Source organism: Phascolarctos cinereus, unplaced genomic scaffold (genome assembly GCF_003287225.1).
Source record: "Phascolarctos cinereus isolate Bilbo 61053 unplaced genomic scaffold, phaCin_HiC Scaffold_2;HRSCAF=192, whole genome shotgun sequence".
NCBI lineage: Eukaryota > Metazoa > Chordata > Mammalia > Diprotodontia > Phascolarctidae > Phascolarctos > Phascolarctos cinereus.
This window is the reverse complement of record NW_027555625.1, coordinates 265,263,531-265,335,619: the sequence shown is the minus strand read 5'-3', so window position 1 is coordinate 265,335,619 and position 72,089 is coordinate 265,263,531. Positions and strand designations below refer to the sequence as shown.

The 72,089-nt window shown below is 44.2% G+C and overlaps 1 protein-coding gene across 1 annotated transcript; it reads right to left on the bottom strand.

Annotated features, from left to right (window-relative positions):
* Nucleotides 1–11,817: 11,817 nt before the first annotated feature.
* Nucleotides 11,818–54,733, bottom strand: FIBCD1 (fibrinogen C domain containing 1). Its single transcript, XM_020973565.2, has 6 exons — nucleotides 54,257–54,733; nucleotides 46,106–46,265; nucleotides 45,142–45,278; nucleotides 26,735–26,831; nucleotides 15,598–15,777; nucleotides 11,818–12,832 (listed from the first exon to the last, which is right to left on the bottom strand). The coding sequence occupies exons 1-6, from the start codon at nucleotides 54,731–54,733 to the stop codon at nucleotides 12,573–12,575; spliced, it is 1,311 nt and encodes a 436-aa protein (XP_020829224.2). The 3' UTR covers nucleotides 11,818–12,572.
* Between the last annotated feature and the right edge of the window lie 17,356 nt (nucleotides 54,734–72,089).

The window sequence follows — 72,089 nt, the reverse complement described above, 5'->3', positions numbered from 1 at the left end:
TTATCTCACAGTTTAGCTCTCAGAATGAAACAATAGAGTGGGTCTGGCCACAAACTGTGGCCATGCAGGTGTCAGCTTAAAGGGTCTGTGCTCCCTGAGGACTCAAAAGTCAGCTATAGTTATCTATATACCAAGGCCAGCATAAGATTGGAGACCTATTCAGAGCCCAGTGTGGGACTCCTGGACCTAAGAAGAGATACCCCAGCTGATGCCAGACCCTAGGTCTAAGGCTGCTTTGGCTCTTGTATTGTTTTGTATTTTTTCTTGCCTTGCTAAATGGTCTAGGTTTTTCCTGTCCTGGAGATGGGAGAGTTTTTGTGAGTTTTATAAAGCCTCGGTCCACTTTGCCATGTAAGGCAGAGAGCATCCCTCTGTCCTTGTACCATATGACCATTAACCTATTCCCAAGTTGAGGGGAACTCCTGGATGGTTTGGGATGGTTTCAGTTCCATTTTGTCTGGAGTCAGGGACAGACCACTGGTGAGTTCTTGCCAGTTTTCCTTTTGGCTTTGTCTAGGGTCAAACAAAGACCAAGTAGCCCTGAAGGATTTTATTCTGGACAGATTCAGAGCTTCTGTCTGATCCAAGCAAACTACGTGAATATACGAAGTTGAGATGACTGGAGGGGAGCAGAAAGATTACCTTGTTTTAAGAAATTGGGGCAGCTAGATGGCACAGGAGATAGAGCATTGGCCCTGGAGTCAGGAGGACCTGAGTTCAAATATGGCCTCAGATACTTGATGCTCACTAGCTGTGTGACCCTGGGCAAGTTGCTTAATCCTGTTTGCCTCAGTTTCCTCATCTGTAAAATGAGCTGGAGAAGAAAATGGCAAACCGCTATAGTATCTTTGCTAAGAAAATCCCAAATGGAGTCATGAAGAGTCAGACATGACTGAATGACTGAACAACAAAGTATGAGGCCTTCAGTAGACAGAAGACAGAGTGAAAACGCCCAGCATCTTTGGGGATGGGAATGGGGATGGAGGTGGGAAAGAGACAGCAATAACAGGTGAGATATATATATATATATATATATATATATACACACACACACACACACACACACACACACACACATATATATAAATATAAAATATGTGTATGTGTATATATATATGTATATATACACACACACATATCTATATATATCTATATCTATCTATCTATATATGTATGTAACTTTGAGGTTTACAAAGGACAGTACATCATTTGGCAGCCAGGTGGTACAGTGGAGAGATCACTGGGCCTGGAGTCAGGAAGACCTGAGTTCAAATTTAACCTCACACACATGTTGTATGACCCTGGGCAAGTTGGAACCTCTGTCTGCCTCAGTTTCCTTGTCTCTAAAGTGGGAATAATAAAAGCACCTACCCTGCAGGGCTATTGTAAGGATAAGATGAGATCAATGGGGTTAGGTTATATGTAAAGTGCTTTGTAAACCTTAAGGCACTTTATAAATGCTATTTGTTGTTTTATTTTTCTAACAGCTCTATGAAGTAAATACTACAGATTTTATTATCCCTCCTTTAAAGTTGAGAAAGCTGAGGCTGAGGGAAATTAAGCAACTTGACCCAAATCACATTAATTTTAGAGCAGGATTAGAAACCTGGACTCACCTCAGTCCAAGCCCAACATCCTTTCCATTACTCCTCACTGCTTCTTGTCTTGCCGTGGAAGTGGCACCAAAGACAACCTCTCCGTCCCTGTATCCCATCTCTACCTCTGTGGGAATATACTGTGGTTTGGGGGATACAGATGTGGGGATTTTGTGCCACTTTCCCTGAATCCAGAGGCTTACAAGTCAGCTTATGCTCAACAAACATGTGTCACCAGAGCACGTGGGCTGAAAAACTATTTTCTTCATTTCTTTGAGAATCTAAGCACCCCCTTGGCTGCCTTCAGGGACTGAGGCTGATTCCTGGGAAGTGTGGACCAAGGATGAGATAGGTAAGACCTGAGCTTGCTACTTTTGCCTCTGAGAAGTTGGTCCCCCAAGAGCAGTTGAAAGGTAGGGTTTGGGTTCCCAGAGAGTTCAACAGAGGGAAAAAGCATATGTCAATCACAAAACTACGGGGGTTAATTCTATGCCAGCTTCTGAGCAGAAAGTCTTTGAATGCTGCCAAGGTAAATTCAGCGGAGAATTTATTGCTTGGATTGATGAGTTGGGCAGTAAAAGCAGACTTTTAAGAAAATGAGCCTAGTGGGACCAGCCTTTGGGCAGGCTGCAAACATCACGGTTCTGTAGGCTGAGTTGTTTAATCTGACCCTTGGTCTTTGGACCTGGAAAGAACTTTAGAGATGGCCTGACATCAACCTCCTCTACTCCCGTTTTTGTAGATGGAGCAAATGAGGCCCAGAAAAGAGACATTTTTTGCACAAGGTCACTCAGCAAGTTATTTGCAAAACTGAGATTAGAACCCAGATCTCCTGGATTCTTAAGCCTCATTCACTATTAGCACTTTAGCAGCAATGAATTCATTAGATCTTTTCTGAGATACTCCATGAAGAATGTAGGACACACAATAGGTAAGAGATGATGGGGAATTGTGGGAGGGCAGAGTCAAGACTCTGCCCAAGGAAGGCACTGCGCTGGGTGTGATGGCAGGGCCTCAGTCATGAGGGTAATGGATATCTTTGGATGAGAAGTGGATGTAAAGAATAGGAAGAAGAGTTTCTGAGGGAGTCAGATTCTGCCCATTTGGATGACTTCTTTGTTTTGCTATGGCCTCATATTGCACAGACAAACCACTGAGCCTGAAGGCACATAGGCAGTTAGAAGGATGAAGGCCTGCAGGGGTGTCTGCCCATTCTTTGGGCACTGTGTAAAAGAACTTGATCTCACTTTAGCCTTTTCAATCCCATCCATAGACCCAGAGGATAATCCCTGTTGGGAGACTTATGCTGATTTGGAAGAACAATAACTACAAAAAATACATGCGTGGGTCAAACCTGCTATGACCAACTCAAGGAAATGGCAAGTTCTTAATGTACTGAATTTTTTTTTTGTATCAAATAATAATCACTCCTGTCTCTGTAGTATTCTGAAATCTACAAGGCATGTTCCCCACAACGGCCCCAAGAGACGGGTAGTGCAAGGATTATTGCCTCCATTTTACAGATGGGAAAATGGTGGTTTAAATAACTTGTCCACAGTCCACGCAGCTAGTAATTTTTGGATCAGTGATTCCAACCCAGGTCCCCTGACTCCAAGTTCGGTGCTCTTTCTGTCATGCAACACCACCCCTCATATGGGCCATTGAAATCTTTTTACTATGTATAGACTTTTAAAAGATGTTATTTGTTGTAAAAGAGTTTGACCTGAGTGTATATCCTTGGCCATATACATACATATGTATATTATATATATATATATATATATATATATATATATATGTATATATATATGTATATGTATATATATATGTATATGTATATATATATGTATATGTATATATATATGTATGCATATATATATATATATGTATGTATGAAGAGTGCATTCATAGATTCAGATTCTGGGACTATTACATCGTTAACCTCTGGTGGTTGTTATTGGTTTTTTTTTTAATGACTAGACACTAGGGGCTTTTAGTTCTTATTATGGGGTATTAACACATCAGAACAGTGGTTAAGAAAACAATTAGTCCCCGTAACAAAAGAGGACCCACAAGGACAATTTGTCACTTGGCAACTCACAGCATAGAATCCCTCTATAATGTTGCATTACTACCAAGATCATATAAACCACACCTCAGTCCTAGAATTCTGCATGGATTGACTAGGCCGGTAAACACTTGCTATACCAGAAGCACAGGGCTTAGTGTTGCCCTCTGTCCTATAAGCCTCATTAACAGGTTTCCTATCCATACAGAGAACTGTAACATAGGAGCCCTACAACTACTCATGGACATGGAATATCTCAGGAGAGCTCAAAGACACAGAGTCAGTGAAGAAAGAAGGATCAGAATGAGTTCCTTTATTTTAAGGAGATTGGAAATCCATTTAAAGAGAGAGACACCAGTCACACACTACTTATATGTATTTGGACCATTAAATATCACATTTGTTCCAGCAGCTTCAACCAACACCTGGACACGGACTTCTGAAGAACAGTGGGGGCCCATGGCCCAATAGGAGTTGGTTAGGAAAGAGCTCATTCTGTCTAGAATCAAAGCATATTAGTGATAGAAGGGATCTTAGAACACAGAACTTAGAATTCTAGAGCTTGAAGGAACTTTAGAACATAGAATATTAGAACCAGAAGGGACCTCCAAGAAGATCTACACAGATCATAGATGGATAGGTCTCGACTTGGGCAGGACCATCTAATCCAACCCTCCCCCACCCCCATTTTGCATTGGGAGAAACAGAGGACCAAGTGATCTAACCAAGGTTGCGCCATTAGTAAGCATCAGAGGTGGCACCTGAACCGAGGTCCTTTCGCTACAGAATCAATGGCTTTTCCACTCTTTGATTTTATTAACACGATAGAGGTCTGCCTTACAATCTAACTCAGTTTCCATTGCTCCGTATTGCTTGTCCTTCATCCAGTGGACAGAAAGTCCCTTTGTCCTGCAGGTGGTCTCTAACTCCATTTCAGACTAGCAGTTTCATAGTCATGCCCCTACGATCAGGAAACCCCCTGCCCAGATAGCTCTACAGTCACAGTCAGGACTGCTGCTTGGCATAGCTTGGGGAGAAGCCCTGGCACCATGTCAATAGCTGACTTCTGTTCAGGGAGGCTAATTTGATCAGCCAGGGAGGGGGTCCAGTGTGGCTAGCTAAGTCCCTACCATTCCCTGGAAGCATGTTGCTTCCTACCTGTGTGATACATTTCCTGCGGTGGTCCAGAAGGGGAGATGCTCACCTAACAAGGCTTCAAATGCGATTTGGGAAAATGTACACAGGGGCGGTTGAGAATGTGGGGTGAGGGGCGGGGAATAACTGTCGTTGAGTATGTGTCTGTATATACATGTACATACATGGATGGATGCATATATGTGCATATGTATATTTATCACTTCATAGCTCTCAAACCACATTTTCAAATATATACATGATCTAATTGGAGTTTGACAATAACCCTGCAGGGTAGCCAGGCAAACAAATTACTTTTATTCCCACTTTACAGATGAGGAAACTGACTTCAGGTGAGAGGTGAACTGACTTGCCTTTTGCCACACGAGTTCATGGCAGAGTTTAAGCTGGGGTTCCTGATCCTTTCCTCCGTACCAGGCTTCCAGGAAATGTGGAGTCCTCTTTACTGCAAGCTCAGAGGAAAGAGCTGTTTCCTCTGCAATGCTCCTTGGGGGTCCCTCCTGCACTGCCCCCTCCCCTTTCAGCCTCCTTTGTCTCTGCTCCTGACCCCACATGCACAGACAGGGCCCTCTTAGGCAGATTCAATGCAATCCAAGATGGCAGGACTTGTTTACATATTCCCACCTAATCCCCCGCAATCCCTGCATCCTTAGACTGTATTAAATACCTTCTTGGCAGCTTCAAAACCAACTCACTTAGAGATTCCTAGGGGGTGATGTGGGGATTCAACTGCTTCTGGCTCAAATGCAAGCTAAGTTTTTGGCCCCAAAGCCAAGCCAAACCAAACAGGGCAGAAACCAGAGGAGTAAAGCCTCTGGGAGGAGGAAGAAGGCTCCTTCTCTTGTGTGGAGGATGCCTCGGGGGAGGGAGGAGGAGGGAGCAATAGCAGGAAGAGCTTAGCAGGCACAGGCTCACGCCCATGCCCAAGTATAAGCTCTATCAAAACTAGTTATGTGTGTTTGCAAGGGGAAAATTAATTTGAAAACTATTTGTAATCCAGCCTTTGCTTCTCTCCTGGGCTTCCTGCTGGGGAGTTCCCAGGCTGATGATGCTAAGGGCAAAAGTGGAGGGGGCAGTTCTGGATCAGCCTCAGAGCCCAGAAAGCAAATTTGGGTCTTGAAAATTCTTAACAGTTTGGGAAGGGAGTGCTTAGGAAAGAGAAGGAGGTGGTACTACATAGATAAGCACATATATATTTATATATACGTGTACACGCATGTATGACTAAATATACATAGCATATATGTATGTATATGTAATCCATACATGTATATGATGTGTGTGTATATGTTATATATTCTAATGCTTTTGGGGGAGGCAGGGCAGGACTAGAGAATTAAGTTGCTGATTTTTTTTTAAAGTTTTTTTGTTTCGTTTAAATTGCTGATTGGAATGCATCCTCTCTGTGCTTGTTCTCAGGAGGAAAGTAATAACAATAATAATAACAGCTTACATTTTTATAGTGCTTTAACATTTATATACATGATTTCATTTATTCTCTTGCATGGTAAGTGCTATTACTATTACTACCAACTATTATTCCCATTTTATAAATGAGTAAACTGAGAACTGAAGAGGCAAAATATCTTCCTAGAGGTCATACAGTTAGTAAAGTGTCAGGGCTAGAACTCAAGCCTATATCTTTGATTCCAAACCCAAGACCCTTTTCACAATCTGAAGTAACCTCTCTCTAAAAATGCAAGAAAATCTCTAGTACAAATGCTAGCTAACCCATCCTGCATTAAGAGCGTGGACCAAAAGCATGAGAGGGAAGGAACATCGCCAATGGCCCTTTCCTGACTGTGTCCTCTATGTGTTAGAAAAGCCAGAAACCAAGTTCTGCAATGGAACCTCACCAAAGTCCTCACAATGGCTAGGTGGCACTGTAGTAGGTGACACCAGGCCTGGAGTCAGGAAGACTCATCTTCCCGAGTTCAAATCCAGCCTCAGATACTTCCTAGCTGTGTGACCCTGGCCAAGTCACTTCACTCTGCTTGCCTCCGTTTCCTCATCTGTAAAATGAGCTGGAGAAAGAAATGGCAAACCACTCCAACGTGTCTGCCAAGAAAACTCCAAATGGGGTCAGGAAGAGTCAGGCAGGACTGAAAGTACTCAACAGCGACAAAGTCCTCACTAGCCCCTGACAGGATGTAACAGAGCCACTGTGGGCTTTGGAAAGATGAGGTTTTCAACTTCATTTGGTGAAAGATAGCAGTGGTGGGGAGAGGATATGCCTGGGCCTTATGTGTGACGTGAATTGACTCCCATCCCAAGAGAGTGCACGGTCAGTTGGCAACCTGAACATTGGTCTTGTAAAGAGAGTGCACTGTGGTGGTGACTTGGAACCACTGGGCCTTTGACCCAGGGTGTTGAATTTAAGCTGGTGCTTACGGTACATGCTTCAAGAGCGTAGAAACCACAGAGGTTAGCACCTAGTTAGCAAGAATAATTAGTCAAAATGAAAGCTAGCAGATGGCAGGCTGGGGTAAGTTCACCCTGCATCTGCCACTCCCCTCCCCCGCCTTCCTCTCTGGGGAAAACAAATGAAGCACTTATCCAAGGAGGTTTGTTTGAGGTACTTGCCCTAGGTGCAAAAATTCCTGGTTACAGTTCTTCTAAGTACATTTAAGAACCTAGGGACACCTTTACTATTCAGGGTTTCCCAGGGAATAGGTGTTCAACCTTAATTTGACAGGCAGAGTTATTGAAGTCAGGAGAGGTTACACGGCTGATCAAGGCTGCTGAGCCGGCATCAGAGTTTGGAACCAGACTTTGGAGCTCACAGCTACCTTTCCTTGGCTCTACCCACTAGACTGCTCTTCCTCCACCCAAGCACCACTGCCTCTCATCTGCGTGACAGCCAAAAAAAAGGGCAAGTTGCCTTCTGTGCCTTCTGATTCATGTGCATCTGCGAATCAATTAACATCTCACCAGGAGTTTGTTTGGTGACAGATCAGAAAATGCTTGGCCCTTCCCACGCAAGTCTCACAGAGAGGGAAGTCAGCTCGCCCAGGTCCTAGCCAGAGTGACGCCTTGGGTGTCCTGGCCCTGGGGACCAGCCACAGCTCTACAGTCTTCCTTTGCAAAGCCTGGGGACCCCAGGGACTCTGCCTGCCTCAGTTCCCAAGTGACGGGAAGCTAAGCTCTAGAACTGGAGATAATAGAAACTCCTTTACCACGTCCCTTAACTTAAAATAAATCAGTCAGAGAAAGGAATACGCTCGAGCAGAGAGAGAACAAGCTTAGAACCTGTGGTAAAGAGGCATTGGGTCAGAGTTGTAAAGTGTTCTGATGCCTAACCTGGGTGTAGAGGCGGCTGTGAGTTCTTGAAGTGGACGCCAACATATCACAAGCTTCCAGCACGCACTTGGTGAGGACCAGCCCAGCTGAGTACAGAGAGGCTCATGTCCAGAAAACTGGCCACTGGCTTGTGAATTTATTTATTTGCCACTTCTTGTGAAACTGGTTAGCAAGGGAAGGAAAGATTTGCCATTTGTGACTGTAGGGAATGCCTACACTGATAAAATTGCAGGTCTTTGAAGTACAGAATAGGTGGGGTTGGCTTTAGAACTCTTGAGTTGACAGTTGCCAAGCCAATGAAAATCTGCCCTTTGGATCTAGGCCTAGGCCTCCATCTGGCCCTGCCTGGAGTGGAGGGAAAGTGTAGGGTGCCCATCATGCTTTGGAGCATGATCACCAGTAACCTAGGTTGGGAGAATGTGGGCAACTTGGCCCTTCCCTCTGTTCATCATCTGTTTTTGACTTGGAGTGGGAAGGTGGTATGTTCAAGGTAAACAACTTGGCCAGCCTGTACCACCCTATGAAAGAGCCCAGCCATGACCTGTGTTTTAAATTAATATACCCATGCATCCTTCCTACCCTGAGACAAAACTTCCCCCAACATCTCTTTGGTCTTTGTTAGATTTCCAGCCGAGAGAAGCTTCCTTATTTTCTGTGTTTCCTGGAAATGCAAAAGGTTTTGTGGGGGTGAGGGTAGGGGTGCCTAATGATTGCCAGGGGAAGAAAATTGAGGTGAACCTCTTTGCTCCATGAACCTTCATGGAGTGCAGAGCTGGAAGGACCTCAGAGATCCTCTCACCCAAGACTTCTTGACCTAAGGTCCATGAAGAGGTATCAAGGGGTCCATTAAATTAATGGGGGGAAATTTTTACATCTTTATCCTAACTAACTTCAAACTGAAATTTAGCATTTCCTTCAATAGTTTAAAAACATTATTCTGAGAAGGGGTCCATGAGCTTTACCAGATTGCCAAAGCAGGGCCCAACACAATAATGGTTACAACCCCCTTTACTAGTCCAACCATATTTTGAAGATGAGGAAATTGTAACCTAGAGAGGTCATATGATTAATTCAAGGTCATACAACAAGTTGGTGGTAGAGGCCAAGATAGAAATGCAAGCCTCCTTCCTCCTAGCTGAAGGCTTCCCCTCAACACCTTGTTACTTATTTTTATCTGAACAGGATATTTTCCAAGGAATGGCATGTGCATATGTGTGCATGTGCATGTACGTGTGTACGTGTTTGTGTGCGTGTGTGTGTGAAGAGATTGGCAGTGAGTGTTTGAACTTGAACGGAAGCTTGAGATTACAGTTTGATTCCTTTCTAGCCTGATTCCCACACATGTCCCTCTGCCCTTTTGCCAGACTCTTTGCCTAGGACCTGGGTTATCTGTGCCACGTAACATTTTCATGTGTGCCTCCCCCAGTGGCGAAGCTGCTGCATCTCCACTGCTTCTGCTGCTCCCTTCTCTAGGATCCTTCTGGGTCCCTGCCCTTGGTCAGTTAGACAGAATTAAGCTATCACTCTGAACTCCCTGCCCCTAGTAGGTCGGCAAAGCATCCTTCACCTGGGACAAGGGAATGCCCTTAGGCTGAGAGAGTGAAAGCTACCCTAAGCAGAAAAGGAGGCAGATGGTATAATGGAAAGATTGATAGAATTTTAAGTCAGAGGTTATGGGTTCCAGTTGTGGCTCTGGCATTTCCTGGCTGTGTGACCTTGGGCAAGTCACTTCATCTCACTGGGCCTCGGGCTCCACTGTAAAATGAAGTTGGACAGGTGATCTCTGAGGTCCCTTGCAGCTATAAATCCTAAATCATATGAATAATAAAGGCCTTCTTCCCCTTGCTTTCAGAGGCCCAGTGGTGCTAATCCCTGTGAGCAGGGCCTCGCTTCATTTCCAGGGAAGGTGACTTCAAAAGAAGCAGAGGGAAAAAAAACCACCATCCCTGACAACTGAACCATGACTACTTCTGCCTGCTAATGAGGGTTAGGATGCCGGAGGGAAGTTCCTGACTGAGGGAATTTCTGTCAACCTGGACCCACAGTCTGCAATCACAGCAAGAAGGGTTGGGTTGGGGCTGCCTCCTCTCCTTGCTTTTTAAATGAGGAACACAAGGCTATGGGGACCATGCAGCTCTCTCCATGAACTGGGAGCCTGGTCCATCATGGCAGAGCCCACAGGGGATCGGAGGCGAGAGGAAAGGAGGCACGGAGCCTCCTGTGGAGCCCCTGAACGAGGGCACCTTCCTCAGGAGAGCCATGCCCGCTCCAGCAATGCCCAGGTCAAACAGGAGGGCAGATACAAACGTCTCCTGGCCCCGAGGCTGAGCCTCTCCACCAGCAAGTGGGAAGGAAGAGATGGGCACGCAGCCTATGCTGGAACATCTGGGCTTGGCCCCAAACAGCTTGTGCTGATAACCACCTCCTTGGCACAGAAGAAAAAGAACTTGCAGAGAATAGGGAGTCTTTTACTGCAGGGTCTGGGGATATAGCAGCAGGCATGAAAATACTCAGCTCAATCTGCTTTTGCCACATGCTTTTTGGGGCAATATAAGCAGCTTTTCCACATCTCTCTCCCAACCCCACTCCACCTCACCTCACATCCTCCATTCCCTATCTCTCTGCCTGTTGGGTTAACATTCTCAAGGACAGAGTTGCTCTGTGACCAATGCAGAAAGCCCCGGTACCAGATTTGGGCCAAATAGGTGGCCCAAGTGGGAGAGGTACAGGGGCAGAATGAGGTAGGGGCTCTCTGAGGACCAGTCCTCTCCAAAGGAAACAAGGTTCTGTGCTCTGAGACTGAATGAGCGTCTCTTTCTATAGTCCTAGAAGGCCAGGCACAGGCTACAGTCATGGTCCAGCCTGGCCCAGTCCTGCCTCTCCCCTGCCCATAAAAGCCCAGAGTCTCCCAGCCTCTTTGGCTCAGGGAATGCCTTGCCCTGGAGGTCAGTCTGGGAGCTGGCAAGTTCCCGCACAGGGAAGAAGGGAAAGGAGCTACCAGGTCACTGTATAGCTCCTGGATACAGCCTGTTCTCAGCTACAAGACCTTGGGTTGGAAGAACCATCAGGGAAGCAACAGTGGGGCTAGGGAGGTGAATTGCATTGCACTCAGAAGGGTTTGGGCTAGACACAGGTGGGGAACCTGCGGCCTCGAGGCCACATGTGGCCCTCTAGGTCCTCAAGGGTGGCCCTTTGACTGAATCCAAACTTCACAGAGCAAATCCCCTTAATAAAAGCATTTGTTCTCTAAAACTTGGACTCAGTCAAAAGGCCACACCCGAGGACATAGGCCACATGTGGCCTTGAGGCTGCAGGTTTCCCACCCCTGGCTACAATGTTGAGAAGAGGTCCAGCCTGGGAATCCTAATTGCAGAAAAGGCTGGGGTGGGGTTTGGGGGATAGAGACTTGCATGATACCTGAAGGTAAAGGTTTGGAAGTTTAGGCTGCTCTCAGAGTACAGAGCAAAAGATCCTTTCTGGGAGGCACAAAAGTTAACCACTGCCTCTTTCCCCAGTCCCTCACCATCTTGTGCCAGCATGGTCTCAGTGTAATCCACCATGCTTTTTGAGCTGTGCCCATCACAGCTGGCTAGGTGCTTGGGAGCCCCTCCACCACCTCTGGGCCAGCCTGGGCCAATCTCATGGCCCCAGGAACACTGCTTTTATATAAAGGCCAGGGTCAACCTCTATTCACCACCGACAAATCAGAGATCAGATGAGGAGGAGAACTTTAGGAAGGGCTGAATGCTGAGACTGAGGGTTAGCCTGGCTGGATTCAGGTCACCCATCTCCCGTTCCCAAGGGAGGAGAACCAGTGAAAAAAAAATCCATGCTCCTTACATCATGTTTCCCTTGATACGTCCCTTAAGACTTTTTTCCTCTGAAGATCATCTGAGATGCCCATTCTTCGTCACTACCCCCCGAATCTTCTCTTCTCTTCTTTTTGTACCCCCAACTCTGATGGAAACTGTTATTACCACTGCTTCTATTTGACACAGGGAGACAGAATTTTGACAGGTCCAATTAGATCCAGACCTGGCAAGAATACCTATTGGATGAATAAAAATCTAGGGCAGGTATAAAATATGGATCTTAAAGTCATCTTCATACTTAAGTCTACACCTAGATATAGCTATCAGTGTGTGAATATATGTGTGTATGTATATATATAAGCACCCTGATATACGTTATTTTTTTCCACCTCCAAAATTTACCTCCCACCAGCTGATACGGAGGAAAGTTTTCCATCTCTGAACCTGGGGAAGAGTCTTTGTCTCTGGCTTTTCTCAACTCTTTGCCTGCAGGGACCACTGTGATATCATCACTGGCGGGAGGACGGTTCACCCCGACTCATGGACAAAACAACATGAGAGTTTGGGGAGAGAACGGAGGGCAGAGTGGGAGAAGAGAGAGGTGAGGGAGGATGGGGGTGGGGGGGGAATGTAGGTCCCAGTCTAATTTTCCTCTCTGACTGGTCGGATCTTCATCTCAGTGAATTTGAGCGAATACTGCCATCCCGTCCAGGAGGACCATTCGATGCCATCTGCGTAGGAGGAGTGGTGACCCCTGAGGTACTGACCATTGAGGTTGGAGGTGTGGCAATTGCGATACCACCAGGCCCCATGGTAGAAAGCAGCACAGTTATTCTCTGAGTGGTCATTATCTTGGTCCTTGGTGGTAAACTTCATACCATTGTGTTTCAGGAAGGAATCACCTGTATCCCAACACACACACACATACACGCAAATAAAACACAGACAAAAGTAATAGCTCACGTTGCTCTGGTGATTCAAGGTTTTCTAAGCTATTTTCTTACAGAAATTCTATGGAATGGAAGAATACAAGTATTATTATCTGTATTTTATGGTGGAAGAAACTTCAGTTCAAGAGGTAGTGAATAGAGTACTTGACCTGGAGTCAGGAAGATGTGGGTTCAGATCCTCCCTCCAATATTTATTATCTTGATGACCTTAGGCAAGTGACAACCTTTCTGAGCATAATGAACAGAGTTGGACTAAGGACGCTAAATTTGTGACCTTTGATTTGCCCATGGGCCCGCAGCCACAAGGCCTGTGTTCCAATCCCCACCCCAAATCTCCTGTGCTTCCTGCAGTGGCGCGATGGGCCGGGGCAGAGCAGGCACTGGCACATAAAGCACAGAATGTCAGAGCTGGAAAGGAATCTTAGTCTTCATCTCATCCAACCCCCTCCTCCAACCTGACTGAGAAGGAAACTGAGGGCCACGGAAGGAAGGAAGCATTTCATTTACTAAATTGTAAACTCCATTAGGGCAGGGACTTTGTTTTAAATTTAATTTGCTTTTTTCTTTTCAGGTATAGAACAGCTGTATTTTCTCTATACATAAGCACACACATGAAATGCTAAACACATAAGATTCCCAAGTATTCATGGACAGAAAACCTTAAAGAATCAGCAATAATAATTTATCACTTTAGTTATACTGTCCCAGGAATTGGAGACCAAACAAGCGTAGCGTGAATCAGTTTGTGGGATAGCTAAGTCAATATTTCACATTTCAGCTTGGTCCCACACTTTCCAAACAATTTCCTCCAGGTGTGTGTCTTCTGGCAAGCGGAGCCAGGGGTTGGGCTTATCCTGTCCTGGAGGAAGTGGTGCAGTGGATTCCAGAGGCACCAGCTGAGCACCCTAGCTCTCCTTCCCCTCCAACTATCGCCAAGCCTGGACATAACCATCCCAGGATCGTAGTTCAGTCACCTGCCATCAGGCAAAGAAATAAAGCAGAAGAGGCAACCAGAGACCTAGACTTAAATGACCTCATCTTTTCTAAGAAACTGCATTTCTTCCCAAATGTTATACAGTGCTCTGCATACTGGTGGTTACCTCTTTTCTTAAACTCAATTCAGTTCATATTTATTATGTCCTATACGCAAGGCACTCTGTTAGCACTAGGGAATTCCAAGACAAAGAAGAAAAACGGGCCCTGCACTATGATACAACATGTGTATCCTGTGCCATAAGGATGGGTGAGATCATCTGAGGAGCTGAGAACACTAGGATGACCCAGGATGACCAAGAGGGGCTTCTATAGGAGGGGACATCTGAAATGACCACTGGTTTGGCTTCCTCAGATGAGGACCACATTTACTGACTCCTAAGGTAGTGTTCTTTCCACCCAAGGCTCTTCTGGATAAAGCCTTCCATTGCCTTCCTAACCCCTATTCCCTGTACCCTATACCAGGTAAGTCCCTGTCAAGACAGTCCCCAGAATTCTCACCTTGAACAGCCTGGATCCACCAATAGTCTTAATGACTATTTGCACTCAGGAGAGTGGCCGGATGTGACATTGAGATCCAGTCTTGGCCCGTCCATCCATGGCCACCTCTGAACTGGCCTGATGGATTTGTTTCCTGCTTCATGTTATCCAGCTCTAAAATAGCTCATTGGACAAGCTTTAGTCCTATAGGTCATCATCAGAACTAAAGAAACCTTGGGGGACAGAGAGGGAGAGAGAGAGAGAGAGAGAGAGAGAGAGAGAGAGAGAGAGAGAGAGAGAGAGAGAGAGAGAGAGAGAGAGAGAGAGAGAGAGGAGGGGGGAGGGAGAGAGAGAGAGGGAAGGAGAGAGAAAAAAGAGAGAGAAAGAGAGGGAGGGAGAGGAAGAGAGAGAGAAAGAGAGGGAGAGAGACAGAGGAAGGGGGAGGGAGAGAGGAGGGAGAGAGAAAAAAAGATATAGAGAGAGGGATGGAGAGGGAGGAAGAGGGAGAGAGAGACAGGGACACAGAGAGAGAAGAGAGAAGAGGGAGAGAGAGAAAAGAGAGGAGAGAGAGACAGAGAGAGAGAGAGGGAGAGGGGGGAGACAGAGATAGAGAGACAGAGAGAGACAGACAGACAGAGATACACACACACACACACACACACACACACACACACACACACACACAGACAAAAAGAGGGAGAGACAGAGAGATAGAGGAGGGGGAGAGAGCCAGAGCCAGAGAGAGAGAGAGAGAGAGAATGTATGTGTGTGTGTAGTGCGTATGTATGTGGAGGGGGGTGGGACTGGAAGGCTTCATCCCCAGGAAAGGGGAAGAAGGATAGAAGTAATCCAGGGGATCGGGACAATGGTCTAGACAGCACTTCTTAAACTGTGGGTCACGAGAAATTTGGCAACAGTAAAAGGTTTCTAAACGTACAATGACCAAAAATTAATTCAAAATCAAACGTTTAATGAATCCGAGGTGTTTCTGGCAGCGCTTGCCATTGTTGCATCTCACAACTTCACTGCAGCCTTGGTTCTGGATACACAACACTCGCACTTTGCATTGCACATACCTTTAGGCCATGCAATGCCAACTAACACTGCTGAAACCTGACAAGGCCTAACACATCTATATCTGCCTGGATACCCTCCTCAACCCACCACTGGATGATTCTGATGTTCCTTGCTCCACCATTATCCAAACTGGACCCTGCTGAGCTAGCCCATCCCCTAAACCATACCTGCGGTGCCAGAGTAATCAGCAATGGTGATTGGGTAGCCATCTTCCTCTGGGTCTACAGAGAACAATCCCACAGCAAAGTTTCCATAGTGGGCATAAGCTGTGCCATTATCAAAGTCCTCCAAGTCTATGTGTAGCTCATAGGTGGCCTGCATGGTCAGAGCATGAATCCTCTTGAGCCCTAAGAGCAAGGGAGACAAATGAGGGAAAGAGATGGGGATCTGTGAGGGGTTTAGCACATCATGGGAACTAAGGAGCAATCCAAATAAGTTTTATAGCTCCAGAAAGCAGAACAGTGCTCTCAAATGGAAATGTGTATTATAACCACTCCTTTAGCACTTATACTACTTCCTTCTTCCTCTTTGTTGTTGTTCAGTTAACTGTAGGTCTACAGAGCCATTGTGCTGAACTCGTTGTGTGCCTGTGAGACCTGGACACTCTACCAGCGCCATGCCAGGAAACCGAACAGCTTCTATTGAATTGCCTTAGGAAGATTCTGAAGATCACCTGACAGGATAAGGTACCGGACACTGAGATCCTTTCTCAAGCTGAACTGCCAAGCATTCAAACTCTACCACAGAGAGCACAACTCTGATGGGCTGGCCACGTAGTCTGAATACCAAACATACATTTACCTAAAAGACTATTTTATGGAGAACTCACACAAAGCAAGCACTCACATAGAGATCAGAAGAAGCGATGCAAGGACGCTCTCAAGGTCTCTGTAAAGAACTTTAGTGTTGATTGTGAAACATGGGAGATGCTGACACAGGATGACCCAACATGGCATGCCCCCATTAAAGAAGGCACTGTGCTCTATGAGCAATTCAGAATCACAGTAGCACAAAAGTTCAAATGGATTATTTGTGCCTGACCTGTGGTAGATAGAGCCTTCTGAACTTGTATTGGCCTGATCAGCCATAATCAAACATAGGTTACCTCGACCCCAATATCATGATGCCATTTTGGACCTCTTAGAATATGAAGGACAAACAAAAAGCAATGAATTTTATTCAGTTGTTTTTCAGTTGTGTCTAATTCTTTGTGACCCCATTTGAGGTTTTCTTGGCAAAGATACTGGTGTGGTTTGCCCTTTCCTTCTCCAGCTTATTTTAAAGATGACGAAACTGAGGCAAACAGGGTTCAGTGACTTACCCAGGGTCACACAGCTAGTAAGTGTCTGAGGCCAGATTTGAACTCAAGAAGATGAGTTTTCCTGACCCAAGGCCCAGAACTCTATCCACTACACTACTTAGCTGCCCCCTTCTTCCTGTGTATATCTATTCTAATGGACATATTGCCTGGGAGAAGAAAGCGATCTCTCAGCCCTCCCCACTTCAGTTTCCTCCCTTCCTCAAAGATTTTTATTAAATAGCACTCATGAAAGAGAGTAGCATGGATAGAACACTGGTCTTGGAGTCAGGAAGACCTGGTTCAAGGTTCAAGCTTTCCCGCTGAGGCACACGCACCTCTGGCCAGGGGCAAGTCAACTAACTAACCTCTCAATGCCTGAGGTACCTCCCTGTGACTGAAAGTTACAGGTGAACTGCCTCTCGCATTGATGGAGAGAGTTCCTTACTCCTCGGAAACCACAAGTCCGTGCCAATACCAAAATCAAAACCTTACCAAAAATTCTTGTGGATTATTGAACTAGTTTAGAATGGCTCTATAGGATTATAAAATGATCATGCCAAAAATGACCTTGGACCCTATACTGTTAGATCTGATGGGACCTTAGACTCTAGACTACTAGAGCTAGAAAGGACCTTAAAACACAGAATATTAGAGATGGAAGAGACATCAAAATGGAATGTTAGAGCTGGAAGGAATTGTAAACCATGGATTATCGATGCTATCAAGGACCTTAGAATGTAGAATATCAGAATTAAAAAGGATCTTAGGACACAGAATAGCAGAGCCAGAAGGAGCTTTAGAAGTCCCCTACTCAAATCCCTTTCCTTATTCCATCCCCACTTTACAGATGGGAAAACTGAAGCCTGGAGAGAGGAAGTGACTCCCCCAGGTTAATACAGATGCCATCATTAATAATATAGGTGGAGCTAAAAACTTCTTTCTTCCCCCTGTTCCCGTGGAACAAAATCATAACAGAGAATATTCTTAGGTAGACACATGGTTAGGAGTTATTCTCCAAATTTACCAGTATTAAGATAGTGACAGCAGAAGGGAATACCTACAATTGCCCACAGTTGCTATGATCTTGTAATACCCTAAATTCCTCTCCCAATTTCTCCAGAATAGCAGACAATCTAATGTCCCTTCTATGTCCTAAGGTCCCCTTTGGCTCTGATATTCTACATTCTATAGTCCTAGATGGCTCTGATGTTCTCTGATTTAAAGCTCTTTCAAGCTCTAATATCCCATTTTAAAGACTCTTCTAGCTCTAAAATTCATCTACTTTGTTGATTCCATCTTTCCCTCCCTTCCTTCTTTTAGCGTGCTTCACCTTAGTGTAGGGCTGACTTCAGAGACTGCATGCGTGAGCACACACACCCGCATACGCACATGCACACATAACTACCCCCCACATACAGCTTTCCTGCTGGTTTGATTAGCTCTTGATTAAGAGGGCATTTAATTAAACACCTTATGAGTTATCAGCAGCAAGTGACATTTCATCAGTGAGGTTTACATCTCTTTCAATCTCTCCCTGCTGCCTCTCTTTCTAGAACTCTAAGCCCCATGCTTTAATGTGTGCATTTTAATGGGAAGAGAAGACAGCAAGAATCTTCCCCTCTCTAGCTTCAGTGAGGAACCTTCTACCTCCTAGTTCCAACTGAAAGAAGACAAAATGTCTAGGTTAGGAGTTCCCAATCTTTTGTCACTGCTGATAAACCTGCTGGTTTTGACGTCAAATCTGTTGGACCCCTGCTATACTCAGTTCTCTCTCCCATGATGCCCAGGGTTGTGTGGTAGGCTTAGGTCAAAAAAGAGGTAATTTGAGTAAGAGAGAGCCTCATTTTATGAATAAATATTTTCCTGGGGGTGCTATATGACTGTGAGTCATGGAATGAGCAAACTCTCTGAAGAATTAAAATTACAGGTCATCCAAAGAACAATGGACAGACAACAACATATAATTAATGAAGGATTATGAAGGAAAAAGGCTATGGTCAAAAATAATTATGAATAATAAAGGAAATAGGCCAGTCATCGTGTGTGTGTGGGAAGAGAGACAGAGACAGAGGGAGACAAAGAAAGAGGGAGTGAGGGGGAGAAAGAGAGAGAGAGAGAGAGAGAGAGAGAGAGAGAGAGAGAGAGAGAGAGAGAGAGAGAGCGTGAGAGCCATTCTATAGCCCACATAGTCCATTGGTTTCCATGAAATGTTCATTTCTAAAGGAAGGCTGTCAACACTTTAGATGGACCCATTCTGGAGGATTTATGGATGAGAGTTGCAAAGCAAGGGAAAACACAGGTGGTCACAATCAGCAACACTGGAAGTAGGTACATCAATAAAATCACAGAGTCCTCCAAGTATCAAAGAATAGAAATAAATGTACTGGTCACTAATCAAAATTCTATTATTAATTCATGACAGCACATCACTTAATGAACCAACTGTTCAAAATGTTTGCCATCAGTGCCTATGCATTTCTGAGATTGATGTACCATAAGCTGACCCACATGCACACATATTTCTATACTTCATTCTCCCCATCTTGTAGGTCATGTCCTTAAAACCTTTAACTTAAACTCATTACATGCCCAGCAGTGGCTATGTATGTTTTTTGGTTGTTTGCTTTCAAACATATCTCTCCATTGACTCTGAATTGTCCATTTTCGAGCAAGTCTTTAAAACTCACTTATATTGCACAAATGTCAGTTGCCATTCACAGACTTGCTGAATTTTAGAGTTGGAAGGGACCTCAGTGGCTGACTAGACCAGTCCATGACCAACAGGAATCCCCACTTTCATATACTTGACAAAGGATCACCTACCACCTATCCTTAGCCTGAAGGCCTCCAATGAGAGGGACCCCAGTGTCTTCTATGGCAGCCCATTTCACTTTTGGACAGTTCCAACTCTTAAGAGGTTTGTTCTGATGTGGAGCCTGTTTTTAACTTGTGATGTCCATCGTTTACTCCTGGCTCTTTCCTCTGGGGCTAAGAAGAATAATCTGATCCCTCTTCTCCATGACAGTCCTTTAAATACTTGAAGATAGCCGACATTCCACCATTTTGAATTTTGTCCTGAACATGATTACATGATAATGACTAAAGCTAGCTCCCTAATTGCTCTTATTGGGGCAGCTAGGTATTGCCAATGGATAGAGCACTGGGCCTAGAGTCAGAAGATTCATCTTCCTGAGTTCAAATCTGGCCTCAGACACTTAATAGCTGTATTTTAAACATCTTAGGGTAAAAACTGTGCATTCTTAGTTTCTTAAACTAAAACAAGCTGTATGTCTTTCTAGTTGTCCTGCTTACACTGAGTGGGCTGCCTGACTGTAGAGAGGAGAGGGGAGAGGAAAGTTTGTGACTACCCTAGGTCCCTCCACCCTGGTCACAGCCCTATATTGACTATCCCTTTGCCCTCACTGCTTCCACTACTTAAACTTTCATGCCATTCTTTACAAGGTTAACTCAGTGCCCTTCCATCCTTCCTCCTGGCTTTGCCTTAGCTTCAAGCTTTTCCAATGTCCAAACCCCTTTTCCTTCCACAGAGTTGCTACATTCTGCCAGCATTCATTCATTCATTTAGTAAAAATTGACCAAGAGCCAACCGTGCTCAGAGCACTGTGAAGGGCTACAGCAATGGGGGAAAAAAAACCCACATAACACCCCCCCCACACACACACGCATACACTTTAAAGAGCTTACTAATTGGAGGTAAGACAGGAACAGGACAAAGTAAAGCAAAGAATGGGATAAGTATGCAATGCTAGGCAAGTCTCCTGACCTCTCAGAGCTTCAATTTCCGCATCTGTAAATCACTAAGATTCTAAAAGTGGCCAGATGGGAATTGGGGCGGGGGCAGGGGAAGGCTCCCCCCATCCTGAAACATCTCCCCCATTAGCCTATGCCTGATGTCTGGAAATCTACTTTTAATGAGTCAGTCTTTTGGGTTGAACATTGCTCACTCCCTTGAGCCTCTCAAAATGCAAATTCTCATGTTGCAAACTCCTGAATGTGAATGAATTTATTATATGCTTTAGTCCCAGAGATGTAGCAGCAAGAAAGCTCCGGGTATCTTGGGGGGAAGCGAGGAGGATTGTTGAAAAGGGAGATGATTAATGTTGAGGACAAACTTGGAAGGCAGTGTAGTGTAATGGAAGGACTATTAGTTTGGGGGTCAGAGGGCCTCATTTTAAAATCCTGACCCTGCCAATTACCACCTAGGTGCCCAAGCCACTTCATGTCTCTGGAGTTTAGCGTCCTAATCTAGAAAGATTAAATCTTCTTGCTATCTGCATGACCCTGGGCAAGTCACTTTGGACCCCGGGTCCAATTTCCTCATCAGTAAAATGATGGGATTGGATTCCATAACCTTGAAGCCCTCTTCCACTTCTAAATATTTGATCCTACACTCTGGAAAGGCCCTTCCAGCTCTAAATCCAGTTAGCTCTGGGACCTTAGGGACCACAGCTCTAAGAGATCACTGGCTATACATCTGGTCTATCTTGTCCACAGGTTTTCCAAGGGTTGAGGTGCCCCTTGGATTCCTAGAGTCATATCCCTGTTCTGCAGGAGTTAAGAAATTATTGTTAATATAATTTTCTTCCCTGGTCATACCAGCTCCTTTCTCCCCTCTCTATCCCTTAAAAGGAAAAAAGGGGGGGGGGAAGAGGGAGGGGGGAAGGGCTGACTTCTCTCTCCATGCCTGCGCTCCCTTCTCTCCAGCCCCGTATTGATTTGCCCTTATTGCTTCCCACCCTGGTCCCCCGTCACCTTTACATGGTTTAATTAACTGCTCCTTCTTTCCCCTGCTCCCAGCCCCTCCCCTGGGCTTGGTGTTCGAGCCATCACCTAGCTCCCCAGGAACTCAAATTAAAAGACGCTGGGCGAAAGAGAGGTGGGGGGAATGGGGAGGGATGGGTGGGTGGGCTTAAAAATAAATAACCCACCGCACACTGATGGGAAGTTTGCGGGGGTTTGTGTGGCGAAGCTGCCGCCCCTCTCACTTTGACATTCACATCAGGGCTTCCAGCGCCTGCCAAGAGCTAATCAGGGCCCGACTAAACGGCTCCTTCCCGCACCTTTTCGAAGCTGCGGATAGATTTCAATTAAGATGCCTTAATACCAGCGCTGCAGCCAGAACAGCTCCAATCTGCTGCAAAGAGAGATGGGGGAAGGAGATGGCAGGGAGCGCCGCACCCTGTCTTTCCTCCCTCTCCTCCCCTCCCCTCCCTTCCCCTTCCCTCCCTCCCCTCCCCTCCTCTTTCTTTTCTTCTTTTCTCAGCACATCGCTTCCCTCAAGGACCTTTTGTCCCCTCCATGGAAGTGGAGAGAAGTGAAGAGCCCTGAGCTGAATCTACCACCTTAGCTTCCTCTCCTCTCCTCTTCTCTCCTCTCCTCTCCTCTCCTCTCCTCCAGTCCCTCTGTAGGACCCTGCCCACCAGTCAACCATTCCTTCTTCTTCTGCCCCACAATCTCAGCTCTCCTACCTGCAGGACTTTGCTTATACCAGGGGTTCATAACCTGAGATTCGTAGGTTTCAGGGGGTTCATGAACTGGGGGGGGGGAATTATTTTTATTTTTACTACCTGTAACTGACATTTAGCATTTCGTTCAGTTATGAACATAGGCAACAAACCATGGTGGTAACAGCAGTGCCTGTACTATTGTCACCAGTAGAAATCACAGGTATTTTCATATCCTATTACAAAAAATTATTTTATAGAGTTAGAAAAAATAATAACAAGATTCATTTGGAAGAACAAAAGGTCCAGAATATCAAGGGAACTAATGAAAAGAAATGCAGGGGAAGGTGGCCTAGCAATTCCAGATCTTAAATTGTATTAGAAAGCAGCAATCATCAAAACTGCTTGTTACTGGCTAAGAAATAGAGTGGTGGATCAGTGGAATAGGTTAAGTATGCAAGACACAGTAGTCAATGACTATAGTAATCTATTATTTGAGAAACCCAAAGACCCCAGCTTCTGGGATAAGAACTCACTCTTTGAAAAAAACTTCTGGGAAAACTGGAAGAGAGTATGGCAGAAATTAGGCATAGACCAAAATCTCACACCATATACCAAAATAAAGTCAAAATGGGTTCGTGATTTATATATAAAGGCTGATACCGTAAGCAAACTGGGAGAGCAAGGAGTAGTTTACCTGTCAGATCTATGGAGAACAGAAGAATTCATGACCAAACAGGAGATAGAGAACATTACGAAAAGCAAAATAGATAATTTTGATTACATTAAATTGAAAAGTTTTTGCACAAACAAAGCCAATGCAACTAAGATTAGAAGGAAGGTAGAAAATTGGGAAAGAATTTTTACAACCAGTCTCTCTGATAAGGGCCTCATTTCTAAAATATATAGAGAATTAAGTCAAATTTATAAGAATACAAACCATTCCCCAATTGATAAATGGTCAAAGGATATGAACAGACAGTTCTCAGATGAAGAAATTAAAGCCATCTATAGTCATATGAAAAATGTAGAGAAACGTAAATCAAAATAACTCTGAGGTACCACATCACACCTATCAGATGGGCCAACATGACAAAACAGGAAAAATGATAAATGTTGAAGAAGATGTGGGAAAATTGGAACACTAATGCATTGTCGGTGGAGTTGTGAAATGATCCAACCATTCTGGAGAGCAATTTGGAACTATGCCCAAAGGGCTATAAAAATGTGCATACCCTTTGACCCAGCAATAGCACTTCTAGGGCTGTATCCCAAAGAGATCGTACAAATGGGGAAAAGACTCACATGTACAAAAATATTCATAGCAGCACTTTTTGTGGTGGCAAAGAATTGGAAATTGAGAGTATGCCCATCAGTTGGGGAATGACTGAACAAGCTGTGGTATATGAATGTAATGGAATACTATTGTGCTGTAAGAATGATGAACAAGGGGCAGCTAGGTGGCTCAGTAGATAGAGCACAGGCCCTGAAGTTAGGAGGACCTGAGTTCAAATGTGGCCTCAGACCAAGCACTTGACATTTACTAGCTGTGTGACCCTGGGCAAGTCACTTAACCCCAGTTGCCTAAAAAAAAAAATTGTTGTGCGATGACGAATATTGATAAACTTAACCTTTCCCAGAAATACAAAGATCTAAGACATCTCCAGAGGCCTCGTGATGGAAAATGCTATCCACATGCAAAGAAAGAACTATGGCAGTTGAATTGCTTTTTTTCTTCTCTTCTGTTGAGTTTTGTTTCCTCTTTCTGATGGTACCTCCTATTGGTTTTAATTTTTACTTACAACATCACTAATGTGAAAATATGCTTAATAGGAATGTAAATGTATAGCCTATATCAAATTGTGCATCATCTTGGGGAGGGTGGTGGGGAGGAAGGGGGAGAAAAATTTTAAACTCAAAAGCATATGGAAGTGATTATTGATAAATCAAAATAAATTAATAAAAAAAGAAGAAGAAATCTAGCCACAGCTCAGATTCCTAAAATCTAGCCAACAGCCCATAGATGCTCAGATTCCTTAAGAGTCTGGCTAATATGATGAATCTTCAATAAACCTTGTCTTTGGCTGAGAAAAAAAAAAGAAATCACAGGTATTTTCATATCCTATTTCAGCTATTACAGATATTTTGGAATATGATTTATGTATATCACTATTTCAAATTACTTTAGTTATTACATCCACTCTATAGCTATATTACTATAGCACAAATGTGGATTTTTAAAAACATTTTTTTAATTGTACTCCAATATAATTCATTTCCTTTGTAATTCTGTATATTTTATTTTATGTATTTAAAAGTATTGTTCTGAGATGACCTCTCTATAGAGGTCATCTATGCTTCACCAGCCTGCCCAAGGGGTCTATGATATTAAAAAGGTTAGCAACCCCTGAATTATATGTTTTCTGGGCCCCGTAATGCCCAGTGTCCTTCTCTTGGCCTCTGCAATGACTACCCTTTTTTTGAGGCCCAGATCACAGCCCACCTCATCCAGGAAGCCTTCTTAATCCACCACTCCAGCCCACATGGATGGATCCTATCCTCTTCTGAACTTGTTTGGGTTTATGGTCTATTTTGTGACCTTGACCCCATATTTCACTAGAGGACTGAACTTCAGAGAAAGAAACTTTAAAGATCTAATGCAGATAAGCGATGGCTCCACAGCTTAAAAATCTCAGATGGTTGCCTCGGGGTGGGAACTGAAAGGTAAATGATTTGTTCAGGGTCAGACAGCCAGTACGTGTAAGGGGCAGGACTAGAACCCAGGTCTTCCTGACTTTATCCACTATACCACACTGCCAGTCACACAGGATCATAGTATCGTAGCTCTAGAGGCCTTCTAGTCCTGCCCCATTATTTTATAGGAAACTAAGGTTGTTAAGTAACTTGCCCAAGGTGACATAGGTAATATGCATCAGAGGGAGAAAGTGACCCTGTATCCTCCTCAATTCCAGACCTGCCTCTCTGTCCATTACTGTTTTTCATGGTCTTTGTTACCTATTTGGAAATTAATTAGGTATGACCTTGTGATCATTCTTGTTTTATTATTTAACTTGTCAGATATTCATCCCCTATCTCCCCAAATGGACCATCAGCTTTTTGAAGGCCAGAATTGTTTTATACCTATGGACCTCCCATTGGTCTCTTAGTAGGGGCTTAACAAATGTTTTGGGGGCAGCCAGGTGGCACAGTGGCTGGGCCACTGGGCCTGGAGTCAGGAAGACCTGACTTCAAATCTGGCCTCAGACACTTATTAGCTGTGTGACCCTGGGCAGTCACCAGACCCTGTTTGTCTCCGTTTCCTCATCTGTAAAATGAGTTGGAGAAGGAAATGGCAAACCACTCTAGTATCTTTGCCAAGAAAACCCCAAATGGGGTCATGAAGGGTCAGATGCAACTTAAACAACTAAAGAACAACAAATATTTGTGGATGGATATAGGAGTATGACAGCGTTCTGGGAGCCCCTCCCATGAGGAGGCCCTTTCCTACTGGTTACCACCATGGCTATCTCTCAAAGGCTTAAGGGCAGAAGGGAGATGTTGGGAGCCCCTGCTGTGGAGGCACAGTTCTTGACCTTCCATTCCTTTAGTCCCCCTCTCCTCTTTCCTTTCATATATTAGCATTCATGAGTACTCTCCTTTACATCTAACAGACATTAAATGACTTTTCATGAATAGTGTTTTACAAATGTCAAAGGGGCTATATAAATGTCAGTTACTGGGGCAGCTAGTTGGCACAGTGGATAGAGCACCGGCCCCGAAGTCAGGAGGACCTGAGTGCAAATCTGGCCTCAGACCAAACACTGGACACTTACTAGCTGTGTGACCCTGGGCAAGTCACTTAACCCTAATTGCCTAAAAATAAAAAAATTAAATGTCAGTTATTAATAATATTATTATTCAGCAAAAGGAAGGTTTCAGACCTACACATACAATTGGATGACAGTGTGGGAAGACCACTAGTCTTGAAGTTAGAAGATCATTGGATGGTAGATTTAGAACTGAGAGAGTTTTTTTTTTAGGCAGTTGGGGTTAAGTGACTTGCCCAGGGTCACACAGCTAGTAAGTGTCAAGTGTTTGGTCTGAGGCTGGAATTGAACTCAGGTCCTCCTGACTTCAGGGCCGGTGCTCTATCCACTATACCACCTAGCTGCCCCTAGAACTGAGAGAGATTTTGGAAGCCATCCCTGGCTTTTTGTCCTGGTTCTGCCACAGACTCACTGGATGACCTTTCTGGGCCTCTGTTTCTTCATCTCTTAATTGGGGATAACAATACCTTCCCATCCTACTCCATAATGTGCCTGAGAGTACCATTTAAAATCCTATTCATGAAAACACTTTGAAAATTATAAAGCATTGTATAAATGTAAGGGACTTTTTTCACTCTCATTCATTCATACATGAATTCATTCATTTATTAAACTAACAAATGAATTTTCCTTGCTTCAGAATGTACAGGACCCCTAAGAGTGAAATGACCAGGATTAATGAGGATGCAGGAGGTCCATGAGGGATACATACCTAACCAGTGTTCTCCAGTGAGTTTGCCAAAGCCATCCCTGTAGGCCTCCCAGCCTCGGAAAAAGTTGACAGAACCATCCTCCCGACGCTGGAAAACCTGTGAAGGAGAGACCAGTGAGGAGGGAGAACTAAAGACTGGAATCCTAGAGAAGAAATGAAGCCCCTCTCTTCCCCCCAGTATCCAGACAACCAGACCAGGAGAGTGGCCCTCAGCCTGTGGGCTGTGGGTCCTGGGCTGACATGGCTTGATGTGGGCTCAAGCTGAGCTCAACTCTCTGAAACTTCTTTCCCTAATGAAGCTCAGTTTGTTGGCAAACTCTCCTGGAAAGGCTCTGAGCTGGTTGCATCTGCCCTGTCCGGTTAACCTAGAAATCACAGCTGAATCTTTGTGTACCAGGTTCCCTGGGAAAGATCTCTGGTACTAGAGCGAGAGGGCCTGGGTTCAACTTTGGGTGCATCAGTCACTCCATCTCCTTCCATCCCAGTTTCCTTATCTGTAAAGTGATCAGATTGGATTCGATGGCATTTGAGATCTGTTCCAGCTCTTGGTCTGTGATTCTAGAGCCATCCTCTGGTCTTCTCGTCAGGACCTTTAAGGCCCAGGTATGCTGTACTTTCTGGAGAGGCTCTACTCAGGGTGTTTCATTTAAGAAAAATCCAGAGACCTGGATTCTAGTCCTAGTTCTGCTACTAATTCATTGGAGACCATCTTTGAACCTCAATTTCCTCACCTGTAAAATAAGGCAATAGAAGAAATGACCTCAAGGCCCCTTCTGGCTTAAAAAAGAAAAGGAAAAAAAGCCTTATGCTGTTAAAAATATATATCCTTTCCTTTGACAAATAACAAGAGGTTGGACTCTCCTGTCATGTCTCCTGACTCCCAAGGGGCCACGTCTAATTACACAGTACACCAACAGCCAAATTACTGTCATGCCTTGGCAAAGGTGCCAGTGGTCACCGTGGGAGCCAGGGATGGAGATTCTCCCTGGGAAGTATGAGAAGAGAGGAAAAGGGAAGCCCAGCTCTGTGGCCAAGGTGTGCCTGGTGTGCCAACGAGCCCCTGCGGTGTTTGCAGGGCTTCCTTTTAATAACATCCTTGATTTGGGACTTGGGAATCCCAGTGGCTAAATTGCTTTGAAATAAATGCCATGGCTGTTCGTGCCAGAGCCGCCTTGAGTATAAGATTCACTGACAATTCTGTTCCTTGCATGTTATACACACACACACACACACACACACACACACACACACACACACACACACACACACACGTCTTTCCCATTAACCAACGTTTTCCTTTCTGTGTTACTTTGCCATTTATTTATTAGAAGTGGAATAAGTATCGGTCAGCATTCCTCGCTGAGACCCTGTCTGTATCCGTGTATGTCCAGTTAGTAAGAGATCATAGCATCTGAGGGATTAAGAGCTGGAAGAGACCTCAGAATAATCTAGTCCAACATCTTCACTTTACAAATGAGGAAACTGAGGCTTAGCAAGGGGAAAAGAGTGGCCCCAGCTAATGTGAAATCTCCATTTTTCTTATTGAATGGGCTAATTCGGGTCTGATTTTGTAACCTCAAACAATATTCTCCTTTGCAGACTGGAGCTTCCCAGACTCACTTGCTCCTGAACTGCTAATTTCTTTGGGGAAATGTCAAATTCCATTGTTTGGGCAGCTTTTTACATGAGGAAAACGGAAGGAGATGACACATCTTTTTCTTGCTCTGGTACCTCAGATCCAATGAGACACTGAATTTTAAAAATACTCAGAAAGGGCTGGTTCATCATGGAAGGAAATCCGATAAGATTTGAAAAGATCTGAGATGTAAGTAGGAAAGGTATTGATAGTTAAGATTTGAACCCTAAGCATGTGCATATTTTTAAAAGTCCTAATCTTTGGCAGAAACACAGGGACCCAAAGGAGACTCTAAGTCCAAGTTTCTATTTGTAAAATGAGGGGGTTGAACTAGATCAGAGGTTCTTTACCTTTTTTTTGTGCCAATCTAGTTAAGCCTGGGGGCTCCTTCTCAGAATAATATTTGTTGCCTACATTCATAATTGAAGGAAATGCTAAATTATGATTAGAGGTTAGTTAAAAAAAAAAGATGTAATTTTTCCCCATCTAACTTTATGGATTGCTGAAATATATCCATTTAACCCCAGGTTAAGAACCCATGGACTAAATAATTTCCAAAGTCCCTTTTAGCTCTAATGTTCTATGTTCTGTGTTCTGATATTGTATGTTCTGACATTCTACATTGTATGCTCTGAGGTCCCTTCCAGCTCTGATGGACATTCTATGTTCTAAAATCTCATACAGTTATATCATTCTTTGACCATATGGCCCCTAGTCCATCCCACTAGCTCTAGATACTACTGAAAGATTCTATTTTCTAAGATGAAATACAAAAAAACCATTTATTAAGTGTCTGTTATGTGCCAGGCACTATGCTAAGCACTGGGAATACAAATAAGAAAGGAAAGACAGTCCCTGTCTTCAAGAAGCTTACAATCTAATGGAGGAAGACGACACACAAAAGAAAGCTAAAGTGGTAATGATGGTGTAGTGGAATCCAAAATCAGTTAATGGAAAATAAAGAGTCAGCTGGGCTCCCGAACTCTCACTCGTCCTCCTATCTAATCATTTCCAAGTCTTGTTAAGTATATCTCAACTATCTCTTGGACCTGCCCCTTCTCCCTACTTACAGTAACCCCATCCTGATTCTGCTTCCACACTTCTCTCCTGTACTATTGTAATAACCATCTTTTAAAAATTATTATTATTTATTTTTAACAATATTTGTAACTTTGAGTTCCAAATTCTGATTCTATTCTTTTTTCACTTAATATTGTTTCATTTTTTCCAATTACATGCAAAGATAGTTTTCAACATTCACGTTTGCAAGATTTTGAGTTCCAAATTTTTTTCTCCCTCCCCCCTCCCCAAGATGGGGATCTGATATAGGCTATACACATACAATCATATTAAACATATTTCCACATTAGTCTTGTTGTGAAAAAATAGAACAAAAGGGAAAAACCACAAGAAAGAAAAAAAAGAGAAAATAGTATGCTTCAATCTGCATTTATACTCCATAGTTCTTTCTCTTGATGTGGACTGCATTTTTCATCATGAGTCCCTTGGAATTGTCTTAGATCATTGCACTGCTGAGAAGAGCTAAGTCTATCAAAGTCGGTCATCCTGAGTCTATTCTTAAGCAGGGAAGAACATTCTACATCTCAGGCACCTCCTTGTTTATACCAGAGAGGGAAATTCTATAAGACAGGCATCATTTTTAAGGTACCTACTACATGCCTACTAGTGTTCTAGGTACTGTGAGAGATGTGGAAAGAAAAGTCTCAGTCAGCAATGCACTCAAAAAGCTTACTCTCTGAATGGCAGAGGGAAGGCATGTGTTTGTTCATACTGTTTCCTCGTCTTCCTCTCTGTCAGTTTGAACCCTATCCATCCTTTAAGGCCTCGGTTGTTTCACTCCTTGCATGCAGCTTTCCTTGACTATTATTCCAGCCTACCTACTCCCTTTCCTTCATGAAATTCTTACAGTGTACCTCTAGCATTAAATACTAAGTCCTTTGTTTGGCATTTAAAACTCTTCACAACCTGTTTCCAATCCGCCTTTCCAGCTTTATTATACATCACTTGTTCTTATACATTCTACAGGCCAGCTAGGTGGTACAGTGGATAGAATGCCAGGCTGGAATCAGGAATCATCTTCCTGAGTTCAAATCTGACTTCAGACACTTAGTAGCTGTGTGACCCTGGATAAGTCACTTAACTCTTTGCCTCAGTTTCCTCATCTGTAAAATGAGCTGGAGAAGGAAATGGCAAACCACTTTAGTATCTTTGCCAAGAAAACCCCAAATGGGGTCACAAGGAGTCAGACACAACTGAAAATGACTGAACAACAACATGTTCTACAAGTCCAGCCAAACTGACTTGTTTATTATTCCTTACTCATGACATACCCTCTCCCCTCTCCTTGTCTTTGTACAGGCCATCATGCCCTGCCTAGAATCACTCCCCTCTCACCCCCACCTCCATAGTCTCCTGTAAGGTTTAGTTCAAATGCTACCTTCTACATGAGGCCTTTCCTGATACCCTCCCCGCAGAAGCCTTCCCCCAACAAAAAATTTTTAACTTTTATTTGTTTTGAATACATAGATGGGAGAAAAATTAATTAATTAACTGTACAGCAGAAAAATTCTGTACTCAGTGTTTTGGGCATAAGCCTGCCAGAGATGGATTTGTTAATTAAGTAATTCTAAGCATCTCTGCTTCGAGACAAAACCCAAAGGGACAGGCATCTATCATGCCTTTGAAAATCTCTCTGACACAAGCCATTTTAGCTCATAATTTATAGTATTACTAAACAAAAAGATAAAATTTCTCAATAAGATTAAAAAAATAGTAATGAAAGTGAGATAAAAGTTCAGGTTAACGGTTCTGATTCATGAAACAGAATAACAGCCACTTAACTTTGGGCAATTTTTCAGAATCGTTTTCTTAAAACAATTCAATCCCTCTTTAACCATTTCCTCAAAGTATTCTTCTTTCAGCCTGGTCAAAGGTGAACTCAAAAGATACTTCTATTAATTTAATTAATCAAATACTATTTTCTTCTCTTAGTGTGATTCTAATCAGTTCATAGACCCTGATCACTTAGCAAGGGGTCTTTCCTAGGCTGAACAGGCCTATCCTTTTAGAAACTGGTTCGGCCTGGATAAGGATGATGTAAAAAGATTTCAGGACAGAACATTGTTCTGAACTATTAGTTAAAATAAGACTAATAAAGGTTCCTCATTCATATTAGACCAAGGACTTCAGACTAAGTACTGCCCTAATATTATTTTGCTTCATGTAGTCCAAAATGGGAAATGGATGGGCTTCAACACGCTTCTATAATTTATCTGTATCACCAGTATGTAGTAAGCATTTTAATAAATGCTTATCGATGGTCTATGCTTACTTTATATTTATATATGTATGCGTTCTTTTATTTTATGTATACATACTTATTCTCTCTATGTATAGAACATAAGATCCTTGAAGGCAAAGACTGTTTCAGATTTCATCTTTTATTCCAGGCCTAGTCCAGTGCCTGGCATTTAGTAACCACTTCATTAATGCTTGCTGATTAATTAAGCTTAATAATTACTTAGCTGAGCTAATAATAATTGTTCAGTTGTACCACACAACCTAGCACTTCATCATATACTACTGAGCACTGGGATCCCTTTCTTTGGTTGTGTAATGGAAGTACACAATCTTCATTGTCTGCCTTCATCTTTTTCGTTTTCCCCAACATCACCTGGGCACACAGTGCATGCTCATTAACTGCTCCTTGACTTGTTTTGAATTTGAGTTTCCAAAGCAGCATAAATGACGGGGTTGAACAGGATGATCTTTGAGGCCCCATCTTTCTATAAATTCTTTACCTTATACAGGAGCAGGTTACACATGTGTGCTGAGGAAATTCCTAGTAAAGGAAAGACACTGTAGGAAGGCTACTTAAAGGAAGTGGCTTTGGATCTGGGCTTTGAAGGACAGATGGAATTTGTCTTTGGAGGATTAAAGAGGAGAGTGTAGCTTTATTGTTGGGTGCTGCCTAGCGTCAAGAGACTGGGCTGGGCCAATCCTGACTCTGCCATTAACTAGTTGTGTGAATGCAAGTTGCTTACCCTCAAAGGGCCTCCATTTCCTTGTTTGTAGAATAAGGGGATTCAGCTAGATGTGATCCCCTTGGGATCTGTTCCAGGTCTAGCATTTTGTGGTCCTTTTTCTTTATCTTTCCCCCAACTCTCTTTGTTCAGGTCAAATTAAATCAACAGATACTTCTTAAGTGCTTTCTCTGTGCACAGCTCTACTGAGAAATATAGAAATGAATAAGACCTGGTCTCTGCCCTCAAGGAGCTTATATTCCAGTTGGAAGAGATAAGACAAGGATAGGGATAGCCAGAGACCAGACAATAAGTTAAGTAGCATATGCGTGGAACAGATTCGGTTCAGTCACATCCAACTCTTCGTGACCCCATTTGGGGTTTTCTTGGCAAAGATACTGGAGTGATTTGCTATTTCCTTCTCCAGCTCATGTTACAGATGAGGAAACAGAGGCAAACAGGGTTCAGTGATTTGCCCAGGGTCACATAGTTAATCAGTATCTGAGGCCAGATTCGAACTCGGGAAGATGAGTCTTCCTGATTCCAGGCCCAGCACTCTATCTATTGCAACACTAGCTGCCCTTATGGAATAGATAGGAAGTGCCAGAGGAAGGAGGGATCTTTGGGCACTTAAAGGAATCCACTAAGGTTTCCTGGATAAGGATGGATAGGAGGACTTTTGAAGGATTTTTGCATCCTTTCAGAGATGAAAGGAGAGGACATTCTCCCTTGACAATACCGTAGGTACTCTCTCCACACTCCTGATGCTTTCTCTTTCAGTTCCCCTGGCAGTCCCTTTGTGGTGAGGACCAGTGGGCCAATAGAAAGGCAAGTGGTCTGCCTCCCTGCCAATGAAGATCACACCCTTTCTTGCCAGGTGCCTGTGAATGGAGATGGCCAGCAGCAGGACTCCTGGGACCAGGAATAAAAGGCAGGGAGGATTGGGTAGAGTTTTCAGTACCACAGTGACACCAGTAGGTCAGCCAAAAGAATAGAGGCCCAAGCCTTGGCAGAGAGGAAAAGAAGGGAAAGAGCTGGACCAGGGGATTAATGTGGCTTCTTCTTTCCCTTCTTCTCCTTTCCTTGCTCATAAAATATGAATTTCCCTCTTAGGTTAAAAAAATAGTTATTTATTTATTTAAAACTAAAATATTAATTTGCCCAGTTCCTGGAGCTTCTCCCTTTCTGTTCCAACTGTAAAGTTATCGATGCACAGAAAAGCTGGGCTCTGTCTCCCGATGTTCCTTTTGGGCTAGAGCCACGTGCAGGAAGTCAGAATTTTTTTTCTTGGTTAGAGATTTCAAAAGCAAAGCAAAAGCAGGCAGACTTTGGTCCCATCTCTTCCCCACACAGCCTGGAAGAGGGATGTGTTTGCCAAGGGATTAGCTCTGATCCAAATGGCCCTGCATATGGTGGCTGGTGGTTTCAAAAGAAGGGAAAAAAGCTTAACTTGAGGCAGGGGAGAAAAAAAACCAACAACCACATACAAACCCAGGGCCAGATCATCTAATTGTTTTGTGTGTTTGTCAGACACAGCCCCAGGTGGGTTGGGAAAACACACAAGATACTGAGTTACGACTCCAGTCCTCTGACAGTCAACCTTGAGCTTCTGGATGCTGAGCCAGTGGGCGTGAAAAGGGCTCTGTCAGAAGCTGGCAATTGTTTGCCATGGTGGAAGAGATATGGATTGAGTTTCCTGGGGTACTGCTGTTCTCCTGAGTCTGCTGGGGGTGTGGGCTCCCCCTAAACCCTGACTGCTCTTCTCCTAGGCCTGCTGTCCTCTTGTCTGGGTGTTTTACTTTGGGGAAGGAAGGTGAGAATGGATTCTTTTTACATTCCCCACCTTTTGCACACTTTTTACAGAGTCTTCTTTGGAGAGAGCCCCAGGGACTATTGAAACCCATGGTGGTGCTAAAGACCCTTATGTTCCAGCTCCTTGGACCTTGGTGGTCTCATCAAAAAATCTCAGAATTGGAAGGGACCTCAGAGGCTGTCCAGCTAACACACATCTGAACAAGTATTCCCTGTACCTAGTACCTAACAAATGGTTATGAGCTTCCCTCTGTAAACCTCTAATGATGGGGAACCCACTATCCCCTGAGATAACCCAATCTACAGTTAGACCACAGGTGGGGAACTTATGGCCTTAAGGCCACATGTGGTCTTCTAGGTCCTTAAATGGGACCTTTTGACTGAATTTTTTAAAAGGCCACACTTAAGGACCTAGAAGACCACATGTGGCCTTATAGTGGCAGGTTCCCACCCCTGATTTAGACATTTCTTACTGTTGGGATTTTTTTCTTATTCTGAATTAAATCTATCCCTCTGTAACCATTAGTCCTTGTTCTGCCTTCTGCGGCCAGGCAGAACAAGTCTATCTCTCTTCCTCATGACAGCCCTTAAAATACTTGAAAGACAGTAATCCTGTTCCCATCCCTCTGCTCCAGCTCCACATCGTTTCTTCTCCAGGCTAAGCATTGCCAGTTCCTTGGGCTGATCCTTTTTTGCATGATTGACCTCCACAATCATCCTCATCCTAGTCATCCTCATCAAGATGGTCTCTTATCAATATCCTTCCTAAAATTTAAGGCCCAGAATGAAATCCTCCAGACGTGGTCAGACCAAAGTAGAAGGTATGTAAACTATCACCTCCTGGATCTGGATACTCAGTCTTTAAGGCAACCTCAGGTCTCTAGGTATTTTAGTGTGTGATTGAGTAATTGGTTAAGAGTAGTCTTTACTTGATACGGGGGTAGTGCGGGAGCAGTGGGGGGAAGGGGGGAGGAAGTCCCAAACCTCCCCTTTCCAGACTTCATGGATGTTGCTTTGGGTGAGACAATGCTTGGTCCTTATTAATCATTCTAGTGGCAAGAACAAAAGCCTAGAAATGGTCCTGTTTAAATCGATACTCTTATAGGATGCTAACCTGCAGACTGTACCTGGAGAATCCCAGAACTAGATATGTATCCTCTGACAGCTTCATCTTCTGTGAAGAGAGGGTTAGTAGGGGCTATGTCTCAAAGGTGGCAGTGGCTTTTGAATGACTGGATGGAGATGAGTAGATCCAATGGGTGTCATCCTTCAAACGGGTCCCTGAGGGAGGCTGGCAACTGGCCACAGCAATGATTCCATCATTCATGGATCAAATGAGGTCATTTTAAAGTGCTTAACACAGTTTCCTGCACGTAGTAGGCCCTTAATAAGTGCTTATTTCCTCCTTCCCCTCCCTCATGGTATTTTGTAGGATCCTAAAGTTAGAGATGTAGCCTGGCATTAGCCTCAGAGCCAGGAAGACAAGGGTTCAAGACACAATCAGACACAATCTGGCTGTGTGATCCTGGGCAAGTCTCTTAATCTCTCTGTACTCTGGGTAACTCTCTAAGAATTCAAGTGGCAGAGAAGAAATAGACTTATACTGACCAGTAAAGTCACAGGTCTTGTCCCCATCCCTATATTTTAATAATATATCCCTATTTTAAATAATATAGTAATAATAGCACTTAACCCCCAGGATTGTTGTGAGGATAAAATGAGATCATATTTGTAAGGTGCTTTACAAACCTTGAAGTCATGCTTGTATTATTTAAAACTGGAAGGGACCTTATAGATAAACTGGTCTAACCTCATCTTGAAACAAATGAGGAAACTGAGGCCCAGAAAAATTAAATGACTTATCCAAAGTCACATAGGTGGTAACCGAGGAAGCATTTGAACCTGGGTCCCCTGCATCCAAATCCAGTGTTCTTTATACCTTTGTGTAATTATTCTTTGGGACTTACATTCAGTCTCACTTTGCAAGTGACCCAAGAAGACCAGTCTCAAGATTCTACTCTCCCTCTTCATTTTTGATCCCAACTGCATTTTCCAATGATTGCTCACCCTACCTTTTAACTGGTTCTAAAAAATTGGGGCCATCCTCAAAGGACAAAGGTTTCTCATAAAGGAAAAGATTTCAAACCATGGGCTGTAGGCTCTCTCCCATGGAAGATGGTTGGCACTGGAAGTTTTCTGGCACTGGAAGAGAAGCTTAATATCCTCATCTATGAAATTAATAGGTTGGACTTGACTTCCCCACCCCTGCTTTAGTCTCAGAGGTCCAGGACGACTTGCCTGTAGGTCACACAAGAAATAGGGTGGTAGAACTTTGACTGCCAATGCAGAACCCTTTCCATTATAGTGCCTTGTTAGAATGATGGCAATCTCACTGGTATGAGGTCTCCTCTAGGAACCACCTCAAAGGACAATAGTCATTGGCTAATCATTTCTGCTTAGCTGTTGTTGCTATTTATTATTAATTGTAATGTTTATTATTTGTTATAATAAACAGTCTCATGATGTTACAGTTACAGATCCAACACTGAGCTGTCCCCAGCAGTGTTGCATTCAAAGCCAATTCCCAGACTCTGCAAATGAAGAGGTTTGGGTCCAGCATTCTCCTCCTACCATAACCTTGCAACTCAAGGGGAAAATCTGTCTCTCTTCTGGGCTAGGGGTGAGGCAGCTTCAACCACCTAATTGGGCAATCTCCTTCCTACTTCCTAGCAGTCTGGCAGACAAAGCTGGGCTTCTGGGAAGGGGGCTGCAGCCCCTGTGGGGGACAAATCCAATCTCAATGTCCAGCCCAGTCTGCTTCTTATCTCTCACAGAGACGGGTCCCCCGGCAGTCAGGGATCAGCTTGGAAGCAGTTTCTTTGATGTGTTCAAAGAGGAAAGAATTTTTCCTCGTTCTTTGAGAGCTGCAGGTGGGGGGGGGGGGAGAAGGAGGAGAAAAAAAATTGCTTGCAGGAGAGCCAATTAGAAGCAATTCTGAACCGGCTGACCTGATGTGGCATTAAATGCCTCAGAGAACTTGCAGGTCGTTGACAAGGTAGACTTTTTAATTTTTTTTATTTTTTATTTTTTATTTTTTTTGCTCCTCTGCACTTCTCTGATGGAGAAAGTTGCAGTGACGTGTTTACAAGAGGAGCAGGTCTGAAGACAGATTGATTCTGGTGGCAAGATCCTGCTGTGATATGTGCAGGAGTGGCCATGACCCCATGTGACAACCATGCTGCTCTCAGGTTTCTCAATTTGGAGATAATTTTGAAGCCTTTGGGAGGATTCCCTCATGGAAATGAAAGCTCCTCCTGGAGGGCAAGAAGGAAAACCATTCCTGGGGCATAAGGAACGGACTGGACCACCCTGGCTTTTTGACCCCAGGTGAATTTAAGGTGGAGGAGAAGGAGATGGTGCCAATGGCTGTTGCTAAAAAGTACTCAGAGGCAGAATAAAGCATGGGGATTGTATGCAACTGCCCCTTCCACAGTCCCCTGTCTTTCTTAGACTCCAGGTTGCCCTTCTGTGGCTTTTCTTCTCTTCCTGCCCTGGGACTTAGGTATAGTGGAAAAAAATCCCTAGCTTTGAGTCCCACCTTTGATTCTTACCATCCATGCGACCTTGGGCAAGTCACTTAATTGCCTTGGGACCACTAGGTGATGAAGTAGATAGTATGGGACCTGGAGTCAAGAAGACCTGAGTTGCAATCCTGCCTCAGATACTTACTAGGTTTGTAACTCCTGGTGAGTCACTTAACTTCTCTAGGCCTCAGTCTCCTTATCTGTAAAATGAGATGGATGAACTAGCTGGTGTCTGAGGTCCCTTCCAGATCTATGACATTATGGATGTTAATTTTAAACCGAGAAAGAAAGAAAATCACATGAAGTGTCCTGGTATCTTAGTCCCTTAGGGACAGCTCAGAAGAAATGATATGTATTTTTTTTTGAAAGTGAGGTTCCTGGATAGAGCACCAGCCCTGGATTCAAGAGGACCTGAGTTCAAATCCAGCCTCAGACAAATAACACTCACTAGCTGTGTGACCTTGGGCAAGTCACTTAACCCCATTGCCTAGCAAAAACCAAAAAAAAAGAAACTGAGGTTGCCTCTCTTGATCAGCTGGAAGTGAAGCAGCCACTCATGAGCCTGACCCTAATGCTGATCAGCAGGGAAGCTTTAACCTGCTTCATTTTTATGACCGATGCCAGTCTGTCTCTTTTTAGGCAATAGCCTGGTGGCTTTCTATTCAAGCGGGCTCGCTACCATCTTGGTGTTGGACTTGGTGAGGACACATAATTGGCTTTAGACTACTACTACTACTACTACTACTACTACTACTACTTCTACTACTACTACTACTACTACTACTACTACTACTACCACCACTACTACTACTACTACTACTACTACTACTACTACTACTACTACTACTACTACTACTACTACTACTACTACTACTACTTCTACTACTAGCTAACATTTATATAGCATGTACTATGATCCAGGTATTGTGCTAAGCCTTTATAACTATTCTCTCCTTTGATTCTCACAACAACCCTGAAAGGTGGATGCTATTATTATTGCCATTTTACAGATGAGGAAATTGAGGAAAACAGGTGTTAAGTGACTTGTTTAGGGTCACACATCTAGGAAATGTCAGAAGCGGGATTTCGACTCAGGTCTCAGCTCCTAACTCCCAAACTCAAGGGACCCACCAGCCTGAGCCTCCCCAGGAGTAGGGAGCAGGGACTATAGGCAGCTAGAAATCGTATCTTCCACCGGAGAATGAAAGACAAAGGAATTACTTCACTAAGCCTTGCCTCAAACAGTGCACTGGTCACAGGGTCAGGACAATGTGCCAGATCTCTCTGAATTCCCATTCAGTGACCTTTGTGCTCGCTAGCCCTTGTTTGAGGAGGAGGCTGTGGGAGGAGACCCCTGCCCACACTGTTCTTGCCAGTTTAAGAGTCCATGGGAGAAACTGGCACTTGGGCTTGTCAGTCCATTATCCTCTCCTTTTGGGACTTTTATCAGGTCACTAAGTGTTCCCAGCACATCCAGGACTAGCTAGCTGGGTTTCTTTGAATATCCCTCTTTAGATGTTTTATTTTCTCAGCATCAAGTAAATCCTTCCCTTATGGGCCTTCCTTAGAGTCCAGATCCCCTCCCCCACCCTCACCTCGAAGCAACATGAGTTTTACTGTAAACTTGGAGGTTCCGGTAGTTCCTTCTAGTCAGGAGAAGTGGGTAAGGAAGACTGGCTCAGCCTTCAGGCCTTCCCTGACCTCTCCAGCCCATAATGATCTCTCTAAAATCAATGGATAGATTTCAGGGGGTCCATGAATTTGTATGTGGTTTTTCAAAAAATATCTTGATAACTATTCCAATAATGGGCAGCTAAGTGGTGCAGTGGATAAGAGCACTGGGCCTGGAGTTAGGAAGACTCATCTTCCTGAGTTCAAATCCGGCCTCAGACCCTTACTAGCTGTAGGACCCTGAGCAAGTCATTTTACCCTGTTTGCCTCAGTTTCCTCATCTGCAAAATGAGCTGGAGAAGTAAATGGCAAATCACTCTAATATCTTTGCCCAGAACACCGCAGATGGGGTCATGAAGAGTCGGACATGACTGAAACAACTGAATAGCAGCAATCTCAATAATTGATGTCCTATGTAATCCTATATATTTTATTCCATGCATTTCAAACTATTATTCTGCGAAGGGTCTCTAGGCTTTTCCAGGCTGTGAGAGGGATCTATGACATAAAAAGGTTAAGAACTCTTGTCCGAAAGCATTTACTGTGTGGATCACTCATTTGACAGATGATTTATGCTTTCATCTCCTCATCTAGACTATAAGCTCCTTGAGGGCAGCAACATTTTTTTTTGTTTCTTCTTTGAAATGGTAGTTCTAATGCTTTCTCACTGGTAGGATTCTCGACCAAGTCCTCTTATAGAACCTCAGGAGATAATGGATTTGGGGAGAAGGGGAGAGTGTGATGAAGAGGCCCTTTCCTTCTCTCAATGCTTGACTGGTCTCTGTCTTACCCTGATCTAGATTACCATCTTCTGTGGGACACCATGTGGTATAAAGGAAGGTATACTAGATGGGGAGTTAGAAGACCTTAACTTGAATCAAGATGGCTCCTTGCTACTTATGGGGCCTTGGCCAAGTCACTAAACTTTTCTAGATCTGTAATGTCCTCCTTCCCATCTCTACATCCTGCGAATTTCTCATTGTGCTATATGCCCTGCTATCACATTTGAGGAAAGGACATTGATCAAGCTGGAGTATGTGCAAAGGAAAGGGACTAGGAGGTTGAGGGGACTGGCAACTATGGCCTACAAGGATCAGTTTGGGGCAGGGAGGTGGTGCAGTGGATAGAGTACCAGCCCTGGAGTCAGGAGGACCTGAGTTCAAATCTGGCCTCAGACACTTGACACTTATGTGTGACCATGAGTAAGTCACTTAACCCTGATTGTCTTGCCCCCCCCCAAAAAAAAGAGTTAAATAAAAAAGGATCAGTTTGAGGAACTGGGAGAAAAGGAAAGGAAAAATTTGGAGGAGAAATGATTATAGGATTATATATTAAGTACTGAAAGGGACCCTAGAGGTCATCTAGTACAACCCCCTCATTTTACAGATAAGTCTCTTGTGAAGAGATTTGCCCAAGGTCACACAACTAGTAAGTAGTAAAGGCAAGATTTGAACCCAGATCCTCAGACTCCTGATCCACTTCTCTTTCCTCTGCACCACCAACTCTGATCACTGTCTCCACATATTTGAGTCTGTAGGAAAAAATCGTAGGCTTTATAGTTGGAAAATCCTTAGATATCATTTAGTGCAACCCTTTTATTTTTCAGATCAGGAAATGTAGGGTTGAAGAAGCTATAATGTGGAAATGGGGTTTTATTTATTTATTGCTTGCTCTTCAGTGGATAAAGATTAGAGGCAAACAGATCAAAAATCGATATTGGGGGAAATGTTCTTCTAATTAGAACTGCCTTGAGAGGGATTATTTTACCTATCACGGAAGGTCTTCAAGTAGAAGCTGAATGACAGCATGTTCGAGTACCGGAGTAGGGTTTCTGTTTGGGGTTAGGTTGAATAGACAGCCTCTGAGGTCTGCCTCCAATTCTGAAATACTGTGATTCTATGATTCTACCTAGACCAGAAATGGGGCAATTCCCTCCAGCTAGCGCCATCCCTTGCCTGGATCCCATGCTAGACTAGAGATTGTTCAGGGTGAGTTTTAAAAAGGTAATAAAAAACCCCTAAAGGTCACTGCATGGGGCTTTTGGGTCTCACTTGATGCACAGGTCTTGTCTGACACATTCAGGACACTTTTCCAGTTGCTGAATCCTGCTATGAGAAATGCTATGAGTCCTGCTCCTCAACCCTGGCCTGACATGACACTTCCTCTTGCTAAGGTTCACTGCTTTCCCAAGATGGGCCCCTCTTACACTATCAGGGAAGCTAAAAGTCACCTAGGACCAACCTGGGATACTATACTTAAAGGCACTACTCTGGACTTTGGCCAAAAGCTCTCTTCCAGCTCTCTGGCCCCGTCTTTCTCTGCTTTCACTTTGGGGTGAGGTTATGGTAAGATGTTCCAATCTATCTCTCTGGGGAAAGTACAGCTCTAGGCTGGCTGGTCTGCCTGGGAGGGCAATCAAGAGGTGAAATTGGAGGACAGGCAGTTTGGACATGAGTCATAATGAGAATGGATGGTAACTGGTGTCAGGAGGGGCTTCCGGCTCCCTCCCAAACAACAATTGAGTTTCTAAGCGATTTGCTTTGGCAGGGCACTGATCTTAACAGATGCCTGTAGGTACCTTGAGAGAGATTGGTTTTGATGGAAGCCAGAATGGATATTAATGTTTATTTGCTGTGGCTAGTGCTATTCACATGATAACTGCTTTTTCTGAGGTTTTTTTTTCTTTATCATGCCAAAGCTTCAGATCCCAGCCCCTGAGTGGAAGATTGGTGTCATATCAGAGTTCCTTATTGACTTCTCTTGTAACCTTCCTGATACTAACTCAGTTGAAATTACCCGCCTCCCAGCCCAAATCCTCAATGACTTCCCCCGAGATTAGTCCCAAGTCCAATAGAGAGGGGAAGATCCATCGCTTCTTCTGGTGTCTCAGTCTTTTATTAAGACTGTCCTAACCCTTAACTCTGATTTCTAGGCTACAAGAGCAGCTTTTTCTTCTATGCCTCACTCCTAGGAATTTCTGAAGGCAGAGATACACCATAACTCAGTTCCTCTGTGGACCCAGAGAACAAAAGAGCTTTCAACTGCCAGACACGTACTGAGTGCATTCAAAAGCTCTCCTTTCGAGCCTGAAGACATGATTGGTGACGTGTTTGTCTTTTAACTCTTTTGAGAAGTCTAAGATTCTGTATCACTAGCTGTAATGACCTGCCCTCACTCAAACTCTACTTCTCCCTACCCTTGCCCTTCCTTTTCCACTGATGGCACAGGAATGATCTCTTCCTTTCAGCTTTCACTAACTCTTCACCATCCCTCCCCCATTACTCTCTTATTCCCCTGGCTAACCCTGCTTCTTCTTTTTAGTCACTTATTTTATTTGAAGCCAAACTTCTCCCTAGATATCTCTTGGCTTGGAAATCAATACTTTAAAAATAGTCAACATCAACTTCCTCTTTGAAGAAAGATGTGCTGTGGTTGGTGGCTCTGTGCATCCATCATGGACATCTTTACTAGGTATCAAAGACTGCCCCTTGCCTAGCATATACATCCCAGCACTCACAGCATGACCAGGCAAATGGGCCTAATTAGTTGACCCAAATTTGGACCCATATCCTACCAAAACTTGGAAGGTTAGAGAAAGCCTGGTTTGAGCTATTCATTTTCCCATTGCTGCTGTGATCCCCAGCTTTGGCCAACTCATATTCCCCCCTATTCCCTACCTTGAAGTCATGGGGATCTCTCTCAGGTTCAGGAGCCAATTAGCTCCGGACATTGGCCCTTTACAAGGTGGTTACTGTCCACTAAACTTCTAAGACATGGCTTCCCAACCATAATCTACCAACGAATCTTAAAGTCTTATCCAATTGATGTCTAAGCTGGTTGCCGCCATCATATGCCCCTTTCCATGGCTTACTGAGTATCCTAGCTGGAAGGGAAAATCTGTGTCAATGGACATGGTGCATTTGCATGTACTAGAGAGAGTAAGATGATAATTTTTACTTCAAAGTAAAATGTTATCTGCTAATAATTATGTTATTTAAAGTACATTTGCATAGCTGAGAGAAATTATAGTAAAGCTATTTTAAATTATAAATTTAAGTAATTTAAATATAGTAAAATTATTTTTTAAAAATTACAAAGCTTTTTCCACTCCAGTCCAGCTTCCACTTGGTTGTCAAAGTGATCTTCCTAAAGCACAGGGTCTGACCATATCCCTGTCTCCTTCTCTCTCTCTCTCAATCTCTCTCTCTTTCTCTCTCTCTCTCTCTCAGTTTTTCTCTCTCAATCTCTCTCTCTCTCTCTCTCTCTCTCTCTCTCTCTCTCTCTCTCTCTCTCTCTCTCTCTCACACACACACACACACACACACACACGCCCCCATGTGGATCCCCCCCAGAATTAAATATAAAATCCTCTGTTTAAAATCCATAGCTTTTCATAACCTTCCCCTCCACCTTGATAGTCTTTCTTTACCTTCTACCTTTTTTTTTGGAATTGACTTCTTTATTACCCCAGGGGTCTTTTCCATTAAAAGGTAAAAGAAGGTACAGGAACAAGGAAAAGAAACCAAAGCAAAAACACAAGCGGTGTTAGAGCTCCCAAGAGTCACCAAGCTAGTCAATGTTGCGGAAGCTCCCAGATGGTGCAGAGCACCCAGGTACTCTGAGATCCACAATGGAACACTGGCTTCTTTGCTATTTATTCTCTGAACATGGCATTCCATTTCCTGACTCAAGGCATTTTCCCTGGCTGCCCCTATGCCAGGAATGCTCCCCCTTCTCGTCTTCTCCTCCTAGCTTCCCTACCTTCCTTCAAGTCCCATCTAAAATCCTGCCTTCCAGGGGCAGTTAGGTGGCACAGCAAATAAAGTGCCTGGCCTGGAATCAGGAAGATTCATCTTCCTGAGTTCAAATGTGGCCTCAGACGCTTACTAGCTGTGTGACCTTGGGCAAGTCACTTAACCCTGTTAAAATTAAATAAATAAATAGATAGATAGATAGATAGATAGATAGATAGATAGATAGATAGATAGATAAATAAATAAATAAATGAGCGAATAAATAAATAATAAGTAAGTAAGTAAGTAAATAAATAAATAAATAAATGAGTGAGTAAATAAATAAATAAATAAAGCCCCATCTTTTACAAGAAGTCTTTCCTGGTCATTCTTTAATTCTAGTATTTTCCCTCTGCTGACTTTCTCCAGTTTTTCCTGTATTTAGCTTGTTTGCATATAGTTGTTTGCATGTTGTCTCTCCCATTCGACTGTGAGCTCTTTGGGAGCAGGGACTCTCTTTTGCTTTGCATCCCCAGCCCTTAGCACACAATGGGCACTTAATAAATGTTCATTTATTGCTGATTGACACTTCAATATTCTTTCTATCATCCCCCTTTCCTCTCTTCAGCATTTGGAAAACAGACAAGTAAAAACTCATCTCACTAAAAATAATAGCCACCCACTCAAGGCAAGTAATTTGTTGTGCCAGAGAAATAAGGAAGGACATGGATTCTTGTCTCTGACACAAGGGTGATCCTTGTTTTTACTGCCTTAGGGAGAATGGGCTGGTCAAAGAAGGCTGGAGGCTTGCTTGTCGTGAATGTGTCTACGAGCCTTCCTTAGTCATATCTCAGATGCGTCACGGACCACAGGGAACTAGAGGGTGTTTATGTCTGGAAGAGTTTGCCTCTGGGGCAGGGGGACTCACCGTCCATCCCCCTCCATCAGTGCTCATGTCGCAGTAGACCTGGAAGCCTGAGGGGTAATGAGTGGGGAAAACAGAGTAAATCCCATCTTCCTGCTGGCCACTGGCATAGATGTCCAGACAATCTCTCGGGCGGGAGCCTGGAAGAAGAGATGGAGCCAGAAGCATTAGGATGGGGAGAAAAATAACTGGGCAAGTTAGGAAGTTTTATGACATGGCTTCCTGTCTGGTCCATTACATTCTCTAGAAAGCAACTAAACCTCGTCTGGGGTTGTGCCTCCTTTTGTCTGTGAGGCAGTCTTTCTGTCTTGGGGATTGGAGCAGAGGGGTGTGTGTGTGTGTGTGTGTGTGTGTGTGTGTGAAGGACCAAGAAGACAAGACTGAGTAATCTTGTGCATGGAACTGAAGCTCGAAGAGTGAATGGTTTTAAGGGGCAGGGAAGATTAGTTCCCCTGGAAAACAGTTCTCAGCCCTTTGTCCTTGTTATAGGGCTCTGCAGCTGCTGCTACATCTGAGGAATGAGAGCTGGTCTGTCCTCTGGGACAGTCAGTCAGTAAACATTTTCAGTCATTTTTTGGTTGCGTCCAACTCTTTGTGACCCCATTTGGAGTTTTTTCAGCAAAGATCCTGGAGTGGTTTGCCATTTCCTTCTCCAGCTCATTTTATAGATGAGGAAACTGAGGCAAACAAGGTTAAGTGACTTGTCCAGGGTCACACAGCTAGTAAGAGTCTGAGGGCAGATTTGAATTCAGGAAGATGAATCTTCGTAACTCCAGGCACTTTATCCACTGCATCACCTAGCTGTCCATAGTAAACATTTATTAAGTGCCTACCACTGTGCTAAGCACGGGGCATTCAAAGAAAGGCAAAAAGACAGTCTCTGCCCTCAATTTGCTCCCAGTCTAACATGGAATGTAGATTGGGGAGAGGAGGCCTGATAGGCACAGGAAAGAATAAGCTCACTCACCATTAGAACAGCCCCTTGGCCTGGCCCCCCTGGAAGGGACTTTTTGCAGGTCAGCCTTGATTCGAGGCCGTGCAGCCCCTCGATCTTTCTGCAGAGTGTCCAGGACGTCACTGACGGAGCTCACCAGGTGGGCCATGTTGCTCTGGCTCTCTGAGAGGAGCTGTAGCACCGGGGGAGTGGGGGGGGGGAGGGAAGGAAGGATACCGATTCAGAACAGGCAGGAAGCACACCACACAATCTCTTAGGCAGGGCATCTGGTGGAAAGGGCACCCAGCTTATGGAGTCAGAGGACCTGGGCTAAAACGTCGCTTCTGCCTACAGGATCTCAATCTCTCTGAACTTCAGTTTCCTCACCTATAGCACTTGGCCACCTCCCAGCTCAAAAGCAATGATCCCATGATCCCTCCTCACGTTCTCTTAGAGTGCATCTCTTTTAGGCTTAGCCTGAGATCTAGGACTCTTCGTTTGTAGATGGGGAAATCGAGGCCCAGAGAGGTTCAGTTGATTTACCCAAGGTCACACAGGTAAATAAGTAGGAGTAGAATTAGAAACTTCCACCTTTTAACCCTGAATTTGGTGCTATATCAGGCTACCTTGTATCATACTTATTTGTACATGTTATACCCCTCTATTAGACTGTAAGACAAGGCAAAGGAAATGGCAAATCATTCGGGCATCTTTGCCAAGAAAACCCCAAATGAGGTCATGAAGAAATGTACCCCACTGAACAACAACATTAGACTACAAGCTTCCTGAAGGCTGGTACTGTATCCTTTTATTTTTTTCCATCTTTATATCCAAGTACCCAGATAAAGGACTTAACACAGAAGGTGCTTAGTAAATGTTCAGTTGCACAAGAGCCAGTGGCTTTCCTCATCCTTCCTAAACTTTGCTGTCCTACTCTATCCCAATTAATTAACCCATAAGCATTTATTAAGTACCTACTCTTCACCACCTTCTTAGGCACTGGAGATACAGGGCAAAAGTGAAAGTCTCTGCCCTCAAGGAGCTTACATTCTCTCAGGAAAATTAACATATTAATGTCTGCCCTTGTGCATCCCTCATGGTATCAAGCCCTTTTACCAAAGGCCCTATGAAAAAGCAGGAAAATCCCTCAACTATGGTTTAGAATTATAGATCTAGCATTAGAAGGGGTCTCTGAGGTCATCTAGCCCAACCTTCTCATTTTACAGATAAGGAAACTGAGGCTTGGAAAGGTTAAGTGACTTGCCTAAAGTCATAGGTTATAAGCTCCAGAGGGGAGATTTGAACCCAGGTCCTTTGAGTCCAGAGTCAAGGCTCTTTTATCTTCACCACACTGCTTTTTATTATAAATGTGAAATTAGGTTCAAGGGAAGGGCAGAGGGGCAAAGTATTGGTCTGTGGTTATAACTGAGAAAGGGCCATAGCCTTCGGCCAGATTACTTCAGGAATAAAGCCTGGAGTCTCAGGATACTTGTACGACCCTCTGGACTTTTCAGAATGCTTTCCTATTTATTAAATTATTGAAGTCTCACAACATACCCAGGAAGGAAGGAGGCTTTGTCACTAATGTACTGTGTGACCTTGGGCAGGTCCTTTCTCCTCTCTAGGGCAAACATTATTATGCCTATATTACAGATAGAGAAACTGAGGCCTAGATAGGGGAAAGGACTTGCCTAAATGTCCATAGTAGATTAATGGCAGGGCTAAAAATGTGAATAAAGGTCCCTTGACTCTCCTTCTGGGGTTCCTTCCATTATTCCATGTAGAGTATAGTAAATAATAGATGTAGTGGTTTGTAAACCATCATGTTTATGTGGCTGAGGGCAAGTCATTTAACTCGTCAGAATACCAGATAACACTCTAAGAGTAAGTTGCCTGATCGGTATAAACCGAGGGAGCTTCCATCTCTGGAGTTTGCCCAGCCAATGAAATCGCAGATCTGAACAAGAAAATAATCTTATAGCTTTGAAATAACTGAGCCATTATTATTGTTATGAATGATACCCACCCTACCACTTTGCCTCTATGACCTAGGGCAATTCACTCAACTCTTCTGGACCTCACCTTCCTCATCTGTGAAATGAAAGGATGGGGACAGACCAGATGGCTTCTATGGTAGCTGTCTGTCTATGATCCCAGGTGCTATGATGATTATAATTGTTCCTGGTAAAGAGAAAATGTCTTCTTTCCATGGCATTTCTTCAAATGTCTTTGCCCCCGTCTCTAATTCATACTGTATGACCTTGGGTGAGTCCTTTGGCTCCATTGGGCCTCAGTTTCCTCCTCTGTAAAGTGAGGAAGAAGATTTGCACTAGCTGGTCTCTGAGCTATCTTTCCAGGCCTAGGTCTGTGATTCTATGACCAACAGTGGCATTGAATAGATGTAGGAAGCCTACTTTTTGTTTTCTGTTCTTCTGGCCAGAGAAGGCTACAACACGCTTGACAGGTCTGAGTACAGGCTCAGACCTCAATTCTGAATGAGGAAGAAGAAATCATAATAACACCTCACCCTGCTGAGGAGTTCAAGGGGAGCTCGCCACATTTTCAGACCGGTGTCGGTCATTTGGAAGATAATAGCTTATTTGAGAAAGGGAAGCAGAAATGTACTTGGGCTTGAATTTTTTTTTTTAATGTTTCTCTAGTTTGTCCGAAGGCAGTAAGACCACAATTCTTTCTGTTCCCCTGCTGATTTAACCTCAGTGAAGGAGGTTATTCAGCACTGCGCTTAGCATTTAGGGGACACACAGAACCATGTGGAATAAAGGGAGGAGGAAGTGGAGGGAGGCAGCCCGATTCCTCATTGTGTTTTGTGGCTCTGCCTCGGAGACTGGCCTGCTCTGAAGACACCAGTGGTGAGGGCTGCCTAGGAAAAGGGCAAGAGTTCAGGCTGAGGGAGCCGGGAAAAGCTTAGAAAGTTGGCCAGCTGCTTTTGCAGATGGATAGCTGGGGGATGGTGGGCAGGGAGACAGGCTGTTGGCTGAAAACCAACTCACTTGGGTTAATGTCTACACCTGGTTATTGGCATGGCTGTTAATGAGGCCTTTGTTATGAAGAGTAACATCAGGTGTGTTTTGCCTTAGAATTTACAAAGCTCCCTACATTCACTCTTTTTTCACCCTCACAAGAATTCTGTGGAGATGCTGCCTGCCCATTTTGCAGATGAGGAAACTGAAGCTTATAAAAATTAAGCGATTTGTCCCTGCTCACACAGATAGTAAGTGTCAGAGGTAGGATCTGAACCCAGAACTGTCTGAGTGCCGCCCTTGGAGTCAAGTCAATAAGCATTTATTGAACACTTGCTGTGTGCCAGACAACTTACTAAGTATTTCGCATACAGAAAAAAGCAAAAACAGTCTTTGTCCTCGAGGAGCTCACATTCTGATGGGGGTGGGAGGGGACAAAATATATGTAAATAGGCATGAACAAGATCCATGCAGAATAGATGGAAGGGAATTTCAGAAGGGAAAGAACTGGCAGCTGGGGGGACTGGGGAAGGGCTCCTGCTGAACGTAGGATTCAGTTTCAAGGGAAGGCCGGGAAACTAAGAGTTAGAAGTGAGGGGGGATAGTACACTAGGCGTGGGGGAGAGCCAATGCAACTAGAGATAATGACAAACATGCCAGTGTTGCTGGACCTGAGTTTGTGGAGGGGAGTTAGGAAGACTGGGAATGTGGGAAGGAACCAGGTTATGAAAAGTTTTAAATGTCAAACAGAAAATGTTGTATTTGAACCAAGAGTTACTAGGGAGCCACTGGGGCTCCTGAGTGGTAGAAGAAGGGAGGGAGAGAGTAACATGGTCAGACCTATACTGTAGAAAAATCACTTTGGTGGCTTATGGGGAGGATGGATTAGAGTTGGCGATAACCACAGCTGGGCGGCCAGTTAGAAGGTTGTTGCGATAGTCCAGGTATGAGGTGATGAGGACCTGGGCTGGACTGGGTGCTGTGTGAGTAAAGAGAAGGAATCGGGTGTGAGAAATGTGAAGCTGGAAATGACCAGATTGGGCAACAGGAATGAAGAGACCTTGAACAAGTCACTTAACTTCAGTTTCCCCAGCTGTAAAACGGGGGTCACAGTACCCAGCCTATCAATGCCCTACACAACTTTCCAAGACTCAAATTGCAGAGATGGTAGAGCTGTGTTGGTAAAGGAAGTTCCTCACCTAGGACTTCCTGTTACCAATGAAATTATACATGTCTGGCCAAGAAATAGCCAAACAAAAATACTAGTAGTATTTCTGACCAAGGTTGTTTGGGGGTTTCAATGAGATGGACTTGGAAAATGATCAGCAAATCTTAAAGCACCTCATAAATGTCAATGATTATTAACATTATTAGTTTAAGTCAAGTCCTGGCTGATGGTGGGACCCTACTAGGAAGAGCAGAATATATACAATTTAACATATGCCTGTGACATTCATATTCTCTCTCTAACAAGCAGTAATGATTTAAGGAACCAAGAAGGGGCTCACAAACATGGGCTCGTGAGCTGTATACAGTTTTGTTGCTGAATCATTTTTTGGTCTTATCTGACTCTTTATGACCCTATTTGGGGTTTTCTTGGCAAAGGATACTGGAGTGATTTTCCATTTCCTTCTCCAGCTCATTTTGCTGATGAGGAAACTGAGGCAAACAGGATTAAGTGACTTGCCCAGGTCACACAGCTAGCTTTAAAATGTCTGAGGCCAGATTTGACCTCAGGAAGATATGTCTTCCTGACTCCAGGCCTAGCACTCTATCCACCATGCCACCTAGCTGCCCTGTTGGCAAAACAATGCTATTTTGCCAAAATTAAAAAGGGGGGCGGTCTACATCTATATGTTGACTTATTTCATTAATAGTCAAAGGCCTTTCTTAACCTTGGCTTCATCAAGCTACCTGCTTTTCCTGGGCCTAGGTTTTCTCATCTACAAAATGAGAAAACTGGTCTAGACAGATAATCCCTAACATCCTCTCTGTGTCAGAAACCTATGATCCTATAGTCCTTGGAGTGGAGCAGAGCTGAGGCTTAATGCTCTCAAGAATGCAGAGGTGAGTGGGGAAGAGATCCCAGGTGATCAAGGAGGAAGGAGATCCACTTTGGCCTGTAATTTCCTCATCTGTAAAATTAGAGAGTCAGACTAGCCAGGGGTTCTTAGCCTAGGAGCCATGAAAGTGGTTGGCTTTTGTTTCTCTGTTTGTTTTTAATTTCAATAACTATATTTAACTATAATTTGTTTCCTTTGTAATTTTACTTCCTTCATTTTAAAACATTTTGAGGAGTTCCATTGTCATTGCTGAGTTGTTTTTCAGTTGTATCTGACTCTTCATGACCCCATTGGGGGTTTTCTTGGCAGAGACACTGCAATGGTTTGCCATTTTCTTCTCCGGCTCATTTTATAGATGAAGAACTGAGGCAACTAGGGTTAAGTGACTTGCCCAGGGTCACAGAGCTAGTAAGTGTCAGAGGTCAGGTTTGAACCCAGGAAGATGAGTCTTCCTGACTCCAGATCTGGTGCTCTATCCACTGAGCCACCTAGCTGCCTCAAAGATGTCCATAGGCTTCACCAAACTGCCAAAGGGAGTCCATGACACAATTAAGGTTCAGAATCCCTGGACTAGATGGACTTCTAACTCTAAATACTCTAATTCACACCATCCTATAACCCTTTGCCCCCTACCTCTGTCCTACTGTCCAAACCATAGAGCCCTCAACTGGGAACCCCTACTTATGCCTGTTGGTGCCCAACTTTGCCTCAATGCCATTAACTCCTCCCTCCCACTTTCTGCTTTCTTACTTCATTCCTCCTTCCTCCTCCTCTACCCCCTTCCCTGTCATACCTTATTCTCTCAAGGCCAGGCTCCACTTTCTTTACTCTGACATATTTATTATATTAATGTGTGAATGGCAGAAGGCTTTGGGAACACCTCAGAGATTTCCCTTCAAGTTCTTATGTATGTTAGGATGAGGGTCTTTTGGAGATGATACTAATTTGGTCTCCTTATCATATCAATTTGTATAAATTAAATAAAATAATAAGGATATTACTGAAGTCTCCAGTGCATTAGAGCTTTTGAAGACTATGCCAGTGGGGTGGTGGATGTTCAGGTAGTAAGCTGGAAAAGGTTGAGTGTGAGCTTTGCTGTCATTCTGGGACAAGCCTAGTCAAGGGGGGTGAGGCTCACCACAAGAAGGCTGGCCAAGAAGTGATGAGTGTTTTTCACCACAGCAACCCACAATGACCATCTACTAGGGCAGAAGAGGGGCTGCAGTCTTCATCAAGGGAAGAAGCATCCATACTGATAAAGTATTGAAAATAAGTAGTTAAAAATGGTTAAACAAATATAGATTAGGTTGCTGTAAAATCTTGTATCAGGTGGGAAAAAAATATGTATATTATGCAGCTCAATGGTGCAGTGGATAGAGTGCTGGCCCTGGAGTTAGGAAGTCCTGCGTTCAAATCCAGCCTCAGCTTACTAGCTATGTGATCATAGGCAAGTCACTTAACCTTTGTTTGCTTCAGTTTTCTCAACTGTATTATGGGGATAATAATAACACCTACCTTTCACGGTTGTTGTGAGGATCAAATGAGATAATATCTGGCAGGTATTTAACATAGTGCCTGGAACATAGTAGGTGCTTAACAAATGCTCGTTCCCCCTCTCCTTCCCTTTTCTTCCAACGAATAACATTACAAAATACTATCATTTCTTCTTTAAGAAGTTGCCAACACCAAAATTAGTGAGTTCTCAGTTTAAACTAACAAATTACTATAGTTGACACTAACAGTATAAACATGACTCTAATTAGTTTGAGAATCAATTATGCTATTTTAGTTGAAAATGGTGATATGCTGTCAGGAACATGAAAACATAGGTTGACAATACAAGTGTGTCCCCTTTAAGGAACTCCATGAAAGAAAATTCAAACTTGCAAAACTGAAAACACCAGGGAGTGATTACTTACATTATAAGAGGATTCAGAGCATTAAGAGCTACTGCCAACTGACAGTCCACCAGAAATAAAGATAAAGCATCTTTGAGATCAGAATATGAGTCGATAGGGAAAAAGGATCTGATTTACCAAACAAACTGTGACTTCTTTGAGGAGCGTAATTAACGTGTAAGGCAAAGCACACGTACATTCATAAAGAAGGGAGCCAGCTTGGAATCATTGACTAGGGCCAGTGGATGGACCGCTTTACACGCCTTGGTTGTTCAGTTATTGTGCATATTTCAGGCCACATGACCTGCTCAGAGTTCAAGGGAGTTGGTGATAGGTGGAGATTCCCGCTAAGAACTTCTGAGCATTCTCAGAGACTGGGTCTCCATTACCCTTATCAGCCACTCCAGGCAGGGGGATAATGAGCATCATTTCTCCAGTTGCAGCTTTCTTATGGAGAGAAAAAAAGTTAATTGCCCACAAATTGTTGGGTAATGAGACATCCTCATTTATCATTGTTTTCTTGCCCAAGGGGTGGAGGGGCAAGAAAATGGACAGAACAGCTTCGGTGCAGCTATCGGATGGTGAGGGGGAAAGTACCTTATGACCCTACAAGGCTTCTGAGTCACCAGAATCCAGTGGCCTAAGAGACAATATGATGCAGTGGAAAGAACACCAGATTGGGTGTCAGGAGGCCTGGATTCAGTGTCTTCCACTTGAAGCAGCTAGGTAGAACAGTAGATAGGGTATTGGACCTTAAGTCAGGAAGACCTGAGTTCAAATCCAGCTTTAGACACTTACTAGCTTTGTGACCTTGGACAAGTCACTTAACCCATCTGCCTCTGTCTCCTCAACTGCAATATGGGGATAATAACAGCACCTGCATCCCAGGGTTGTTGCGAGGATCAAATGAGATAATATTTGGAAAGCTCTTAGCACGGTGCCTGGCACACACTTAGTGCTTAATAAACGCATCCTTCCTTCCTTTCCATCCGTACAGTGGGCACAGAAGAATTTTATATCTAGTAGGGACATTAGAGGACTGAATCCTTTATTTTACAGAGGTGAAAAAGCAGGACCAGAGATGGAAAGTGACTTGCTCTGTTCCACACAGTGAGTCATCTGTTTTGCTAAGATTCCTCGAGCTATAACATTCCATGATGCTGTAGGTCCCCGAACAGCAGCACCAAGGCCATTCCTGCCTCCCCTGGAAGATGATTTGTGCAGGGAGGCTTCCCCTCCTACCTGAATGAGTCGGCCCTGTTCATTCTGCAGAGCATTCAGCCCTTGGCCCAGAGTGCCGTGACCCCTCTTGAGGCCCTCGCAGTCCTCCTGGAGCTCGGTGGCCTGGGCCAGAAGTTTGGGGACCTCATCAGCCAGGGTGGCCAGCAACGCCTGTTCCCGGCCCCCGGCAGCCCTGAACTCGGTTTCACGGTCTGTGAGGGCCTGAAGCACAGAGGCCTGGGCACCCTCTAGGCGGGCAAAGTTGTCTTCGTGGTCTGGGCATCGTGGGTCAATGAAGATGTTGATGCGGGAGCTGTCTGCCTTCTCAATGGTAACCAGGGCACTGTTGTCTTCATCAGGGTTGGTGCTGATGACGGGCGGGGGCTCTGTTACTGGCGTGTGATAGTGGTTCATGAAGAGGATGGCACCGGTGACTGTCAAAGCCAGCAGCACAGCGACAGACAGCAGTACGGTGCACAGGATGTAACCACAGCTCATGCGCTACAGAAAGAAAAGTGGACAAGGGGCGTGGGTAGGCAGAGAGAGAAAGAAAGACGTCAGACAATCAGTAAGGATGTGGAATGTCCCTTCCCAATTTTTCTTCCTGCCCATCTCTATCCTGGCCATTCTACATCTAGGATGTTACCAAGGTAGAAATTCTGGACCCTCAAGCCAAAACAGCAGAAAAAGATTCCCTCACTCAGTTCAGGCTTTTTTAATTGCAAAATCAATAGCCCTCCAGCAAGGCAGGAGCTGCTTAGGTGATATTTACACAGAAAGAGAAAGGAGGCTACAGAGACGGAATATTTCCTATATAGTATAACCAGGAGCTAGGAGATGCAGTCCTTGCCGTTAAGGACTTTCCAGTCTAGTTTAGGCAAACACAGAAGAGGCTTTGGGGTGCAGGGGAAAGAATTCTGCATTTGGAGTCAGGGGTTCTAATATCTAATTTCAAGAGCAGCTACTTAGGAGCTGGGGTAGCTGGGGCTTCTGGTCTGTGGCTCTCAGGTTTCTCATCTCTAGTATGAGGGGGGTGGATCTGATCACTTCTCGGATCCCCTCCAGCTTTAGATTCTAGGATCCCATGAAATGTTTTTAAGTAACATAAGACCAACATGATTGGTGCCAATTGTAGGGTAGGGGTTCAGAAGAGGGAGAGTTGGTTGTGTCTGGAGGGTCTTAGAAGGCTTCATGGAGGAGATGGACTGGAGACCAACCTTGGAGAATGGGTATTATTTGAATAGGTAGAAAAGAAAAGGGGGATCATTACAGGTGGGGAACATAAGCTTAGTGGGTCTTTTAGAGAGGTGAGCTGATAGGACTAAGTTCAATATGTGATGGAGCTATTGAGGACCCTGAAAACATTCTATACCGCCCTTCATTGAATCAGCAAACACTGGAGGAAGTAGAAAGCTGATGGGAAGCCTTCAGACAATGTGTGACTTTGGGGTTGATCTCTTGAAGACCTTTCAAGGGCTTCTAGCCTCGAAGTTTAGTTTCCAGAGCTTAAGGAACAGAAATGCTAACCACAGCCGCCTGTACTCTAAAATGTTTATTAACAGCACACAAACTATTGGTAGAGCATTCACACACACACACACACACACACACACACACACACACACACACACACGGATACAAAGAGATATGTATTTCCATTTCACTGCTACCCTTGGTCTCAGCCTTGTCCTGATTCTGGGAAATGAAGTTGCACACTTGGAGATTCACTCTATCCAGATTTGTAGACAGTGGCCCATGGAAGTTAGGATCTGTGAGGTTTTATATTGAGGTAGAAAAAGAGAAGCTAAAGACTTTTACAAATGTAGAAATGTAGGGTGAGAAGAGCCTAGGCATGTTTTAATACACTAATCATGAATAGGCCAGACAAGGGTAAACACAGGTTGGAAGAATGGTGTCATATGTATAATGGCAATAATATTGCTTTGTCTTCTCAATAGGCAGGGAAGGGGCTGGAAGGAAGGAGAGAATTTGGAACTTAAAATTTTTTAAAATGAATGTTAAAAAATGTTTAAATAAAAATTATAAACTTAAAAAAGAGCTTATGTGTCAGGGGCTATACCCACAGATTCATTCATTCTGTAGTTACTTCTATTTAGATCCTTCCTTCTCCCTCCGAAGGAAGGGGTCTGGCCTAATATATAGCAGTGGTTTCAAACTCAAATACAAGCAGGAGCCACTAATCCATACATAAGGATCCCTGTGGGTCATATATTAACTTAATTTTAAAAGGTAATATTATCTATGTTAATTGTATTTTTATTTATTTTGCTAAATATTTCCCAGTTACATTTTAATCTGGTTCAAGCTGCACTGGAGAGTGTCGTGGGCCACATGCAGCCTGCAGGCTATGTGTCTGACACCTCTGTCATATATATACATATATTTGTATGTATGGCAAACCACTCCAGTATCTTTGCCAAGAAAACCCCAAATGGGGTCACAAAAAGTTGGACATGACTGAAAAATGACTTAAATAGTGGAATAAGAGCCCTGGGCTTGGTGTCAGGAAACATAAATTCAAATCTTGGCTCCAACATTTACTAGCTCACTGACCTTTTCTAAGCCTCAGTTTCCTCTCTTGTAAAATGGAAATAATAATAAATAACAATAACAATATATTCTACCTAATTCACCGAGTTGCCAAGAAGTCATTTTGTAAACCCTAAAGTATACTATTATTAAGTGTCTCATTTTTTTATATATAAAATGGACATAGAAGAATTTAAGGGCCAGAAAGTACCTAAGAGATCATCTAGTCTCAATCCCTCATATGGATGAGTAAACTGAGGCCCAGGGGGCAGCTAGGTGGTGCAGTGAATACAGTGTTGGGCCTAGAGTTAAGAAGACTCATCTTCCTGAGTTCAAATCTGGCCTCAGAATCTTGTTAGCTGTGTGACCATGGGCAAGTCACTTAAACCTGTTTGCCTCAGTTTCCTCATCTATAAAATGAGCTGGAAAAGCAAATGGCAAAGCCCTCTGGTATCTTTGGCAAATGGGGTCGTGGAGAGTCAGACACAACTAAGATGAGTAAGCCACAAAACTGAGACACTGAGAAATGTGGTCTTTTCCCCAGTGTTGCATAGCACGTGTATTGGTCAATGTTCTAAAGTCAAAGGGTTCCATATCCTATACCAAGGAGTCTCCTTTGAGTTCAAATCTTGGTTTTGACACTGCGTGACTCTGGACAAGTCATTTGATACCTATGAGTTTCACAAGTATTTTGGGAGGGGAAAACCCATTTTGTAAACCTGGAAACACCCTAGAAATGTGCCTTGCATATAGTAGGTGCTTAATAAATGTTGGATTATAATCTGAATTCCCCACAAAATCAGATGAAGCTATATACCATTCTGTTTTCTGTGCAAGGGTGCCAAAGCCAGGAGGTCGAGTTTAGCTCCCCTGGGAAGCCTGGAAGAGAGTTTCAGGTGTTTTTTCTCTTCCCCCAACCCAAGCTGTGAACTCTGAAGTACCTCTTCCATCTGCCTTGCTACATCCCTCTTTCACTCCCCCTTTATTTTCCATTTCCATAAAGCTGACATAGCCAAGGGCTCTGGAGGTTAACACTCCCAATCAAATCACCCAGAAGGCTAGGAAGACAGGTCATCTAATAGTTCGTGGAAGGAAGGAACCCAGAGAGACAGGACTGTGAGAGAGCTATCATCCTAGCGAAAGAAACATCCCTTTCACCATTTGGCTCCATGTCTGCTGATAAAGCTAGGGGCAAGGACCTGGCAATATGGAAAAGGCATAGCCAGATTTATGGGCTGTTTCTCTGGGGATCTCAATATCTGACATGACCAAAACCTATCAAGCCAGAGATTTTGAGTCATAGAATAGGAAAAAAATTTTTTTAGAGCTAGAAGTGGTCTTGAAGATTGTATATTCTACCCCACTTCCCATTTTACAGATGGGGAAACTGAGGCCAAGCTAAAAGAAGTCATACTCTCCAGGTCACAATTTAGTTCATTTGTTAGTATCTACTGAACTCAAGGCTGTATTATATACTGGAGTTACAAAGACAAAAAAGGAAAAAGGTCCCTGCCCTGGGGATGCTTACATTCTATTTGGAAGATACATCTACAGAAATAAGCAAATACAACATAATTCCCATGAGCACTAACACTTGGTGTGGGGGGGAGTTACTGGTTTGGGGTGGCTCCTTCGAGAACCAAGTCCAGAATTTAGGGCTTCTGCCTCCAAAATCTTTCTATTATTATGCCATTGGGCCTCTCTTTGATTAATCTGAATTAAAACTATTTACTGAGTACCTATGAGAGACAGCACAATATAGTGAAAAGACCAATGAATCTGCAGTTGGAAGACCTGGGTTCAAATTCCACCTCAGATTCTTAGTAGTTATGTGACCCTTGGCAAGTTCCTTAACCTCTCTGAATACCTGTTTCCCCATCAGTAAAATGAACTTACTCCATAGGGTTGTGATGAGGATGGATTGAGATAGAAGCCTTAAATGTCAGTCATTACTATATGGTTAGCATTGTGCTCGGTGCTTTGGGGGATGAAAAGAAGCATAAGACAATATGCCTGATGCTAGGAAGCTTAGGGGATTTTATCAAGGAGGAGACACACAGTAAAGGATGATATAGAATTAAGCATCCACAAGGTTACAGGAGGAATTTCTTGACTGTGAGCTCCAGACTCAGACACCAGATACCAATGTGTGCTTGGCCTTGCTACCAATCTGGACCCCTCTTCCAAACCCTTTTGGATTATGTGGCATGGCGTGGAAAAGAGGCCAGGACTGCTTCTAGCAATTTATTCAAATCTGATCATGCCAGGCAGAGTGGGAATGAGTCACCCTCCCCCATCCCACCACTTCTGCACATGCCGAACAAGTTAACCGGTCTCCAATGTGCCAACCATTTGCTGAGGAATCCTACCCTGCCCTTTCCTCCACCCTTACTGCGTTGCCTGGCGTTCTCTGGGCAGCTGCTGTCCGTGGTCCTCCCTTCCTCCTCGCATTACACCGAAGGCAGGGCTTTCCCTGACCTATGCCAGAGCAATACCTCTCCAAAACCCCAAGGGAGCACGAGGCTGAGAGAGTCCCATGTGTTCAGAGACAAAGGACAACTTGGGTTTGAAAGCCAGATCCCAAGTGCTGCATCAGCAAAGCCTCCCTGTCATCCTCCCTGCCTTTCGGCCCTCTCCCCTCAGCACAAATCTGTTTGGAGCAGTACCTTTCCCAGAGCCACCCTTGCCCTGGGAATCTGATCATTTGGCTTTAAGGGTGCTCCTGCCAAGGGCCCAATCTGATCTAGGGAGACCAGATTGAAGTCCCTCCTCTGATTTACCACCCTTTGTAATCTGAGAGCCCCATCTCCTCATTCCTGATACTTGGCCCCTTGATAAAGAAAGAGGCAAATAAAGGGGTTCTGCAGAAATAGGTAGGAGTGGGATGATGGGAATTAAGTAGGCAGGAGGGGGGTAGTGCTGGGGACTAGAGATGAAAGAGGCTACTCAGCTTATAGGAGAATTAGTCTTCAGGGACCACCTTAAAGATAAAGTGCCATTCACTTTTATAGGCTGCCTTTTACGTGCGTTGCAAAGAAATCTGTCCAAGATAATAAGAGGGGCTTTCGCTGGAGAGCTACCTTTCCTGAGTTTGCTTTGGGCTTATGGTATATTAATTGAGGCCTTTGCCAAACCTTGCTGAGCTGAGCACACAGGCTGGGGGTGTTCTAAGCAGAGCAGCCCTTTGCAAATCTGGGCTCCCTGAGTTGGTGAGGGGGTGGGCTTATGGAAAAGCAGGAATTTCAATCAAAGTGTTACCAATAGGGGAAAGAACACCAGGGTGGGAAACAAGAAATCTGGGTCTTGATCCTGGCTTTGCCACCTACTTGATCTGTGTCACTTTATCTCTCTCAGCCTTAGTTATCCCATCTTAAAATGAGGCATTTGGACCACATGACCTTTGAGGTTCCCTTTCAACTTTGACATTCTCTAATTTTATAAAGGGATCTCTGATGGGGAGCTTTCTGGAACTGTGGCATATGTGAAGGAGAAATGTTTTTAGAGTAAGGATTATTTCTATTGTGCTCTGCATCGCAAAGTCTAGAGCACCCCCTTGTTATAAGACCAGCCTCTCTGTAGGTGCCTAGGAAGAGGGGATAATGCCTGAGTTCCAAGATTTGGGTTTGGAGCTGTGTCAATGAGACCAGAGCTATTGGTTAAGGAGAACTGTAACCATATTGGCTCATTTGGGGGCAGTTCCCCAATTAGGCAGCAGCCAGATCCCAGCCAAAAGGCTTCTTCTATCACCAATTGCTTCCAAGGCAGTGAGGAAGACTATGGGCAGCAGCCTAGAAATTCAGTAGCATTCATTCTTCTTCAAGTGTTTCCAGAATAGCAGAGACTTCTGGCAACCTATCCTGGGACCTTCTGGTATTTGGATCCGCAGAGGGGAAGGAGAAACAAAGGAGGATAGGTTGAGCTCTCTGGTAGCCCGGTGTCCCCTTCTCACTGGCTGACTGAGCTGTCGATCAGCATCATACAATGCCCAATTAAATCTGTCGTTGGCCTGACTGATGATGATCAACAGCTCAGTCAGCTGGTGATCCCGGTAAAAAGAAAGAATAGCGTTTCTTCTGGCGTTTGAATATGCCCCATAAACATTTCTCAAGTCCCATTCATACAAAATTCTTGCATTTTCTCCTGTGGGTAAGGTGGCTGGGGGAGGAGGCAGGGACAGAATGAAGCATGGCTATCTGGGGTGGGGGGAATCACAGAACAGAAATACCTAAACCTCATAGGTACTTAAACCTGTTCAGAAAAAGACAGTAAGCGGGCTGCCAGAATTGTCCACCAGGGGTGTGAGCAGAAAAGAGAGGAACGGTTTTGGCTCAGGGTCAGAAAGTCTGGATTGGTGAAGGTTTTGCATAACCCTCATCCCTTTAAAAATGACTTTCAACTGACCAGCCTGAATGTGTGCACCAACAGTGGGACTTTGCGATTTCAAGGCGGGACTGTGGCTAAGCCATAAGCCCCTTGAAAGCTTGGACTGTGTTTTATCTTCCTCTGGAAGCCTCCCCAGGCCTAGCCCAGGGCTTAACCTACAAGAGGTATTGAGTTGCTATTTGTTGATTATTACTGAAGATATAACCTAGTCCCAGATCTTGAAATGAGAAAAGCAAAGCCTGTGCTAGTTGGGTGTCAAGGGGAAACAAGATGAGATCTTGTTAGAGATCCACCGAGGACAGGTCCTGAGTCCTTGCTGAGAGGGCCCATCTTACTGGGTGACTTCGGTCTAGTAGGAAACTTACCCAGGACCCCAGCAGTGAAGGGAAGCTGCCAGGATCTGATGGAAACATTGAGGCCCTGAGAGGCTTGGGTGATATCCTCTCCACTACTTCCCTCTAAACAATAAAACCTAGGCATGTTTCTATCCTTTGTTCCTTTTTTAGCCAAGTCTGGGAGCTCAGCCGATCTATTCCCAAGGCTAGCATAAGAGCTGGGCCAGCAACCTCCTTTCTTTCCTGATGCTCCCTTCTCATCGCCCCTGGAAAGGATCTGAGTCTTGTCCTGATTGACAGATTACATCCCTTGAATGAAAGGATCATGAGGAGAAAACCTGTCTCCCTGTTCAGGGATGGGGCTCACCTAACAGCAGAGGAGTTGTGTTACCAAAGGGAGAAGGAAAAGAGGAAAGAAGAACAGGGATTTTGAGCCCACATTTTACTTTGTCTCTGCTTTTTCCCAAAATGCTGGAGTCAGATGAGAGGATAACTGTTTTTTTATAGAAAATTTGTCTTGTCTTGGGGAAAACCAAAGGGCAGGGCAAGTACAGAAACTGTGGGAAGTGCTCCAGGGTTGACACGGAATAGCTCATGGACTCCAGTGAGAGGATAGGGACAGAAAGAGGAAGAGAGCCTGCCTAGGACATCTCCCCTGTGTCCTGGCCTGAACACACCTTTCCTCCTGGGAAATAAGCAGGTCCAAGCTCATGAATTGTTCCTGATGTCAAGCAAATGGCTCTCGTTTGCATCACTGTGATACCACAACAAAAGAGAGTATGAAGGACCCCCTCCCCCTCAGAGAATCTTCATCCCCTCCCCTGTGATAGGCCAGCCACACAAAGGACAAAACTATGGATTGCTCCTTAAGTAAGAAGAATTGACCCTTGCCCCAATATTAAAAACCCAAAGAGTGATTCCCCCTGTCACAGCATCCCCTTCTCTTCCCAGTCCACTGTCATCATCATCATCACCATCATCTTAACTCTCCTAAATAGCGCTTTAAGATTTACAAAGCACTTTACAGATGTAATCTCATTTGATTCTCACCACAAGTGTGTGAGGTAGGTGTGATAATCATCCCTATTTTACAGGTGAAGAAACTGAGGCTCAGAAAGATTAAATGACTTACCCAGAGACACACAGCTAGTAAGTGTCTGAGGCAGGATTTTAACCCAGTGCTTCTTGACTCCAGGTCCAGCGTTCTATCCACTACACCACACTGCCTCTGTTAATGGAGAGAGTCATTTGGAATACCACATTTGGGCTCAGAAAGAAAGCTGGCCAACTAGCACATGTCCATGACTGAAGTACGTTAACCTTCCTGGGTGATATTTCTGACTCTAATGAGCTGTGTGACCTTGTGCAAGTCTTTTCCCCTTCTCTGGACTTCAAGTTCCTTATCAGGAAAATGAGGGGTCTGGACTTAGTAATATCTAATTTTGCTTCCAGCTTTAGAATTCTACGTTCAAAGCTTATTATATTGCTGAATGGATTAACAAATGAATATTCTAAGGCCCCTCCCAACTCTAACATTCTATGATTCAACTTCCATCAGCAACAAACACAGTGCTAGGGATATAGGTTGTATCTCAATAAATACATGGTGAATTGAGTTAAAACTCCACTAATAATAGAACAAAGAGAAACAGATTTATATTGGAGCATAAGAGATTTAGTCATGACCTCAGAAATGACTCATGAATGACAAATGGAGAGCAGTAGTATAATGTCAAGGGAAGTTCTAAATTCTCTAGGCCCAGGGGTTCAAACACAGGCCTGCAGGTTGCTTGTGGTCCACAACACTTATCTGTTTCCAGAGCCAGATTAAAGGGTAATTCAGAAATATTTAACAAAAGAAATAAAAATACAATAAGGCATAGATAATTGTTACATTTTAAAACTAAGTCAATATGTGGCCTGCAGGGATCTTTATGTACCTGTTAGTGGCTTTTTGAGTTTGATACACTGCTCTAGGGCAATTAGGTGGTGCAATTAACAGAGGACTGGGCTTGGAATCAGGAAAACTCAAATTCATGGGTTCAAATCCAGCCTCAGACACTTACTAGCTGTGTGACTCTTGGCAAGTTGCTTAATCCTGTTTGCCTCAGTTTCCTCATCTGTTAAATGAGCTGGAGAAGGAAGAAATGGCAAACCACTGTAGTATCTTTGCCAAGAAAACCCCAAATGGGGTCACGAAGAATAGAACATGGTAGAAATGAGTGAGCAGCAAACCCCTGCTCTAGGAGGTGGAGAGGGGGTAGGGAATTCTCCCACAAAGGATGGATAAATGACCATCTTGCCCTGAAATTGGGGGCAGGGGTGGGCTGATCAGAGGGCTAGGCTTACAAGGGCTACTCTTCTCTCTAGAGCCCTCACCCTTCCTTTCCCCATCCCTGTGCAATAGGTGGAAAACAGAAATCCTTTCATTTTTCAGACGGAGAAGCTGAGACGTAGAGAGGTTAAACAACTGTCCCAAGGTCACACAGTAAATGAGCAACAGAGAAGAGAACAGAGCCCAGGTCCCCTGCCACCCACAGGAGCGCTCCAGCCATTAGAGTCCAAGAAGCTTATTGGCAGTGGAGGGAGACTGGTGACTACCTTGAAAACCACATGACTTGAATCTATTGTGCCTTCCTTAGAAATTACATAACTTAGCTGGCTGACCCAGACCAGAGAGGTTTTTTTTTTTAAAGATCCATCTTTACTTTTCCTCATGTTTCTGCAAAAGCTGATTAGTGGTAGGCAAGATATAAATGAAAGTTTTATAAATCTTCAAGTGCTATATAAAATGTGAGCTGTTGTTATTATTAATAAAGTAACGTTGGCTGGAGGCATCAGAATAGAGTAGAAAACACTGGATTAGTAGTCAGAAGGTAGCAAGGAAACGGATTGTTTATTAAGCACCTACTACGTGCCAGGCACTGAGCTAAGCACCTTATAAATATTATCTCATTTGCTCCTCACAACAACCATAGGGGGTAGATGCTAATATTGCTCCCATTTTAAAAAAAACAGCTGAGGAAACTGAGGTATGCCAAGACTGTTATTTGCCTACGGTCACACAACTAGTAAATGTCTAAGACTGAATTTGAACTCAGGTCTTCCTGACTCCAGGCTCAGCACTCTATTGTACTACCTAGCTGTCTCTGCCAGGGTCAGAAGACATAGATTGTCATCTTGGCTTTGCCACTAACAAGCTATGTAGTCTTGAGCAAATCACTTCACTCCTTTGGGCCTTGATTTCTCCATTTGCAAAATGAGAATGTTCAGACAGATCAGACTGAGACAAAGAGGCAGAAACAATAGAGAGAAGAAAGGAGAGAAGAGAGGCAGAGACAAAGAAACAGAGACAGTGATACACAGAGAGGAGAGAGAGAAAGTGTTTGCTAAGTATTTAACCATGTACCTATGCTGATGATGTCTAAGGTCACTTGCACCTTTAACACTCTCTGATCTGTGTTTTAACACATTCTAGGACCCTTGTAGCTCTAATATTTTGTGGCAGGGAAATGCAAATAGGAAGTTAATGAACTCAGTGCCCAGTGGTGTTAAAGCTGGAACATCTGAGAGCTTTGCAATAGCCCAGGAATAAATACGAGAGAGAGAGAGAGAGAGAGAGAGAGAGAGAGAGAGAGAGAGAGAGAGAGAGAGAGAGAGAGAGAGAGAGAGAGAGAGAGGAACTAGACCTCCTGCCCATAAAACCATTATTACCAGTCTTGGCTAAACCAAGATTCCTAGAAGCTAAGGATCCCAGCTTTAGAAGGGACCCCAGAGGCCATCGAGTCTAACTCATATTTAAGCAGGAATCCTCACTGCAGTATCCCCAATAAATGGTCATCCAGTCTCTATTTGAAGATTTTTTAGAGATGGGGAAGTGGCCCATTTCCACTTTTAAACAACTCTAACTGTTACAAAGGTTTCTCCTACATTTAATCTAAATTGGCCTCAGCAACTTCCACTCATTGCCCCTGCCTCCTAGCCAGGTTTCCTGACACTCCTGAACACAGTAGCTCCCAGTGCTAACCTTGAGGGTGAGGACCAGAAGGAGACCTTAAACCTTCCAGTCATCTGCCTTCTTCTGCAGGGTTCCAACAGTCCATTAATACTCCACCTGGACTCCTTCACCAGCTGTTTATTCCTACCCCCTCATCTTCTCTCAGTGATACTGAAGCCCCAACTTCCCATTTCTAACCCCTTTCCCAGTCTGTCATTCCCATCCACCTCAACCCTATCCCTCCAATGTCCCACTCATATGTACCCATCCCTTCCAAGGTGCCCTCTGAAACTCTTGCTCTATAATTAACAAACTTCCTTCCTCTTCTTCTCCTATTTCTATCGTCTTCTGGCTCTCCTCTGGCTGACACTATATCCCTGGCAATGCTTTCCAGTACTGAATGAATACTTTCTTACAAGCCTCCTCTTCCTCTAACTTACTGGTCCCAATGAGGAAATTGCAATATTTCTTGCTTCCCGTTGCCACTTCTAGACTCCTCTTCCTCTTTGAGGTTCTCTCTATCCAAATTAATCACCCAGTCCAGACCCTGTTGGTCACTATCTACTGATCTTCCTTTCTCAATGTTGTTCAGCCCTTGGCTCACAATCTCACTTTCCATTCCAACTTCTGCCCTCATACTAAAGAATTTTAACATACCTGTTGATGGGCCCTCAAATACACTAACTTCACCTTTTTTTCAGCCTACTTAGATCCTAGGATCTACTCCACTTCACCTCCCTCATATTCTTGATCTTGCCATCACCCACAAGTGTTCCACTTCCATGCTCAAGAATTCCAAAATTCCTTTATCTGATCATAATCTTTTATTCTTTCACCTCTCTCAATGCCTTATTAATCCTAATTCTAGTCTTCATCCCCAGTGTGACTTGAAATCCTTCTACCCTTCAGGAGTTTCCCAGACCATCACTGATTCTCTGGCTCCATTCTTCCTTTCCCTTTCCAATCTCAACTCTCTGGTGAACCAGTTCAATTCTGCTTTACTTCCTACTCTCGAAGTGCCTTGGTCCTTATGCTATTACTATTCAAACTCCAACCCTAGTTTACTGCCAATACCTCCCACCTCTTGTTCAATATTACTGTGATAGGAAGAAAAAAGGTGGGCTAGGAATAGGCAAACAACTGGTGAAGGAGTTGAGGTTAACAAATTGCTGGATTCCTGCTGAAAACGGCAGATGATTGGAAGGTTCAAGTCCTCACCCTCAAAATTAGCACTGGGGGTTGCTGTGCTCCTGCTCATATGCTGACTGGGCCCACTACACATTTTTGTTACTTAATCTAAACTGGGTCCTCACTGAAGCACGACAATCCTTCTACCACTCCCTAACTGATTATCTATTTCACCCACTACAGCAGCTTTTCTAAACCTTATTATCATTTCTTTCCTCAGTATTCCCATAGCACCCTCTCTTTCCACTCTCTTATCTGAGCACCTACCTACCTCCCCTAATACTTCATTGAAAAGAAATTAAGGGCATTCACTTTGAGCTCCTTTCTCTCCCTTCTCTTTATATGACATCCCCCTAATAGAGCTCCCATTATCTCCTCCTTTGAGGTGGCCCTTCTCCTTGCCAAAGCCAATCCTTCTACATCTATCATTAATCCTATTCCTTCCCATCTTCTGTAGGAGATCACCTTCACCATCAACCCCTCTTTTTCTCTCTAATTTCAAACCCTCCCTATTTACTGCTCCTTCCTTTTAGCCTACAAAGAGGTCCAAGTATCTGCCATTCTTAAATAAAAATACACTTCCTAGAACCTACTATCCCTACTAGCTACTCTGCTATATCTCTCTTCCCCTTCTTATCTAAACTCTTTGGGGAAAAAAATCTATATCCAATATCTCCATTTCCTTTCCTCCCACTCTCTTCTTAATCCTCTGCAATCAGATTCCAACGTCATCATTCAACTGAAGCTACCTTCTCCAAAGATACCAGTGGTCTTTTAATTGCCAGATCTAATGACTTCTCCCTCTCTCCCTCTCCCCTCCTTCTCTCGCTCTCTCCTTTCCTTCTCTCCCACTCTTCTCTTCCTTACCCCCTCCCCACCTCTCTCCTTTTCTCAATCCTCATCCTTCCTTAACTCTAGGCAGTATTTGACATTGGTGACTACCTTCTCCTACTGGAAATTTTCTCCTCTCCGGGTTTTTGTAACACTGTTCTTTGCTGGCTTTTCCCCTATCTGCCTTACTACTCCTTTTCAGTCTCCTTTTGCTGGATCTTCATCTATGCCATGCTCACTAACTGTGGACTTGACCTAGGTTCTGTCCTGGGCTGTCTTCTCTTTTCTTTCTATACTCTCACTTGGTGATCTCAACTCCCATTATCAGCTCAATTATCATCTCAAGCAAATAACTTCCAGACCTGTTTATCCAGCTCCAATCTTGCTCCTGGATTCTAAAAATGGCATCACAAACTGCCAGACTCAGCATGTCCAAAACAGAATTCATTGTCTTCCACCCCAACCCCCCAAAGCTATTCCTCATAACTGTTGAGGGCCCCACTATCCTTCCAATCACCCAGATTCACAACCCTGGAATCATCTTCAATTCTTCCCTCTCATTCCCCTCATGATCGTTTGTTAAGTCATATCATTTCTATTTTTACAGCATCTCTTAATGTGACCCCTTCTCTCCACTCAGATAGCCACCAGCTCAACTCAGCCTCATTCCCTATGAACTGGGCTGATTGCACTAGCCTCCAAATGTGTCTCCCTGCCTCAAGTCCCTCCCTGACCCAATCTATCCTTCACTTTGATGCCAAAGTGATTTTCCCAAAGCATGAGCCTGACCAATTACCCCTGAGGGCAAGTATAGCCTCCTTTGGCATTTAGAGCCTTTCATGACCAGGCCCATTCCTGTCTTTCCAGTCTTCCCATACATCACTTCCGTCAGGAGGCCTTTCCCGGTCCCCTCAGCAGCAGGTGCCTTCCCCACTGAGGTCACCTTGAATCTGCTTTGTATGTATTTCTGTACATGTTGTCTTCCCCCATTTGGATGAAAGCTCCTTGAGGGCAGGGGTCAGTCTTGCCTTCCCCACCCCAATATCCTCAGTGCTTAGCAGAGTGCCCGACACACTCCATAAATAGTTATTGATTGATTGCTTCCATTTGGGCCATCTGGGTCTCCTTCTATGTGACAGTCTTTCAAATACCTTAAGACAGTGATCATGATCCTCCTAAATCTTCCCTTCTCCAGCTCTTTTCGTTGATCTTCATATGAGGTGGACTAAAGGGAAAAAGCCCCTTTAGCTCCAGAGGTAGAGGAGATGAACCCCAGAAAGAGAAAAGTGGCATAAATGAAAACAGGAGAGATCAAGGTTGGGTGTCCGGAAAAATGTCCAGGGGAACAAACGAGCCAGTAAATTACCTGGGAGGGTTGGGAGAAGTTTGCCCTGGATGGTTCAGAGATGACAAACCTCCAACCTATTTCTGATAAGGAGTTACTTCGGATTTCTCTAAAGTCTTATGAACACTGGGGGTGGGAGGTTTGGGCGGACGTGCAGATCAGCACAGAAAGTTTCTCTGACATTTTCCATTTCGAACACATTGCCCTAGGTCTGGACACATGGGCACAAGCCTTTGCCTTCTCTCCTAGTCTGTGAGGTGGTGCAGTGGATAGAGCACTGGGTCTGGAGGCAGGAATTTGTTGCTAAGTTGTTTCAGCCATGTCTGACTCTTTCAGACCTCATTTGGGGTTTTCTTGGCAAAGATACTGGAGTGGTTTGCCATTTCCTTCTCCAGCTCATTTTACAGATGAGGAAACGGAGGCAAACAAGGTTAAGTAACTTGCCAAGGGTCACACTGCTAGCAACTGAGGCTGAATTTGAACTCAGGTCTTCCTCACTCCAGGCCTGGTGTTCTATCCACTGTGCTAACTTGCTGTCCTATGAGTCAAGAAGATCTGAGTTCAAATCCAGCCTCAGACACTTAACTAGCCATAGGACTCTGGGCAAGCCACATTTTAACCTCAGTTTGCTTCAGTTTCCTCAACTGTAAAAACGGGAAGAATAATAGGACCTACCTCCCAGGGTTGTTGTGAGGATCAAATGATCCTAATGACAGAATATTTGTAAAGTGCCTAGCCCAGTGCCTGGCACATAGTAGGTGCTTTGTCTATGCTTGTTTCCTTCCTTCCTTTCTGCCTGGAGTTTCAGAGCCAGCTAGTGAGATGCTAAGGGAGGGCCGTATGCAGACAGATGTAGACACAGAGCCTAGAGGGGGAAAGTGACTCAGGTGAGGTCAAGTAGCTGGCAAACTGCCGAGTCAGGACTCTGACAGGCATCCTGGAGGCCCCTGGTTCAGTCTTCCTTCCCCTGTGTCTTTGGGCTCCCCTACACTGTCCGCTAGAGAAGACAAGGAAGCTAGGGGTGGTGGCCAAAGCTCAGGCCCCCAGAGAGAGCATGAAGCCTGGCTGTGCTCATTTGCCAGGGGGAAGACAGCTGGGCCTCTGCTTTTGTGAGCAGCTGGAGTCTGTACCCCCAGGGAACAGCTCTAGGAGGCCCCAACCCCCCCCCCGGGTCCGAGGAGTTGAATTTCAAACAGCACAACCACCAAAGTCACCCAACTCTAAAAAGAAGGCAATAAAAAGGACCCTTGATGTATTTCTTGATGTATTTTGTATCTTTAGAGCCCTCTTGACCCCTGGAGTAGGTCCCCCCAGGGAGGGCATGGGTTCTCAGAAGGAGAGCCTCATCAGTCTGGGGATGGTTTTATTGTGGCTTTGCCCAAAGGTCAGAGGATGGACTTGATTGGCTGCCTCTGTGTAGCTCCAGTACAGAAGAGCTAGGACCAACCCGTGGAAGTTAGGGGAGGTAGATTTAGGATCACGGGAGGGAGCATTTACTAACAGTGAAAGCTGTCTGACAGAATGCGTGACGTGACTGAGAAAGATCTGAACACGGAGCCAGGAAGAGCTGGGCTCCAATCCTAACCTCTCTGAGCCTTAGTTTTCTCATCTGTAAAATAGGGATGATAGCACCCTCTCCTCCAGGGCTGTTGTATGGTTGAAGTGGGATAATATATGCAAAGCATCCATCTTAAAGCTCTCTAAATATGGCAGCTGTTATTGGAATTATTCAAGTCAAAGCTAGATAACCATTTGTCAGGACTTCTATGGGGGAGGGATTCCTCCATCAGTCAGGGGACTGGACGTGATGACCTTTAAGGTCCCTTCCAGCTCCAGGATTCTGGGATTCCTTTGGTTTGGCCCAAAGACATAACAGAAAAATACAGGGAGAATACAGGAATAATCAGGGTTCACAGCAAGGACTGCTGATCGTTAGCCTCTCCCCTCCTCCTCCTTTCGATAGGGTGGTATGGGGTAGAGAGGGTGAGTCTGAGTCAGAAAACCTGGGGTTTTAGTCCTACTTCTCATAGTAAATAAGCTCTATGACCTTAGGTGGATCACTTAACTTTTCTGGGCCTCAGTTTCTCTTCTTTAAAATGGGGTCAAGGATCTTTGCCCACCCATCTCTGCCCTCACAGGGCTTTGGTGAGAATGAGATGGAGAAGACGGATGTGGCAGCCCTTTGTACACTGTAACTAAAAAGCCCCAGAAGGAGCCAAAACCAACAGCCTGTAGCAATGAGATGCAACCCCCATCTTCCTGCGCGTGCACCATTTCCAAGCAGGAGCTATCTCCCCTCCCTCTGCTTCCCTTCCCTCTCGTCCTCCCCATGGGCATATGTCTATAAGATTTTTAAAATGTTAAAATGTTGGCTTTTTTCTCTTCTTTGTCAAACTGGGCACCTGCACAGAAGCCCATTTGAGGTGGCACCGGGCTTAACATACACATTGACAGTGCTTGACAGCATTAGGCAAGAGCAGGGCTGACCCCCCAGGATGGCTGGTGATGGCCCCTTTCCACAAGGGAGGCTCCTAACCCTCTCACCAAGGGCTCTGGGATAGCAGCAATTAAGGGGAAGTTTTATTTTGGGGGGAAGACAAGATGACCTTCTGTCTGTCCCACTGAGCCCAATTCAAGGACAGAGAAATAGATCATAAAAATGGATCATAAATTTAGAGTCTGAAGGAACTTTACAAGGCATTGGTCCAAATGACTCATTTTACAGATGAGGAAACTGAGGCCCAGAGAGATGCAGTGAGTTGCCCACAATCACACAGGTAGTAACAGACTAAAGATTTGAACCTGGGTCCTCTGACTCCAAATTCAATACTCCGGTCATAGTGCTATGCTGTTTCACCCATAGACAAGGTTCTGACCCTGATGATGGTGTTTCCAACACAAGGGCTCTTGAAAGTGGTGGCTAGGGAGTTATTTCTCATTGAGGCCCAAGTAGGTGGGGTTAGGAGGGGAGCCTTAGAAGCTATGCTCGGGCTTCCAAGTCCTCCAATCTTTCCTCCCTGGCCTTAGAGGCAAGTCAGATCACCAGCCTCAGCAATCTGGCTCTTCCTGAACCAAAGCTGGTACCCATCCTTCTCTCTTCATTCATTCTTCCTTCTCTGCCCCAGCCGTGCCACCACCACCAGCCCAATGGATTGTATGTGCCCATGTTCACTGTTGACTTTGGTCCCTAGTGGATGTCAGACAAGCCAGAGTCTAGCCTCTGGG

Coding starts and splice junctions, on each gene's coding strand:
- FIBCD1 (XM_020973565.2), bottom strand. CDS start 54,733: ATGAGCTGTGGTTACATCCTGTGCACCGTACTGCTGTCTGTCGCTGTG. Junction 46,266..54,256: donor AACAGGGCCGACTCATTCAG/GTAGGAGGGGAA, acceptor CCGGTGCTACAG/CTCCTCTCAGAGAGCCAGAG. Junction 15,778..26,734: donor CACTGGAGAACACTGGTTAG/GTATGTATCCCT, acceptor CCTTGCTCTTAG/GGCTCAAGAGGATTCATGCT.